Source organism: Abrus precatorius, unplaced genomic scaffold (genome assembly GCF_003935025.1).
Source record: "Abrus precatorius isolate BTA unplaced genomic scaffold, Abrus_2018 Scaffold2, whole genome shotgun sequence".
Taxonomy (NCBI): domain Eukaryota; kingdom Viridiplantae; phylum Streptophyta; class Magnoliopsida; order Fabales; family Fabaceae; genus Abrus; species Abrus precatorius.
Window position 1 is genome coordinate 21,142,254 of NW_020874362.1, and position 72,089 is coordinate 21,214,342.

Here is a 72,089-nt window from a genome sequence, read left to right on the forward strand (position 1 = left end):
CTCACTCGAGATTCTAAGATATATTTATTGAGTGATAATTCTTTATCTAAACAACAAATAATCCAACATTACTAGCAAGAGTTATATAGCATACAATAGGTTAAAATCTACTCCTAGAATCCCAACCTATTACGTGTATTTACCCCAACTGGGTTCCAAGGTAGTTTTCCAACTCACCCCGGATTCTCGGATCATGAATCATTCTCTGTAAGGTAGAAACAAACATCTAAACAACAAATAATCCAACATTACTAGTAAGAGTTATATAGCATATAATAGGTTAAAATCTACTCCTAAAGTCCCAACTTATTACGTGTATTTACCCCAACTGGGTTCCAAGGTAGTTTCCCAACTCACCCCAGATACCCGGATCATGAATCATTCTTTGTAAGGTAGAAACAAACATTGTAATCAAGATAACACACTCAACTAATGGCAAATGAACAAACATATATTAAAAATACCAAAACATTCTGAGTATGAAGATTACATCCAATCCCTAATGTTCTTGATCACTTTCCCAAGCTCCTCTATTGCTCTGCAATGCCAAATTAGGTCACTTTGTACTAGGGCTTCAAAGCCTACTCCAGCTCTCCCTTTTTGAGCTGAATCTTTTATTTTCGTAGGGCAATAAGTAAATTCTTGGTCAAGCAAAACATAGCTTGAAAGCAAAGTCTGTTGCAGAAATTTTCACTCAAATTCTCACTCAAACGAGCCAATTTTCGCTCGGGCGAGAGCCATTCTCGTTCAAACGAAAAAACCAGCAAAAAATCTTGTATGAATTTTGCATTTCTCGCTCAAGCGAGAGAGCAAGACTTGAAAATCTGGACGACTTCAGCAAATTTGTCTCATCTTCAAAAAATCATAAAAAAAATAACAACTCTAAATCCAACAAACCATATATGCATTTTGAAGTATGGGATATGTAGAATCTAATATAACTGAAATTAGCCAAAAATAATATCTACATAAAAGGTTATGGCCAAAAGAGTTGACGAAGGTCAAATTGGCTAAAAAAATACGAAATTACAACGTTCATACAAAATAAACCCAAATCATTTCTATTAATGAGAAATGGTAAAAACACTCTAAATAAGGCATATGAATAGTATTTTTCAGAGCTATATATGTGAACACCTCATCAAGCCTTTGCCCTTAAGAAAATTCACACAAAAAAGTGGGTCAAATATCTTTTATTATTTGACAAAATAAGGCTAAAATTGCTGAATTTAGATGATATGAACTTAAATATAGTAAAATATAAATTGCATGAAATTTGAGTGCAAAATATGTGAAAAGGAATCAAATAAGTGCAAAATATACATTAACAACTACTAAAATATGACACTTATCAGATTGGCGATGATAGTTTCTAGTGATGGAGAATGAAGAAGAAGAAGGATGGGTAGTGAAGGTCTTAAGAATTAGGACTAAAATGTATATCGATGACAATATTAGGAGTTAAAATATTTGATGGGTGATAATCTCAAGGATTACAATGAAATGAAAACATACATCTTACCACATACGATATTGTTTTTACCTTGTAATCAATCATATATGTTACTTAATGTGACATGTCAACAATAACATCTCTATTTTTATAAATATCTTATAATTACATGATTATGTTAGATTTACATATAATTGTATATTGAAAGAGATTAGAAAGAGTCGTCGAGTGTTAGAACTGTAAGGCTCTCGCTATAGCGAGAATGAAGTGGTGAAAATGGAACATTCTGGAGCGCTCTCGCTATAGCGAAAAATGCAGAAACTGTAGTGCAATTTTGTTTGATATTTTTACTGTAGCGAGAAATGTTATGAGTAGTTTATCTCTATAGCGAGAATGTCGTGATTTTGAGGGTATTTAAGGGTTTTTTTGCATGAAAAATCATATTTTCTTGCCATTTCACGTTCTCTCTAATTTCTCTCAACTTTCATCCCTCCTTTTTAGATAAAACCCCTTAAAACCTTGATTGTTCTTTGAATTTAAGATCGTAGAATCATTCTACATGATCCTAAGTAAATTTCTGAATTTAATCGTGTTTTTATCATTCGTTTTCTTTGAATCTTGTTCTTAAGGAACAAATTTGTGTTATCTAGATAAAAGTGCTATTTTAGGACGTTCTTGATCAGCAACATCCGTTTAGACCTTTATTATACGGTAAGGGGAGCTTTATTCTATCATTATATGATATAAGTTATATGATGAGTTCATGAGAGCATATTTTTGTAGAAATTTTGATGAGATATGTATGAGTAATGAGTATTAATGAAGAAAGATTACTACTATGCATATGTTTGATGGTTTGGTTAACTGATTATACTTTGTAAATATGAAATATATGATGAAAAATCATAATATTATAGTTGAACAAGTGTGATGAAAGTACTGGATGTGATATGACCTTATTGCTGAGATATGTCTGAAAATGATGAATATGTCATCGATGGATTGTTGAATGATATAATTATTGAGATCATGAGTCAATGATGAGCAATATGAAATTAGTTTGGAAGTGCTATTAAGCATGATTTCATGATTGGAATATGGAATGAATATGAGTATTCAATGGATTGGTGTAAATAGTTACAGAGATACACTAGGGGTATAGAGTCTGGAGACAATAAGGAAATCTTAGGAAAATGTAGGGTGGTGACTGACATTTGCGATTGTGCATATAATATTGTTGAGTGCGAATGCGCCACATGACCTTACACTCGTTTCTCGACTAGACTCCTGACTATGTCTTTGCTAAGGAGCTCATGATTGCATACGTTGTATCCGTATTGCATGAGCTAACTGGCGACTATTTACATGATTGAGTAAGATCTCGAGAATTGCTAGAGACATCGAATGACTGTGATCACAGTGCACTGAAAATGCATATTTGGAGATGGAATGATAGGAATATAAATTGCGTGAATTTGTATGTTAGAAAGAAAATAATTGATATGTGATATGAAGTGATGATTATTACATATTTATAATTATTGTGATAAGTGATATGGTGCAATTGTGCTAAATTTGAAACAAGAAAATAAACTAATTGTGATATGGTGAATTTTAAAGGATAGATTTTCAACATGAGAAGTTCAAACAAGAAAAGTCAAGCACAATTATAATATTCTTTCATATTAAAATAAACTAATAATAATATATAAATTACATTATCTGTTGATATGATGATAAAATTTTGTTTTTAAATTAATAAATTTTATGTATATTTTCATTCTAAAAATTGTACATTGCACATGCTATTAGAGTAACTTTTATAAATTATATTTACTAAATTAATATTTAAATAAATAATTCACAATACTCTTTAATGTGAGAGTTAACTTTTTTTACTTCAAATTAGTTAACTCCTTACAAATGAACTGTTTGGCTAAAAAAATTAGGAATGAATAGCTAAGAGTATGCTTGTTTTTTTTTTTTTTTAAACAATTTATGTTCTTAAAACTAAAATATAGTACAAATTTGTACTATATTTGGTTTTAAAAATAGAAAACTATTTTAAAAAGGAAAATAAACATGTTCTAAGTCTAACTGAAATAACAAAATATGAAATAGTATATTTAAGTGATTGAAATGATTTTTTTAATTTAAAATAGTATAATTAAGAGATTGAAATTCAATACTCTCACTCACAAAGAGAAATGAAGAGCTTTAACTGTACTTAAGTCTCAAGTTCAGAATATTTAGCATCAATAAAGTGACAAAATAGTAAATGATATAAACTAAAAAAATATATGAAATAAAGTTTATCTTAACAATAATAAATGATTAGGTTCATAACATTATAGTCTCTCTTGACATGTTGAATTTCTTAATAACTCGCTTTTTCATAAGTGAATGTTCATAACATTCATTTTGTACCTTGCATTTAAAAAACATGGATGCATAATACTTTTTTGTATAGAAAATTATTGTTTTATTTGTAATTCTTTTAAAATAGAGAAAACTAAATATTAAATATACAATGAGTTGTTATAATTTGTGAATTATTATTATTTTTTTGCATGCAGAATGTTGACAGCATGACTATTGTAAAAAGGTGAATTTTAAAGGATGGATTTTCAACATGAGAAGTTCAAACAAGAAAAGTAAAGCACAATTATAATATTATTTCATATTAAAATAAACTAATAATAATATATAAATGACATTATCTCTTGCTGTGATGATAAAATTTTGTTTTTAAATTAATAAATTTTATGTATATTTTCATTCTAAAAATTGTACATTGCACATGCTACTAGAGTAACTTTTATAAATAATATTTACTAAATTAATATTTAAATAAATAATTCATCATTTAAATTCCTAATTTAATCAACCTAATAATTAAATTTTAAGTAATAAAAAATTATGAGAATTATGTAACCTTAAATTATTATAAATTACATTTACTGAAAAATACTATTTAAATAAACAAATCATAAGTTAAATTTCAAAATTTAATCAATTTAATAATTATAATTCAAGTAGTAAAAAAATTTGAAAATTACTCCAAATTATAATTATCAAATAACTAATTTTACAACTAATTATAATTTTTTAAAAAATTAACTTAAATTTAACGAGTACTAATTCTAACACTAATTTTATATTTATAAGAAAAAATCTAAACTACAAATTACATATAAGTGTCACTAACCGTGTAGTAGTCTAAAACGTTAATGAATGCTCCGCAACTAAATAAGTGGAGAAAATTCTCAGCCTTAAAAGCATGCAAACTTTGTCATCAAGTCATTATTAACTCAATTTTTTCTTATACATAATAATTTTAAATAATAATACAAAAATATATTTCATATCTCATAATAACAAGGAAAAAGCACAAAAAGAATTGGACAAAAATATCAATGGAAGGGAAAGATTAGAATGTCAACAGGGAGAGCAAAATGGGAAGGCGAAGGAAGAAAAAAAAAAGAGAAAAAAGGGAAATGAACGAAGGGACAGGAGAAAGGGAGGGGCAATGGGTTTTTTCAACTGTCTATGCCAATTATAGAGCATGTATCGCATCTATAAGAAGGAAAACTTAGTTTTATTTTTAGAAAAAAAAACATCACACTTTTGAGTCCAATATAGGAAATAATTTCGATGCTGTTCATTAAGGTTACATCACCTGAACTTTAAAACATGCCTCATCTTTATATAAATATACACAATCAAAAGAGGTAACTTGGAAGGTGTCCTGTAGAATTTGCTTGATAGTAATAGAAATGTTGTGCTGGTAGCTGTCTATATTTACTATACCTATGCCTATTGATGTGTCATTGATTAATAAATTTTTTTATTATAAATTTAATAATACTTAATAAATGTAATTATATATCAACAACATATTTAAACTAAGATAAAGTTTAATTAGTATTTTAAATATATTAGTAAATTTTTCTTTAGAAAAATATTAGTATATTTTTATCATAAACTCTTAATATAATTTTAATAATTTTCTTTTTATTAAATTTTTAATTAATACTATTATTAAAGTAAAATAGCAAAATTCTTATATTAAACATGTTAAATTAATCAATATTAAGTATAAATTAATATTTTTAATATTTTACGGGAAAATGACTAATGAACAATAGTTGATTACTTTGATAATAAAAATCTTAAATATAAAAAAGAGAAATAGAATGTGGCATTGGTAATAAAATTTCAAACAAAGTTTAAATTTTGTTTTATTTTAGTAACTAATTTTTAAAAACATCAATTAATCTTCCTATAACTTTTTATATTGTCATTTTCTTTACATATCGTGAATCCCATTTGGTCCTATATTTGATGCAATTGGGTTGAGATGAAAACATGGATTCAATCAGCCAATTAATCTGCTTAATTCGCCATTTTTGACGAAACAGATTAGGAATTTTTAATCTATTAAGTCATATAATCTATCTCACTTAACTTGTATTTTACAACAAATTATACAGGAACGGGACAGGTTGAACCCTTCGATTTAAATAGTTTAAAAAAATTTAAAAATATATTTATATATAATAAATATTAAATTTAAATTTAATATTAATAAAATTAATCATTTATTTAAGTTAAAATTATATATATATATATATATATATTAAATTTATATTATTTTAAATAATTTTAAACTTCAAGCAGGTGAATGCCGGCACCTTGTCAATCTATTGATATTTTTAACCTGTTTTAAAAAATAAAATACGTTAAATCAAACTCATATTTTTACAGATTGACGGTGTGGCAAAGCAAAATGTAATTAATTATTTTGTCAAATTTTTTTTTGTTGAAAAAAAAAAACACTGAAATATAGAATTTTAGACAAAATAAGAAAAAATGAAATTTTTTTAAAAGTCACTAAAGATAATTTTTGAACTGAAAAATTGTTAATAAGAATTTTTTGTAGTTTAATTTCTTTTTTGAAAATCATCGATAATAATTTTTAATATTTTAAATTATGCTTTTACTTTTTAACTGTTTATTTCTAAATCTCTACACCTGTACTAAAAATTGTGAATGACAAATTTCAAATTATCATATTTTTGTAATTTCAGTATATGTAATACTCAATTTTGTGACTCTTGTATGGAAAAAAATAGAAAATTTAGTACAAGATTTTTCGCTGTAGCAAGGAAGACCATCCAGAGATCAATTTCTCTGAAGCCTTCTCGCTGCTGCTAGAAGTGGATAAGGTTGACCCAACTAATACTCTCGCTAGAATGAAGAGATTCTTGCTGCAGCAAAAATGACAGACAACAAGGGGAAAAAGATATCTGGTTTTTTTACTGCAGCAAGAAGCTTTCGTTGTAGCAAAAATGTCGAGAATGGAAAGGTATTTAAGGGACCTCAACGTCGAAACTTTCATTATTTCTCTCTCATTCTCTTTGTTGTCTTACGTTCTCTTCTCAGAGAAACCTCTTTCGAAACCCGAATCTCTTTCAGATTCGAGCTCAACCTCTATTCCATTCAGATCCAAGTAAGTTTCTTAGAGCTTGGTTCTCCAACTTCATTCCTATTTCTCAGTTTTCTTTGATCTAAAGTTTTTTACTTTGTGATACTCAAGGAAATTGTAACCCTTAAGGCGATATCTTCCATCGGAAACGTCATATTTCTCCTTTGGATCTTTAGGAAAAACTTAGTTTGAGAGACCTATATCTAGGTAAGGGGAGTTGATCCCAAACCCTAACTCCTCTTTATATGTTTTTGAATTAAAATTCAGATTCTCTTGCTTAGAATGACAGATCCTTAATGTTTTCTTAACAATTAGCGTATAAATGAATTTTTTAGTATGGAAAACCTCTGATATGTTTTGAGAATGAGTTTTTAAGATTTTTATAAAGGTATTATTCAATATATATGTATATGTGTTGGGAAAAAGGGATAAACCTTAGGATATATGATTTTTATAAAGATCAAAAGAGTGTGATTTCCGGCAATGTATTTTTAAACTGTATGATTGGGTTGAGTCCGGATGTGTTCGACCTTCGGCACATTGTATTAATTTATATAACGTGAAATTGATTGATGAAGAGTGTTTAACTATTTTTGAATGATGAAATCTATTATTAGTAAAAAGTAATGAAAAGAATTAGTATGAATTTGATTGCATGTTAAAGGAAATTATGAAAGAGAATTGATGTAAATGATTGATTGATGATGATTTAACTATACATGAATAACATTGTATGGTGAATTTGTATTGTGAAGAGAAAGAAAAAGAGTGAAAATTGTGATATCATGAGAAAAATGATGAAAAGAAATAGATATGAATATTTGAGATAATATGTGTCATGAAAAACTGACCAAAATGTGTATGGATAGTTATAGAGATAAATTGGGAGTATATAATATAGAGATGATTTGGGAAATTTGAGGGGAACGTAGGGTGGTGAATGACATTTGCTTGTGTATACACAATCTATTAATTAGGAATACATCACATGACCTCACACTCATTTTCTGACTATACTTTTGCTAAGAGGACTGCTATTATATACGTTATAACCGTGTGCAAGGGTTAACCGACAATTGTCTATACTTATGGAAGACCTCAAAGGATCCTAGAGGCAATGATTGTGAATTGTGAGATGTGTGATTATAATAGATGAGTCACAACAGATTAATTAGTGTGATTATAATACAAGTATTGTAATATATCGACGAGTGTAATTATAATGCATGTATCGTGATTCATTGATTAATATGATTATAACCCACTTATTATGACATGCTGATCTCTGAAATGAATAAAGTCGTATAGAGTCAAGGATGAAATGACTGAGTTTGGTTATGTGTAAAATGTTGTGTATTGAGGTGATTGTTATGATGCTTGATCTGCCGTAGGTTCATTAATATAATACATGAGCTAGTACTATTTTGACATGTATTCTATATTAAATAATATTCTATGTATTACTTGATTCATTTATAAGATAAAGGATTTCGTTGGGCAGAGGATACTCACCATTATGAATTATTTTCCAGAAAATGAAATTGAAGAATAAATGAAGGTTGATCTGTCCTAGAATCATATCCTTAGTGAAATTATAGGGAAGACTGCTCTGTTAGGACATAGATTAATTTTGAAAATTCTAAAAATTCTAATCTAGTTTTTATTCAAAGTTGATGAGGATATGTAATTGTACTGGATAAGACACCACTCAATTATAATGACAGAAGAAAGAATCTAAGTACCTCTTCGGCATAAAGAATAGACATTCCTCCGGTTAGATTAAAAGAATTTAATAAAGGTAATTAAAGATGATTAAAGAGATTAATATAGATAATCATCAATTATCTAATTAAACAAAAGGCTTAAGACAGGGCTGAGTCATAAAGCCTATTAGCCCAAAATCTTGCCTATAAAAGGAAGGTAGGAGGTACAAGTAAAATGTTGACTTTTGAATAGTAAATAGCATTTATTGCCTAAACTGATAATTGACTTTATAATTGGAGTGCTTTTTGCAGGTACCCTCCCACGTCAAATAAAGAAGTATCTGATGTATCTGCGAGGACGTCACGACATAGGACAGAAGAAAAAATAATTGAAGACCATTGTATCCTTAACGGGAACAGTAACCATTTTCATATTATTTATTTTGAATTTATAATATTTTGATAGGTTTTGTTGTAAATAATACTTTGAAGTGTATTTGTAATTTTGATAGTTAGCTATTTTTAATTTGTAGTTTTCATCCAATTTTAGATATAAACTTACTCTGCTGAAATGTAGTGTTGATCATTTTTAACTTATATGCATGTAATGCGAATTAAAAAAATGTCAAGTTATAAATTTTAGTTTTTACTCTATTTATAAATTTAAAATTTTGAAAACTATCTCTTGTAATATTTTAAATATCCATGAGTTTTCATAAACTGAATAAAAGAAATGTAAGTTCTACTTTTTCTTCAATTCTTTAAGTTGTAAATATAAAGAAATTCAATTTATTTCTGTTCTTCTTTATAAATTATTATCTATATAGAATAAGAAATTAAGGATGTTAGAGTATACATATAAAAATAAAACTTCCCCTTTACTACACCTAAGTCCATTAAGAACTACATTGAAATCTGGACTTGAAACCCATACATAATCTGCAACTAGAATATTTACCAACAATTATATCTTCCGGACTTAACACCAAAAAAGGTTAGCCAATAATAATAAAAATGATAAATGAGAAATAATTATTTAGTGACAGGTTTTTGAATAATAATTAGTTTAATCATGCATGAAAATCTCATCCAATACAAGAGTTCAAATTTTGTACATAAAACTAAGGCAATTTAAATTCCTTTAAATAAAAGATATAAACCCTTAACGAATAATTATAAAATAAAAAAAACTTTTACATTTTTGTAAAAATTTGAATTTTTTTATGAGCTTGATTTGTACTAGAAATTTGGAGTAGACAATCCCTTAGATATAAACTGTGTCTCTAAGGTCTGAGGGTAATTTGATGTTTTTCATTGACTCCAATAGATAATGTTTTTGCAAGGAATACTTTGATGCAAGTATTTGGGATAATTGAGTGAAATAAGGTTAATCTATTGTACATGTCTTAAAAATATTTCTCCATTTATGTATGAGAAAGGATTATTCTGTTGTTTAGCATACCTGTTATAGGTGAGTGCGATGTACATTTTTGCAATTGAATGACCATGTGTTATTGAATGACCAAGTCTAAAATTAATCTCTTTCAAACTAATATTAGATTCCTTGGTCACAATATTCATCAAGGAACTATCATTCCTATCAGCAGGTCCATTGAATTTGTTGATAAATTTCCTGATAGAATCCTAGATAAAACCCAGTTATAAAGGTTTTTGGGATGTCTTAATTATGTAGGTGAATTTATTCCACACCTCAATAATATTATCAAGCCTTTAACATGATAGGCTTAAAAAGAATCCTCCTTCTTAGATTGATGTTCATACCAATGTCGTCAAAGAAATCAATAATAGAGTCAGAAAAATAAATTGTCTCTATCTCCCTATTCCTCAAGCTTTCAAAATTGTTGAAACTGATGCCTCTGACATAGGTTATGGTGGCATCCTCAAACAGAGAGTTGGGTCTCATGAGCATATCATTGCATACACTTCAAAGACAATTTATTTTTCTGACTCTATTCTTGATTTCTTTGACGATATTGGTATGAACATCAGTCCAAGAAGGATGATTCTTTTTAAGCTTATCATGTAAAGGTTTGATAATATTATTGAGGTGTGGAATAAATTCACCTACATAATTAAGACATCCCAAAAACCTTTGTAATTGGGTTTTATCTAGGATTTTATTAGAAAATTTATCAGCAAATTCAATGGACCTGCTGATAGGAATGATAGTTCCTTGATGAATATTATGACCAAAGAATCTAATATTAGTTTGAAAGAGATTAATTTTAGACTTGGAAACCGCAAGTCCGTTATGTTTGATGACATTGATAAAAACATTTATGTGTTTGAAATGTTGATCAATGGAATGGGAGAAAATCAAGACATCATCTATATAGGCAATGACGAATTTAGAATAAGGATTGAAAATGTCATTCATGATTTTCTGAAACTCAGAAGGAGCATTTTTCAGACCAAATGGTATAACATTCCATTTGTAATGCCCAAAAGGGACAGTGAAGGCAGTCGGATGCCTAAATTGGAGAGCTTGGTTAAGGTGTTTGTAGTTGATAACTAGTCTGGGAGTACCGGGTCTCATGAGCATATCATTGCATACACTTCAAAACATTGGAATTCTGCACAACAGAATTACTCAACTGTTAAAAAAGAAGTTTTAGCAATTGTTTTATGCGTATTAAAATTTCAATCTGATTTACTAAATCAAAAATTTCTTATTAGGGTAGACTGCAAGTCTGTTAAAGAAATTCTCCAAAAAGATGTTAAAAATCTTGCCTCAAAACAAATTTTTGCAAGATGGCAAGCAATTTTAAGTGTTTTTGATTTTGATATAGAATATCTCAAAGACACTTCCAATTCCCTTCCTGACTACCTTACCCGTGAATATTTACAGGATAAGAAGAATGCCTAAAAAGGCAACGACCGGAGTCGTTGAAGTTATTATGGCGAGCATCTCTAAGACACATGAGGATAGCAGTATCTATACCTATGTCTATGAGGGGCTTAATGGCAACCTGAACACATCCTATGTGGAGGTACTTGTATTTGCATTTGTGCTCATTGACAGAAGATTTGGATAGGAGATGAAATTCTTCTCCTAAATCTTTTCCTAGAGGAATATTGTTCTTAACAAACTTAATAATGTAATCAAAACTGTTTTTCTTGGAATGTTCTTCAGGAACATATAATGTGTCTTGAGGGATTTCTAGAATGGTCCAGTCATCCATGGATTGATTTATCTCTTCGAAGCAAACTTCTTCGTCAAAAAGATTATGTTTGGGGGTGATTTCAGGAGTCTGTTTCTCCTTATCATTAAAAAGATTGTTTTCAGTTGGAGAGGAGGAAGATGAACTAGAGCCAGACCTGAAGGAAATGCGAGAGAAGGAACGCAAGAGACGAGACGTCATAAAAATACTTCTGCACATCACCCTCATTTGGTTTCGTAATAATACATCTGTTAATTATTTATAACTCTTTCAACTAGATCTGGTTATTTGTGGACTTTTTTTTTTTTTTTACAAATTCTGAAAATCTTTTACTATAGCCACTAGCTTCTTATGTTCTTCTTTTCTTTTGAATACAGCATCGTCAAATTAGCCTTACTGCCCTTTAACCACACAGGACTTACTGCTACAGCCCTATTCAAAAGAACTAAGAACTGCTGTACTTCCAATAAAAGCTTTTCATAAAATAAAGAACTATACAAAAGCAATACTTCTGAACCATTAGTTCGTGGCGTTGTTTCAGACAGGGATGACCATAAATGATCTCACCCGAAGGGCCTGTCGGCTGTCCAGCCTATAAACCATTAGTTGCAAAAGCGGTAAAAGGAATTTAAAGTCCCGATCTAGAAGAACATAGTTACAAATAATCAACAATTATATTCCTACTTCCCCATCAGGCTCTGATACCAGATGAACCCGGAGTGAATCAGGGAAAAATAAATAAGACTGAAAGGAAAGTAGGCAGTAGCAAGACTACCAAATGAAATGCAAAATGTAAAGTGCAAAAATATAAAGAGTTATAAATAAAACATAAGAAACTAGAATGACGGTAGAACCAACACAGATCTAGTGGAGGGAGAAGAGAAGAAAGTCAGACGACGGTAGTTCGAACAGAACCAGCTAAGAGGAAGAAGAGAAAATTAATTATAAACAGCAAACTTCTATTGAAAACTTAGAGAAAAACTTACAAGAAATTTTCTCAGAGCACTTCTCACTAGTTTCTCTCTCTAAGATTGCTTAATGAAAGGATACCTCACAACATGGTGGAGGCCTCCTTATAAAGAAAAAATTAAGATATTGGTTGTATAGTTCCGGTATGTAACTGGAACTATTTCTACAGAATAGGTCATAATTCTTGTATGTCTATTCCGAAACAATGATCTTCATTTTGATAAAAATCGTCGTCTTTGTTAGGATTTGACTCTTGTTTAGAAGATTCAGCTTCATCTTGATTTAAAAGAAGAAGAACTTCTTTTAAGTTTTTCTTCATTTTATCTTTGGAATCACATCCTGATAAGAAGGCGACAATCTTTGCTTTCTGATTCAAAAATTGAAATGTTGCTGGATCAGCAAGTTTCAAGAGTTTTGGATTATTTTCAAAAAACTCATTAACTCCTTGTGGTCCGGCATGTTCTGCATTGAATTGGTTCCACCATTTCACAAAAGCATGTCTGTGAATCACGGGAAGAATGTCATCATCTTCTGTCTTGTTATACCTGTACTGCCATGAGAATACCCAGGCCATAGCAAATGTAGAGAAATACTTGAGATCTACACCGATTTTGTTGGGAGCATATCTATTTTTGAAGATTTCAAACCCTTCTTTTACTGGAGAGGGAAGAATTGCTTCTAATGGTCCAAAGAAGTCCTACTATTGAAGGAACCAGTTAGGGAAATTGTAATTTTAATTTTTCTTGAAATAAATCAACCAAGAGTGTCGATTGAGTTTATTCTGGAACCAGAAAGTTCTTGTCCAGGTATCGATGTAGTCCCAGTAATTATATCCTACTGGATCAAAAGGTTGGGAGAATTTTTTGAATGAATTTGGATCTTTTCCAAAACTCTTTGGCGACAAAATTTTTAAAATCAGTATTGTAGAATGAGTGATTATTGAAGGATCTTTTTAGTCCTTGTAATGTTTAATAGAGACCGAATATGAATCTATTAAAATGAATTCATAAAATTGTCTGGTCTTATTCAAGGCATATGGTCTAAAATGAAAACCAGGAGGGAAGGCTTTGGTGATGGATTTATATGGATTTTTGTCCTAAAATTCGGGTTCCATTTGGATGACAGAGGAGAATTTTCCTTTTTCCATGTAATGGATGGTATTTGAGGTTTTACCCTTTTGAAGACTAATAGCTTTTTCTGTTTTATCAAGGAGACTTATTGTCTTTTGCGATTGACTGAAGGACTGGATAATGATGTTTAGGTTTGCTAAATCAATTTCTATGTCTTCATCTGAGGCAATGTCTGCCGAAGATTTCTTTGGTAGGTTGTTTAGGCTACCTTGTTGTATAGCTAGAAGTGTATTAACAGGGAAAGCATAGTTTGCTTTGGTTTGTTTAACACTCTTCGTTTGTGATTGGGAAGAATTAGGCTTGTTGGATGAGTCCTTTTTAGGAATCTCAGATTGCTGAGTAGATGACTCTACAATCTGGATGGCTTTCTAGGTGGATGACCCAGTCGGAGTGGATGACTCCGAAGAATTGGAACCAGAGTCTGTTGTGACAGACTTTGATTTTGTTTTGTTAAGAGTCAGGGCGAGCCTAACTCTTCCTCCTCTGGACAAACCTCCCCTAGAAGGGGTCGTTGCCTTTCTAAGCATTCTACTTATCCTGTAAATATTCACGGGTAAGGTAGTCAGGAAGAGATTTGGAAGTGCCTTTGAGATATTTTATATCAAAATCAAAAACACTTAAAATTGCTTGCCATCTTGCAAAAATTTGTTTTGAGGCAAGATTTTTAACATCTTTTTGGAGAATTTCTTTAGCAGACTTGTAGTCTACTCTAATAAGAAATTTTTGGTTTAGTAAATCAGATTGAAATTTTGATACGCATAAAACAATTGCTAAAACTTCTTTTTTAACAGTTGAGTAATTCTGTTGTGCAGAATTCCAATGTTTTGAAGTGTATGTAATGATATGCTCATGAGACCCAACTCTCTATTTGAGGATGCCACCATAACCTATGTCAGAGGCATCAGTTTCAACAATTTTGAAAGCTTGAGGAATGGGAGATAGAGACAATTTATTTTTCTAACTCTATTCTTGATTTCTTTGACGACATTGGTATGAATATCAATCCAAGAAGGAAGATTCTTTTTAAGCCTATCATGTAAAGGCTTGATAATATTATTGAGGTGTGGAATAAATTCACCTACATATTTAAGACATCCCAAAAACCTTTGTAACTGGGTTTTATCTAGGATTCTATCAGGAAATTTATCAGCAAATTCACTGGACCTGCTGATAGGAATGGTAGTTCCTTGATGAATATTGTGACCAAGGAATCTAATATTAGTTTGAAAGAGATTAATTTTAGACTTGGAAACCGCAAGTCCGTTATGTTTGATGACATTGATAAAAACATTTATGTGTTTGAAATGTTGATCAATGGAATGAGAGAAAATCAAAACATCATCTATATAGACAATGACGAATTTAGAATAAGGATTGAAAATGTCATTCATGATTTTCTGAAACTCAAAAGGAGCATTTTTCAGACCAAAGGGCATAACATTCCATTCGTAATGCCCAAAGGGGACAGTGAAGGCAGTCTTGTATCTATCACTTTCACAAATTTGGATTTGCTAAAATCCAAATTTCATATCGAATTTTGAAAAGATCTTAGCAGAGTTTAATCTGTTAAGAAGGTCTTTCTTGTTGGGAATAGAATGCCTAATCCATTGGAGAGTTTAGTTAAGGGGTTTGTAGTTGATAACTAGTCTGGGAGTACCCCTTTCTATTTCTGCGGGTTTATTAACATAAAAGGCAGAACAAGACCAAAGACTCTTACTTTTTCTGATAAGGTTTTTGTCTAAGAGATCTTTGATCTCTTTCTGACAATATTGAAGGAGTTTTTCATTCATTTGGATAGGCCTAGCCTTAGTGGGTATTTGGCTATTCTTAAAACCCGACTCATAAGAAAGACTAACAATGTGCTTCTTCCTATTCCAGAATGCGCTGGGCAAGTCAGAACATATGGAAAATTGAATGTTATTTAAAAGAGATTGGATTTTCTTCTGAAGTGAAGGTTTTTGTAATTGTTTTTCAATGTTGGCAAAAGAAACTTCCTCTTTCAGAAAGTTAATTTGATTGATTTTATTTTGAATGGAATTGATATTTTTAGTAAATGGTTTATTAGAAAATTTGAAAGTTATTTGCTTTCCTAAATGATAAGTAGAAATACCATCTTTCAAAATTTGTAGCGGGAAGAGGGCTTTTATAAAAGGTGTTCCCAAAATAACTTCATTTTTTAGGTTTTTCACAAGGAGAAAGTTTGTTTTAATCTTAAGTCCTTTATTTTCAATCATAGCTTTAGAAAACTTATAATTAATTTTGAGCTTCGAACCACTAGCAGTGCTAAGTTTTTCAGAAGTTTTCTCAAAATACTTTGTAGGAATTAAGCCTTCGAAAATACAATTTGAATCAGCTCCTGTATCAAAGAGGGCTAAAGTATCAAGAACAAAATCATCAATAATGATTCTGATATTAATGTAAATTTTTTGAATTTTGACCTTGTTGATCAAACACATAAAGGTTTCTTCCAAATTATCAGAATCGACCTTTATAGAATCATTACTTTCAGGAAGTTCTTCTTTCTCAATATCAGATTCATCATCTAATTGGGAAAGAATAACTTGATGAATTTGTTGTTGTTCTTTAATCTCTCTAATCTCTTTCTTGAGATTGTTAATCTCAATCTGAAGATCTTGAATAGTAGTTGGTTTGATATTAGAATTCTTTTCTAATATTTTGAAAATATTTGTTATGTTAAACTTATTTGTAGTAAAATATTCTTTGGATTTAGGTTTAGTTTCTAAAACTTTGAATTTATTTAAAAATTCTTTCCTTTCTTGAGGATCAGGAATAGAGTTTATTGCTTCAATAAGAAGGTCTTGTTCTTTTGTCAAAACATTGATTTTTGGAGTTTTATCACTATCAGAAGAAGAAATTTGGTCATCGTTTTGGATTTGATTAATATCCTCATCAGATTCTTTGATAGAATCTTCATCAGAGGATTCTATAAGGAGATTGTTAATCTGGTCTTCAATAGAAGGCTCAAGATTAAGACTGCTAATTTTCTTTTTCAGCCTACAGTATTTATTGATATGGCCTGGCTTACCACAGTTGTAACAGGTTACTCCTCTTAAAGACAAGAGTTAATAAACAATCGATATATTGAACTAACCTTAGAATCACAGCACATCGAGTGGGTTCCATTAAATTCGGGTTTAAAATTTATTTTTCAACTAGTCATAAACCCTAAATCAAAAGACTATTTCATAAAATAGAATTAAGCATTAAGAACCAATGAAATCACCAATATTTATAAAAAAAGAAAGAGATATCATAAATAAATCATCAAAATACTTCAAGGTAGAAGATTATATCAAGTCTCACAAGGGTTCTAGCTACTCATGGTAGCTATTACAAAGCAATGAAAAAATAAAGATATGAGATGGATGGTTTTCCCAATCTTTCTTGCCCTAAATCTCTCTTCTGTGCTTTGTTCCCATAATTCTTGCTCCTCTTCTCCTTGTTTAAAACTGGAATAAATGAGTTTTTGCCCAAGCGAGGACTTCTCGCTTGAATGAAAAAGACATTCTCGCTCAAGTGAAAATATCTCACTTGAGCGATAAATGATTTGGTTGCCATTTGCCTTCCTCCTCAATAAGCTTCTAAAAATCAGCAATTTAACAAAAAAAGGATTAAAATGAACCTTTATCTCAATTGTTAAATCAATCAGGCAAACTAACTTAAATTTCTACAAATAAAAGAGAATTGACATTCAAATTCATAACCTCAAAGCAATTAAGTGCTCAAATTAGTGCAAACATCTACTCAAATTAGGCATTTATCAAGGTCACTGTTAAGATTTGCATCTATCTCCACACAGGAAAATTATGGCGAGGACACCTTCTTAGAAGTTCTCCAAATCATTTCAACACTTTAAATAGAGATTTCGATTCGTACTGCTGAAAATTAGAAATTTCTGTCATAACCTTAGCAAATTTGGATAGGGGAAGATATTTTCCTAGAAGTTGTTGAGTCAAATCTTTCCATGTTGTGATGGAGCCTGTTAAGAGCGTGACAAACTATGCATTCACCTTTTCTGTGATTGAGAATTGAACAAGGCAAAGCCTTATAGCATCAGTGGTGACCTCGTTGTACTTTATAGTATGTGTGAGCCAGAGAATTATTGGGGTCTTTGTTCAGAGGGCAAGTGTACCCATCGAGAAGTAATAAAAGATTCTTAAATTAAGTTTTCGAAATATCGTCCCACAAGGATTAATTTTTAATTACTAAGAATTTTCTAATTCAATTGTTTAAGTTTCAAAGATATGAAATTAATTAAAACAAGAATTTATAAAACTAAGAGCAAGTAATACAATGCATGTCTTGGTTAAACTTATCGAAGAAGAACCTAGGGTATATGGGTTTTCTCGTTCAATCCTTTATGTTATTTTTCTGTTTAACTCTAAATCTGATTTTCTTGTGATTACCAATCATTCATACGAATACTATTAATACCCAATGGTCATGCAATATTAATATTTTTTCTCTAAATTAACATCCCCAATAGTCATGCAAGACATCAATTTAAGAAAGCTTAAGGAACCTATGAACTTGTTAATTTAATAACAATTAGAAGAGAAAGATTGGTTTGGTCCATCTAATCCTTTGTCTCGTTTTACCCTATAGATCTATTAATTAACAGAGGTACAGTCGCCTGACAATATAATTAATTAGGATTAAAAGAGAAACACAATGGGATAAAATCTAATTACGAAATGGAAATCAAATTTAGATTCAAATGTCAAAACCCCATAATTTCATGAACAATAGTTCCCATAGCCCTAGCTATGGACTTAGTTACTTATGCTAAAGAAAAGAACTAAAACAATCATAAACAAAGCCATAGTTAAAACAAAAATAGCAAACTAGAGTGTGAGATATGTTCCCGGTCTTCAAGTACGATCGCTCAAAACACTAAGTCCTGCCAAGAGTGTGCCAAAGATCCCGTGCAAGATAGACGAGATGAGATATATCCCAAAGCAAAAACCAAGGAAAAAATGGTGTCCACTACGATGCCTGAGGTATCCCTTTGAAAATCATAAAGACTCTTCATAATTGGGTTTCTCGTAATGAGCATGGTCGTGCAAGGCCTTAAGTACGACCATGCATGGGCTTGAAGCACCCTCATGCTTGTTGAATGGGTCTGGGTGTGCTGACTGCTGCAAAGCTCTAATCTTTCATCAATTTAGGCCCAAAATGCATCCAAAATCCACTTGCGGCCTCTTTTATACCAAAATGCACAGTTAATATATAAATTAGTGTAAAACCCAAATAAAATAAAGGTCAAATATGAATATATATGTTGTAAAAGAGGGTCTAATTACATACTTATCAACTTTCCCATACTTATCTATTTGCTTGTCCTCAAGCAAAGTGCTGGTTAAGAGAATAACATAATAACTTAAAACATAATACTACACAAGGAACCTGAAACAAAGGAGATTAAGAGAGCAACAAAAGTAATATCAATGAGCATAAGCAATCAAAAGGATTCCAACTAGAATCTTATAATTCTATACTTTTCACTCAAACGTCAAACTAAGGTACTCTACTTCCTTCTCTCACTAAAGGACAAAATGAGATATCACTCAGTTCTTCTAAAGAAAAGTGCACTACTATAGGCTTGACTATAAACCGACTCTCCGCTAAATAAATTAAATGCAACTAAAAATCATGAGGTTTTTTTTTAAGTTATAATATGGCCAAGGGGTTATAATAATTGAGGTGAGATAAATGAAAAGAAGGGGATATACAAAGGGATAATAAATTATAAAAATTATAAACATCTCCTAAGTTTACAAATGAAGCTCTTAGAGTAATTTTTATATTTTTGTATATAAACAATATATTTACTCCTCTCTCCTTTCAATCATATATAACACTTTCTTTTTTTCTATTTTTTTTCATTTTCTTTTTCATACTTTCTTTCTTTCTTTTTGCACATGAGAGATATAGAGGAGAATTTATCAAACAATTCAACAACGCAATTACTCCATTCATAAACTCAAGGTCATAAAAAACATTCTATAAATTTAACGCAAGGGACCAAGAAAATCAATAAAGCTCAAAGTGGACAACTAGTTGTATCTCAAACATGTGGAAAGCCAAAAATAAAAATCCTATTATGCCTCATTTACATTAAAAACATGCAATTAAAAGAAAATTCTTAAGTCGATTCCAAGTCAAGTTCTAAAGTACAAATCCTAAGGGGATAATGAATAATCACACAAAACAATGAAGAAAGGGGTACAATTAATTAAATTAAGATAAAAATTCCTTTTAAGGCTCAAAACTCACATTTGTGGGTTAAAGTTTAATGTAGAGCATAAAAGTAAGGAACTTAGCTAATTATTAGTTTCCAAATGAAAGTATAATGTTAATAATAATCTCTCAACATGCTCTTCTATCTGAAAAAATTGGGTTCCATAAGGGAAAATGTTTTAAATTATCTTGAACAAATAACATAGGCATTTTACTCAAGAACATGCAATAACAATCATATAATTAGGAATAACTCCCTCATACTTAAAGCAAAACATTGTTCTCAATGTTTGAAAGCAATCAAATTAAAAGCATACAAAGAGGGCAATTGAATAAAAGGAAAGAGGTTTCCTGATAATTCTTGGCGTGATGACTTCGAGTGAAAGAGTATGACCATGCTTATGATGTAAAGCTTTCTCTCACAACTGCGACTGAATGCACGACCATGCATGGGACGAGAGCTCAAAAGTGTGTGCGGGAACAATTAACTTAATTCTTGCAATCTTTCAATTTGCTTATTCTTTATTCTAAAAATAAAATAACAATAGCAAAATTAAAATAAACAAAAATAAATAAAATTTAAATAAAATAAAAGTCACAGTTTTCCTCTTGGGAGTGCTTGTTTAACGTCATGAGCCTAACGTTCCTGTTAAATTATGGTGGGAAGAAGACATGAGTCTCAGAGGTGACTCCCTTGATATGTAATCGTCTCCCCAACAACTTTGCCTCCCCAACACCTATTACATCAAAAAATGTATTCATAAGATAAGAATTAGAATAAAGAGAAGAAAATTTAAGCTCTAAATTAGGAGGCTTATTAATGGATGATTTAAACTTTTGTCTTTTCTTTTTCTTATATTGCTTCTTCCTAGGCCTTCTTCTTAGGGTTCCATGCTTTATATAACTTGGAGGAGGAGAAGCAATATCCATAGTACTCATAAAGTGACAAAACTCTTGACTAGAAAGGTACTTGAAAGAATTGAAAACTTGAAATACAACTTCCTCATCATCTAGCCTCAGTGTGAGCTTCCCTTCTTGTACGTCTATGATAGCCCTTGCAGTGCCCAAGAGCAATCTTCTTAGTATGATGGGGACATCATCATCTTTCTCCATGTCAAGCACCACTAAGTCAACCAGAAATATAAACTCCCCAACTTTTACAAGTACATTATCCATTATGCCTTTGGGGTATGTGATCGACCTATTTGCTAGTTGAAGTGACATGGAGGTAAGCTTAGGTTTATGCATTCTAAGCTTCCTGAAAACAGAATAAGGCATAAGATTAATACTTGCTCCTAAATCATATAAAGCCTTATCAATATGAGTTTTTCCAATCATGCAAGGACTAGTAAAACTCTCTGGGTCCTTAAGCTTAGGTGGAAGCTTTTTAAGGACTACAGCTGAGCACTCCTAGGTGAGCCTCACTGTTTCATGTGCTTTCAACTTTCTCTTATTGGTTAAAATCTCCTTTAAAAATTTAGCATATTTGGGCATTTTGAAAATAGCATCAATGAAAGACATATTGATGTGCACTTTGCCTAATAAGTCTAAGAACTTGTGGAACTCTTCATCATAAGGAGGGTGACCTTACAGTCGCTATGGAAAAGGTATTTTAGGCTCATAGGACCTTGTTGAACAATAGTCTCTTCTTTCTTTTCATTTTCAGGCTCCTCGCTTGAAGCACGACCTTGCTCATGGTGATGCACGGCTGTGCTGTAATCGTTGTCATCGGCGTGCTTGTATAAGCACGGTCATGCTTCAATTTCAGCAGGGCGTGTTCATCAATAAGCACGGGTGTGCTTGTAGAATCAGCATGGGCATGCATGTGCCTCTGTTTTGCGATTCTTGTAATTTTTTTTTACTTCTAAGGGTGATGACATTGCATTGCTCCCTTAGATTAGGTTTAGGCTGAGACGATAGTGTTTCTATCACTCTTTGACTCAGAAGGTTCGTAATTTGCTCTAATTATACACTCATCTTAAAAAAGTTGGCTTGTATTTCATATTTGACCTCTGCAAACTTCTTATCAGTTCTCTCAATATGCTGGTCCAACTTGGATTCAAGCTCTGTCATCATCTTATCAGAGTAATGCACATATTGCATATTTGTTCTTGAAAGTTGGACTAAGATATAGGAGCTTCTTTCCCTCCTTGTCTTGCTCCTTGATTTTGCATATGGGAATGGCGATACACGCTTGAATTTTAACTTCCAAAGCCATTCTTGCAAGAGTTAGGAGGATTACTCCTCCACCTCGAATTGTGATTATCTATGAAATTTGCCTCATTTTGCTTAAATTCTGAGCTTCCAGGAGCTCTTACAGGTTAGTCTTGAGCCTTCAGTAAAGATTCTAGTTGCTTTGCAAGGGCTGTCATTTGATTCATTAGTGGACTGCTGCTCTCTGCTTAGTAAACTAAGGCAATCTCTTTCCTCTTGATGTTGTAAGAGTCAGCAGTGTTGCGACATCAATTGTAACCCTGATGAAAATTGATAAGCCACTGTAAAAGATTTGCACCTGTCTCCATGTCGGGAAATCATGATGAGGACACCTCCTCAAAAGCTCTCCAAATCGCTCCTATGCCTTGAATAAGGATTCTGCTTCATATTGTTGAAAACAACATATCTCCATCATAAGCTTAGAGGACCTTGATGAGGAGAAGTACTTTCCTAAGAATTGCTGAGTTAGATCTTCCTAAGTTATGATGGAATTGGCTGGGAGTGAGAAAAATCATGCATTCACCTTTTCAGATACTGAGAAGGAAAAAAAGCGGAGTCGAATAGCATCTTTGGAGACTCCATTGTATTTGATGGTATCAGTTAATCATAAGAACTTTGACAAATGGAGATTGAGATCTTCGTTAGGCATGCCTCCAGACTGTATGGAGTTCTGGACCATGGTTATGAGGCTGGTTTAAGTTCAAAATTGTTGGCCTCCACATTAGGAGTTGCGATGCTTCAAGGGGATGCCTCTAGCAGTAGGTGTCATGTAATCTTAGATTGATCTTCTTCTCTCTGCCATTCTTTGCTCTCTCACTTCTTTTCTTTGTCTACGCATTATTCTCTCAATCTTCGAATCAAATAAACAAGCTGTAGAATACTTAAAACGAGTGAGCATACATTAAAAGAAATTATAAAATAAATAAAATAAAATAAAATAAAAAAAAAATTAACAATAAACAAAATAGAATTAAAATAAAGTAAAAAATAAATTGCTCAAATTAATTAAATTTGAGATTTTCTTAATATTGAAAAAAGCAATTCCCGGCAACGACGCCAAAAACTTGTTCGAAGGGCAAGTGTATCCATCAAGAAGTAATAAAGGGTTCTTAAATTAAGTTCCCGAAATATCGTCTCACAAGGACTGATTTTCAATTACTAAGAATTTCCTAATTCAATTGTTTAAGTTTCAAATATACGAAATTAATTAAAACAAGAATTTATAAAATTAATTATAAAACTAAGAGTAAGGAATACAATGCACATCTTGGTTAAACTTATCGAAGGCATATGAGTTTTCTCATTCAATCATTTATGTTATTTTTCTGTTTAACTCGAAATCCAATTTCTTTGTGATTACCAATCATTCATACGAATACTATTAATATTCAATGGTCATGCAATATTAATATTCTTTTCTCTAAATTAATATCTCCAATAATCATGCAAGATATCAATTTAAGAAAGCTTAAGGAATCTATAAACTTGTTATTTATTTAGCCATCATTTAAGAATTACTTAAAATAAAAAATAAATATTACAAAATTAAAAAAGAAAATCCTATTGCAACTAAAGTTGGACAATTTGACTATTCAAATATGGCGTGGAAAGAAAAGGGGTCATGTTGACTCCCACTGATTGGTTGGACGGAAAAGAATACTAAGAGAATCACTTTATGTACACTGATTTGATACTTTTGTTCTTTTCATTTTGGAGGAATAATAAAGTTATCATCTTATTAAAATCAATATATCCATGAAAAACATATATAAGAAGTATTTCACATATCTTTAACAGGTTAAATTTTTTTAATCATTGTTCTAAAACTTAACTAAAATGGTGACACGCTTTGAATGATTGTGAAAGTTTAAAAAATTCTTTTAAAATAGATTTTTTTAAGTGATTACGTAAGGATTGATTATTAATTTAATCTAAAATGTATCATAAATTAAGCTACTAATTAACTTTAGACGAATATATTTTTACTTGTTTAATTTGCCTACAAATGTATCAACCCATGTTATTTATCAAGTTACTTTAATTTTTATATACAAATATTGATTCTTCTTTAGTGCAAGAGTTACTTTATCTTAGCATTAATATCTATTCTTTATACTAACAAGAAATCTAAAGAATACTTTTGTCGAAAGAGTCAACTCCTTTTATTATAAGCTTTGTTGCTTTTATAAATCATTAAAAATGAATTATAGTGACGAGGCATTTAGATATTTTGAATGAGGTATGATTAGATGTTAAAGTAGATATTTCTCACAATGATAATATTAATTTTTATACTCATGGATTTCAAAATTATAACTAAGATTACGTGTTTAAAAGATCTGAAAACCTTCTACTTTGACCTGTGCATATTCATCACCACAAAAGTGATTTCTTTTTAGCTATTTGAAGCATTTATACAAATGGGTCAAATCATTAAATATACGAGCATTAAGATAGACTAAGATTCTATATTAGTGGTTTTAAACCGCTAAGGTAACTGACTTTCATTGATAATTATACACAAAAATTACTAAAAATCTATTAATTGTTTCAATTTTTTTAAAATATTTATTAGACAAATTTTTAAAAGAATAAGCTAAAAAAAGGTGAAGGTATCAATTTTTAGCGGTTAAAAAAAACACACAAACAACCCCCCAACACATTTAAAGAATCTTTACAAAGAAAAATAGCTATTGTAATGACTATAACTAAGATGAAGATGATTAAAATAAATTTGTAAAGTCTAATCATGAAGATTAAAAAAAAAAAAACATATATAGAGTAGAGGTTACACTTCAATGGGTCACTTTTTCACAATTTTACAGTGAAGCTCTGAATTTAATTTGAAAACAAACTTAAAGAACTCAATATTGAATTAATCTAAGTGATTTATAAATAAGTTTATTTTTATTTTTTAAGGAATTAATGGGGTGAATTTTCTAAATGATACTCAAAGATACCGAATTCGGACCTGGACTGAATTTTCTAAAGGTTAAAGTTGGAGTTTTATATTCTCATAGTTTTTAAGAGATGCTAAATTTAAATTATTTTTATTTTAAAAAAATTATGTGATATATAACTGATTTTATTTGCAAAAATTGAATAATTATTTTGTTTGTAAGCAGCATAGTTTAGTAAGTATCATTCTTACAAAAATAAATTTAATAAATACCATTTGATATGTCACTTTTCTAGAACTCTCCCTTAATCCTAATTGTTCTTGCAACATAACTTGAATTCCAATTCAAACATTCGAAGAAATTCGATGATACCTGATCTAGAACTCTTAGATAATGCATACATAATGGATATCCTTTGCTTTCCAACATAATCCCTAAAAATAATCTCAAATTATAAATCAACATATAAAAAGAGGTATTAAATAGAAACTTTTGTAAAAAAAAAAAAAACCAAAAAAGATTTTAACATTACATCAAAGTTATATCTAAAATAAAAGGATAAGGAGTTGTCTTAAATAAAAAGGATAAGAACAATGGTAGGTCACATTGTATGTAGGAGACAAAGATATGGTAAAACTCTTGCATTATCAAAGATTAAGGCAAAACAAAAAGGAGGGACACGCGAGAAAGTACCCTAATCCCAAAGAAACCCTAATTGAGATCACTATCACATGTACTTACAAGAAACAACACGTAACATGCATATCCTAAGGCAGTGTTTGGGAAAACATTCACCTTTCCTCGAAGCACCAATCCCAAAGCACTACACACCTCAAACGCGTCCCTTAAAAGCAGATTCCTTTCTATATTCCAACATGGCCCACGCTCTTTTACCCTTTATGCTATTCCATTTGCCCAATAATATCTCACAAACCCAAGAAGAGCCAAACAGAGTGCTACCTGAAAATTCGTTATCACCCTTTTGTTAGAGAGAGATCAGAGAGAGAGGGGGGGTTTGGCCATGGCTGCTTCAGAGAACGTTGTTGAATCACCAGTGAAGAGGCCAAGAGATGATGAAGAAAATGGGGTCTCAGTTTCCATGGAAATGGAGGGTGGCAAAGACCCTGATAGTAATGGTTTATCATCGGTGATTCCTGGGTGGTTCTCTGAAATCAGTCCAATGTGGCCTGGTTTGTTCCTTTTCTACCATACCCTTTTGTTTGTTGTTTCCAAAAGTTGTGCCTTTTTGTTGTGTTTTGTTGCGGGCAAAGGAAAAATTTTAATTTTCAATTTGTTTGTTTGGTCTGTGGTTATGAAGGAAAGAACTTGTGTTGATTCTGTGTTCCTCCTCTTGTGGGGTTTGTTTCTATGTTAAGAGATTTGGATTCGATAATTGGTTTGGTTTTACGGTTCAGGTATCTTTTTTATCATTTCTGTAAAAACTCTTGCTTTTTCTTTGTCGCAGTTCTGAATTTGGTGTATGATGAATTGTTTCTGTTTTTATGTCCTGATGTACAATGGCCATGTTCCTTAATATGATAATATCGCCCTGGCATGTACCTTCACGTGTGTTGTATGTATTTTTTGCAGGTTTCTTCTTATAGTTGCTCTCATGGAGCAACGATTTTTAAATTTTTATTATTTTTGGTTCTTATCTATAACTGATTATTTATAGCCCCTTTTTAATATTTTTTTATATATACCCCTTATCTGCCTGAATGATCTGTGGAGTTCTGGTTTTATTTTATTTTATTTTATTTTGATACCTGAACATGTGGTAGTTTGGCATTCACTCACAGTTGTGCTTAGCCAATTCTGCTTGATGTGGTGATCCTATTTAAGACCCAAAATTTATCGTGAATAAAGGGTGTGCTAATATGAAACTTGTGGTAATACAAGAATTTTAACTTTCAAATGTGTTGAAATGAATTCCTCTTAAAACTTGAGTTGCTATTTATCTCCCTATCTATCTATCAATGGTCTAGCCCCTTTCAGACTTGCTCTAATAATGTCTCTTCTCTGTGATCTTTGGGTATTTGTTTCCACACAAAGTGAATGATGGTTGTATCAAAAGGACTTGACTCCAGCAGTGCAGTTTTGAGAGTAAAGCGCAGAGTTATAACTGTTAATGAAAACTCAAATATTTCATTAATTTAAATAGGCTGTTATTGTATGCCATCACAGAGAAGGTCTAATCTCCGCCTTTTCAGGACTTTCTTTTCTTCCCCATTTAATAATATGTGCTATTGTGATTTTCAGGATTGAACCTTTCCCGTTCTTCTCTCTACCAGCCTTTTTTTTAAAAACAGAACTTACTTTTAACTAACATGGATGCAATTTTTATCATAGCTATTTTGCTTGTAAATGCATGCACACCTAGGCTAGGGAATAAAAAAGAATCATTTAATTTTCTTGTAGTCTTTTGTTTTGGATGTCATGTTATCTAAGGACCATTGCCTTTGATCTTGTTGTCTAGCTACATATTATTTTGGTTGAACACACATCCTTTTCATCAGTAACAAAAGTAGCTCTTCAAATTATATTTTATTGGCAATGAATTTCTTTGAGTAAATGTTATGGCATCAATGTTTACAGAAACCAAAGAATTGCTAAAATCGGTAGAAATTTTTGCACGTAGTAATCTGCTTATTTGGATGAAACTCTGAAATTTTGGATTTGTCAATTGTAGTAATACACTTGAATAAAAATATGGTTGTAATTTTGTAGGAGAGGCTCACTCCTTCAAGGTAGAAAAAATTTTGTTTCAAGGAAAGTCTGAATACCAGAATATAATGGTCTTCCAGGTAAATGAGGTTCCAGTAAATTATGAAGTTACTATTACAATTTTCCCCTTTTCATGTTCCTATCTTTATTTTCGATGCTTTGCTATAATGTCTTCTGCAGTCATCAACATATGGCAAGGTTCTTGTTTTGGATGGAGTCATTCAGCTCACAGAAAGGGATGAATGTGCCTACCAGGAAATGATCACTCATCTTCCTCTTTGCTCTATTCCAAATCCTAAAAAGGTCTAGCTTTTATGCTTACAGAAAATTTTGTTCAATGTCTAGGTTGCACGTTTAGTCATCAAAATTTGAATTTTTGCACTGTTTTTATTACTATTTTTTTTTTCAGGTTTTGGTAATTGGTGGAGGTGATGGAGGGGTCCTGCGAGAAGTATCACGTCATTCTTCAGTTGAAAAGATAGACATTTGTGAAATTGACAACATGGTTGTTGATGTGAGTAACACACGTAATTTTACTCTGTTTCTTTTCTGTCTTTGGTTCTCTAACCAAAGCTAATTATGTTGCTGGCAGGCTATTATGTTACTCATATAATTAGTTCCCTCTATTTTATATAATTTTCTTGATTTGTTTGGATTTTTCTACTTAAGGAATTTGGTTATAGCTGTTATGTTCTTTTTAAGTTGGCCTAAAAAGTCTACTCTATATTGCTCAGAGTTTTCAAGTAGTAGTATATGCTTAACATCAAAATTTATGTCTTCATTCTTTGCAGATCTCGAAACAATTTTTCCCTGATGTAGCTGTAGGGTTTGAGGATCCTCGGGTAACACTTCGTATTGGTGATGGTATGATCAGCTATTCTAAATTTTTTTTCCTTAAATAGTTTATTCTTTCTGGAGATGTTATCTCAGATAGATTTTCTCATACTGGTCTAGGAGTTGCATTTCTGAAGGAAGTTCCAGAAGGAACATATGATGCAGTTATAGTGGATTCATCTGATCCTGTTGGTATGTCATATTTGTAATACATTATAGTTTCCTGCTCATCTGTGAAATGGAATTGTTTTGTTTAAGGGATATTACATTTGGTATGCTTAAGGTCCTGCTCAGGAGCTGTTCGAAAAGCCCTTTTTTGAGTCGGTTGCAAAGGCTCTTCGTCCAGGAGGAGTTGTCTCTACACAGGCAGAAAGTATATGGCTTCATATGGATATAATTGAAAATATTGTGACCAATTGTCGCCAGATTTTTAAAGGCTCTGTCAACTATGCTTGGACTACTGTTCCTACATACCCTAGGTATGATTTTTCAAATTATTTTAAATCCAGTTTTCTTATTTGAATTCTGCAAGATGCACTCCTATCGTATGTGTATTACATATTATGGGTTTATATTAAATCTGCCAGAAAATGGCCCTAGGAAAATGAAATTGAGGTGCCTATGAACAAGGCGTGTTATCTTTTTCTCTTTACATCCTCCTTGAATGCAGATTGTGAGTTAGTTGTACATGACAAAATATTGTATAATGTGCTTTTTGTTGCTTTCATTTTTCATTTCAGTGGTATGATTGGTTTTATGCTTTGCGCAACTGAGGGACCACCTGTTGATTTCAAGCATCCAGTGAATCCCATAGATGAAAAAGAGTGTCAGAAGTCAGCAAGACCACTGAAATTTTACAACTCAGAGGTGTGCTTCCCCAACCATCTTCTGTTTGATTCTGCGTTTTTTCCCTTTCTTTGCAGGACTGCTAATTCTTATCTAAATTCTATCTTTGCCTTTAATTCCAGATGCATACAGCAGCATTCTGCTTACCATCGTTTGCGAAGAGGAAAATTGGTTCTAAAGAAAATTGAGAAGATTTTCAAGAGCCTGAAGGAGCTCATGTGGTTGTTGAGAAAAGTGCAACATTCATCTTTGCTGTTTTGGTCCATCTATTAATGAACCATGGAATAAGTCAGAGCTTAATTTTAGCACTGAAGAGTAAGTTTTGTTTCAGGAAATTAGTGTTAGGTGATAATGATATAGTTGAAGGATTCAGTTGTCAATAACTTTTCTCATAAACACGATTGACAATGTGGAACTATGATTTGAGAAAAAAATTTGTTTAGTGCAAATGGTTTTTTCTTTTCCATTTTAAAATTTAAATGCATTATTATGATTTACCTTGTGTCTTGAATACAGTTGGCTTGATTGGTTCTATCAGTAGGTAAAAAGTATGGAAAACCAGTTGACTGAACTGTTCTTTGATTGATTAAAATTAGCATTGGGATTCAAAGTCTAGGAAAACCTAACTGCGGCTTAAACGTGATGGCATTTATAGTCCTTAAGCCAAAATTCCCCACTTCATAATCTTTGTGTTCTTAACATGGAGAGGGGATTAATCCATTGGCTGGTTAAATCAACTTTGAATGCTGTTCATTGTCAATGTGATGTAAAAAAATTGAAACCTTTTTTTCAAAGAAAATGTTGAGCATTTGTACACATCATTTTGTTAGACTAAAGGGAAAATGGTATTTGGAAACTCAATGACCCACACATTTACATCCCTAGGCAAAGCCCAAATTAGATACCAGATGAGATAAATTCCACCGATCGTAAATCACATTATTAATCATTTCCAAATAGACTCTTGTAATTTAAGTGGATAGCAAGAAAATCATGGTTTTGATGGAATGATGCTTGTTTCTTCATATTGCCTGGATAAGCTACACATTCATGCACCGGTGAAACACTAATAAAAGCTACTTCGGTATAAGCTTAATTCGCAACTGACTAATGACAATGTAACAAAATATTTTTTAGCAATGAAACTGGTTGAAATCATACACTAATACTAATAATACAGTAGAAAATAACATTTATTAATTGATCACCTTAAAGGCTGCTTAACCAGTTAGCTACCTTAATCTTTGCTCTGACCTCAAATTGATTCCCTTATTTTTGTGCACAGCAACCACTTCTCATTCACGCACCATTCTCAACATCTTTCCCTGATTCCTCAGTCTTGTTTGCCAATTTTCTTTCCTTACAATCAAGGAAATAGATCATGCAGACCACCCATTTCAGGGGATTTACGAGGCAGAACAAGCCAACTTGTACAAAAATTCCATTTCCTTTCTCATATCCTCCCATATGGTAGCATGAAAGCCTCAAAAGATGCCCCCAGGCAAAGAAAATCAGCATCAAAAAGAGCCCCCTCTTGTGATACCCTCTGTTGAAATAAGCTGAAACGGCTAATGCATCAATACCATATATTCCCTCCAATACTGAGATGACAAGACTCATATTCCACATACCACTCCATTCCAAATACATCCTTAAGACCTTTGCAAATGCCAGGCTACAAATTACAGCGAATAATACATAACAACTCAAGTGCTTCAAGAAAACATTGTAATTTATGACTATCCACAGTAATCCAAGCTGGTGAGTAGTTGTCAAGAAAAGAACATAGATTGAAGTGACAAATGAGCCTCTCAAATTTGATAGGTCAAAGGGTGTCTGAAACATCTCCTTGAGAGTCATTTTCTTTGAACGTAGCTTTGAAGCCAAATCTATAGTAAGAATTACAGAACCAAGCTCCAAGACATAGAGAGGCACCATGTAAATGAATACAAGGAGAATCAACTTTAGGAAATAATCCTTGTTAAATCTGCTTATAATGTCATCTGCCCTGTAGCTGTAGTCATAGTGACTGAAGTGAACATGTGGTAGGTTAACAATATTGGAGGTTTCAACAAAGATTTCTTGGAGGTAAATTTCAAAGTAAACCATGATACAAAATAGAGGAAGAGAAGTGAGAAAAGTGAAGATGATGAAGTTGAGGTTTCCGAAAAAGATCAAAACAGCTTCTCTGAGGATATCAGGTACCTCAAGCTTCTGCTTCTGCTTACAACTATTGCTTTCACACTCCATGTTTCTTCACATGAAAGAACAATAGTCACACGTTTACTAGGTGAAGATTAGCACTCCTGAAGATCCATAGAAACTTTTTTTTTTTTCTTCTGTTCTCTTCTATTGGAAGGAGACAGCAAGTAGAAGACTTGACTTGTCAGAATGAAAAATTGGCGTTACAAACGGTGAATGGTTCTATGTGGGTACCCTCCAGCACAATTATTTATTATTTTTGACTTTGTTCTGTGAATGTTGACAATGTCAAGAAAGTAGGAATATACTCCAGAAAATTTACACAGTTGCACTCCTTCCATTTAAAATTAGCTGTAATTTTTGAAGTCTTAATCTATTTAAAATATTCTATCTTTTAAAAAAAAATGTCAATTATTTTTATAATACTCTTATTTTTTGATATATAATCTAAATGTATTAATTCATTATTACACTTTAACTCTTTTAATAAGAACATTATAGCTAATATTTTTTTCTTGTTGCAGTAATTGATGTAATTAAAATCTCTTAAAAATTTATAACTTGCTTTAAGTAACATATTTTTTTTGTCAAAGCAACGTATAATTTAAAATGAAGCATAATGAACCAACAATTAAAAGGAGTACTAGAAGAGACAAAAAAAATATAACTAATACCCTTTCAACTACAGGTGTTCACGGGCTCATTATATTTGATTAACCTAACTCAAACTAAACTAAAATTAGTGAGTTTGATTGAGTAATTTAGTACAAATGTATGATCAAGTTTTAACGTCATAGACTTAGATATTGAATCTCTCTCATTTTACAACTTGAGAAATCTAACTCAACTTAACTATATATATATATATAAAATCTTCTTACGCCAGTGTAAATCTAAATATTACACTTAATATGAGTTTTTTATTTAATTTAAATCTAACGGTTAGTAAAATAATATATATATATATATATATATATATATATATAAAACTTCAGGCTATTAAATCAACCACTATCCAAAATTTACAGATTGAGATTAACAATCTCAAAAAGGAGATTAGAGATATCAAAGAGCAATAACAAATTCATCAGGCTACTCTTTTTCAACTAAATGATGATGATGAATCTGAAGTTGAGAAAGAAAAACCTCTTGAGAATAATGATTCTGAAAAAATTAAAGAAACTTTTATGTGTTTGATCAACAAGGTCAAAATTCAAAAAATTTATACTAATATCAAAATCATTATTAATGATTTTGTTTTTTATACTTTGGCACTCTTTGATACTGGTGTTGATTCAAATTGTATTTTAGAAGGATTAGTTGCTACAAAATATTTTGAGAAGACCTCTGAAAAACTCAGTACTGCTAGTGGTTCGAAGCTTAAAATTAATTATAAATTATCCAAAGCTGTCATAGAAAATCAAAGATTTAAGATTGAAACAGGCTTTCTCCTTATAAAAAATTTGAAAAATGAAGTAATTTTGGGAACAACTTTTATTAAAGCCCTTTTTTCCATTTTAGATTTCGAAAGAAGGTATTTCTACCTATCATTTAGGTAAACAAATAACTTTCAAATTTTTCAGTAAACCTTTTATTAAAAATATCAATTCTATTCAAAATAAAATTAATCAAATTAATTTTCTGAAAGAAGAATTTTTTTTGCTAACATTGAAAAACAATTAAAAAATTCATCACTTCAGAAGAAGATCCAATCCCTTTTAGGTTCTATCCATGGTTCTATTTGTTTTGATCTTCCCAATGCTTTCTGGAATATGAAGAAACATATTATTAGTCTTCCTTATGAGTCAGATTTTCAAGATAGTTAAATTCCTACTAAGGCCAGGCTTATTCAAATGAATGAAATACTCCTTCAGATTGTCAGAAAGAAATCAAAGATCTCTTAGACAAAAAACTCATTAGAAAAAGTAAGAGTCATTGGTCTTATTCTACCTTTTATGTTAATAAACAAGCAGAACTAGAAAAAGGTACTCACAGGTTAGTTATAAACTATAAACTGCTTAACCCAGCTCTTCAATGGATTAGGTATCCTATTTCTAACAAAAAAGATCTTCTTAACAGACTCAATTCTACCAAAATCTTTTCAAAATTTGACATGAAATCTGGATTTTGGCAAATCCAAATATGTGAAGAAGACAGATACAAAACGACCTTCATTGTTCCCTTTGGACAATATGAATGGAATGTAATGTCCTTTGGTCTTAAAAATGCTCCTTCTGAATTTCAGAAAATCATGAATGATATCTTCAATCCTTATTCCAAATTTGTCATTGTCTATATTGATGATATTTTAATCTTTTCTCATTCTATTGATCAGCATTTCAAGCATATAAATGTTTTTATTAATGTTGTCAAACAAAATGGTTTAGCTGTGTCCAAATCAAAAATCAATTTGTTTCAAACTAATGTCAGATTTTTTGGTCATAATATACATCGAGGAACTATTATTCCTATTAGTAGATCTATTGAATTTGCTAATAGATTCCCTGACAAAATCTTGGATAAAACCCAACTTCAAAAGTTTTTAGGATGTCTAAATTATGTGGGTGATTTTATTCCTCATCTCAACAACATCATTAAGCCTTTACATGATAGGCTTAAGAAAAACCCTCCCTTATGGACTGACATTCACACTGATGTAGTCAAAGAAATTAAAACCAAGGTTAAGGAAATAAAGTGTCTTTATCTTCCCATCCCTCAAGCTTTCAAAATTATTAAAATAGATGCTTCTGATATAAGGTATGGGGGCATTCTCAAATAAAGAGTCAGTTCCCATGAGCATATCATTGCATATACTTCAAAACATTGGAATTTTACACAACAGAATTATTCAACTATGAAAAAAAAAAAGTTTTAGCAATTGTTTTATGTATTTCAAAATTTCAATCTGATTTACTAAATCAAAAATTTCTTTAAAAGAAATTTTACAAAAAGATGTGAAAAACCTTGCCTCTAAACAAATTTTTGCTAGATGGCAAGCGATTCTAAGTGCTTTTGATTTTGAAATTGAATATTTCAAAGACATTTCTAATTCTCTTCCTGATTATCTCACTCGTAAATATTTACAGGATAAATAGAATGCCTCGAAAGGCATCGACCTCGTCCAGAGGAGGAGCCACCAGCCGAGGAAGAGTCAAGCTAGCTCTAGCTTTAAAATCAAAAGCAAAATCTGCTTCAGCAGATTCAAATTCAATCTCTTTAGGGTCATCAACCCCAATTGAATCATCAACTCAAAAAGTCATCCAAATTATTGAGTCATCCACTCAACAATCTAGAATTCCTAAAGAATCTTTTAAAAAGAATGATTCTTCTCAAACCAAAATAACCAAACAAACTAAAGCAGATTATGCTTTACCCATCAGTACCCTATTGGCCCTCCAACAAGGAAGCCTGAGTACTTTACCAAAAAAATCTTGGGCAGACATTGCTTCTGAAGATAAAATGGAGTTAGACTTATCCAACCTAAACACCATAGTCCAATCATTAAACAAAACAATTACCCAAGAAGATACCAGTAACACTGCTATTCTTCAAAAAGACAAGCAAACACAAAAATCAACTCAAAATCCATCCCATTACCTAGCTAAAGGAAAATTTTCCCCAGTAATCCAGATGGAATATGAATTTTGGGATAAAAATCTCTATAAAGCAATTTCTAAAGTTTTTCCCTCTGGTTTTCATTTTAGACCATATGCCTTAAATAAAACTAGACAATTTTATGAATTTATTTTAGTTGATTCAGATTCTGTTTCTATTAAGCATTACAAGGACCAAAAAGATTCCTCAATTATTACCCATTCTATAATCCAGATACTTAAGGTCTTAACACCAAAAAATTTCGGAAAAGACCTAAATTCATTTTAAAAAATTTCACAACCTTTTGACCCAATAGGATACAATTACTGGGACTATATTGATGCCTAGACAAGGACCTTCTGGTTTCAAAATAAACTCAATTGGCATTCTTAGTTGATTTATTTCAAGAAGAATCAAGATTATAACTTTTCAAACTGGTTTCTTCAATGGTGGGACTTCTTCGGTCCTATAGAAGCAATTCTTCCTTCTTTTGTAAACGAAGGATTTGAAATGTTCAAATCTAGATATGCTCCTAACCGAATAAATGTAGATCTCAAATATTTCTCTGCCTTTGTTCTTGCCTGGGTATTCTCTTGGCAGTACAGATACAACAAGACAGAAGATGATGACATTCTTCCTATGATTCACAGACATGCTTTTGTGAAATGGTAGAATCAATTTAATGCAGATCATGCAGGACCTCAAGGAGTTAATGAATTTTTTGGAAATAATCCAAAGCTCTTAAAACTTGTTGATCCAGCAACATTTCAATTCTTAAATAAGAAATCCAAGATTGTTGCCTTCTTGTCAAGTTGTGATTCCAAAGAAAAATGAAGAAAAATTTGAAAGAAGTGCTTCTTCCTCTAAACCAAGATGAAGCTGAATCCTCTGCAAAACAAGATTCCAAGACAAATAATGATGACATCTATCAAAATGAAAATGATTGCTTCAAAATCGACATACAAGAACTTTGACTTATACTGTAGGGAATAGTTTCAGTTATCAACTGGAACTGTAGAAACAGTATTTAATATTTTCTATATAAGGAGTCTTCGATCATGTTGTGAGGCACCGTTTGTTTAAGCAATCTTAGAGAGACAAACTAGAGAGAAATGCTCTGAGATAACATCTTTGTAAGCTTTTCTCCAAGTTTCAATAAAAGTTTTCTGTTTCAAATTATTTTCCTCTCTTCTTTCTTTTAGCCGGTTCTGTTCGGACTACCGTCGTCCGGCTTTCTTCCCTTCTCCCTCTACTAGATCTGTGTTGTTTATACCGCCGTTCTAGTTTCTATGTTTTAAATTTATATATTTAATTTCTGCATTTTATTTCTGCATCTCATATTGTAGTCCTGCTACTGCCCACTTTCCTTTCAGTCTATTTTATTTTTACTTGATCCACTTCGGATTATCTGGTATCAGAGCCTGATAGGGAAGTAGGAATATAACTGTTGACTATTTATAACTATGTTCTTCTGGATCTAGACTTTAATTTAATTTTAAATTCTGCTTTTGTATAGTTCGTTATTTTATGGAATGCTTTTACTGGAAGTATAACAATTCTTAGTTCTTTTGAATAGGGTTATAGCAGTAAGTCCCGTGGTTGAAGGGCAGTAAGGCTAATTTGACGATGTTGTATTAAAAAAAACAAAGAACATAAGAAGCTGGTGGCTATAGTAGAAGAATTTCTAATTTTGTTAAAAAAAAAAAAAAAGTCTACTAATAACCAGATCTAATTGAAAGAGTTATAAATAGTTAGCAGATATGTTGTTATGGAACCAAATGAGGGTGATGTACCAGATTAATTTTATATGATGTCTCATCTTCTTCGCTCCTTCTCCCGAATCTCTTTCCGCTCTGGTTCAAGCTCTTCTTCTTCCTCTCCAACCAAAACCAATTTCTTCAATGATTAGGAGAAACATTCTCTTAAAATCACACCAAAACATAACCTCTTCGACGAAGAAGTTCGCTTCAAAGAGATCAATCAAAGTATGGATGACTGGACCATCCCAGAAATCTCTCAGGATACATTATATGTTCCTGAAGAATACTCCAAGAAAAATAGTTTTGACTATATTATTAAGACTGTTGAAAATAATATTCTTTTAGGAAAAGATTTAGGAGAAGAATTTCATCTCCTATCCAAATCCTCAATCAATGAGCACAAACGCAAATATAAGTACCTCCACATAGGATATGTTCAGGTAGCTATCAAACCTCTCATAGACATAGGTATAGATGCTGCTATCTTAATGTGTCTTAGAGATGCTCGTCATAATAACTTTAATGATTCCCTTGTAGGGACAGTAGAGACTAATCTTGGCCAAAGTCTAATTTATTTAAATTGTTTCCCAAACAAAACAGTGAATCTTTTAGATGATCATATCCTTGACTCTCTGTTTCTTAATATTTGCTTTCATGATTTAAACATGAAAGAGGGATCTATTCCCGCCGCCTTAATCTATAGGATTCAGTACAAGGCCATGAACTCTTATGCTTCTAGAGTCCTTCTTAAACCTCAGCGAGGTGATACTACTTTGTTTATCACTGATATGACAAAAGCTAATGTCTCTTTTCCTAGAGTCATCAAATGGAATGAAGTTTCTCTCCTAGAAAAGTGGGTTTTGAATAAGGCTACGCCTTGTGTCCCAAGACCTGCTCCTGAAATTCAAAATATTTCTCAAGATAATTCTGGGAAAGTCGAAATAATCTTTGATAGGAGAAACTCTTTTTCCTCAAGAGTTGACGCTTATAGCAGTCGATCTGATTTTGCCTCTGCTAGAAGGTCATTTTCCAATAGATCTCAAGCTTTTAGGTCTGATATACCCAGATATGTTCGTCATGACCCTTCACATATAAACTTACAAGGTTTAGATACATCTTCTAATATTCCTAGAAATGTTTACCAAACCTCAAAAAAAAAAAAAAAAAAAAAAACCAGAGTATCCAATCTCCAACCTACTCTTTCCTTAATGAGTCTTATGATGTTATCTCATAAATTCATTATAGATAAAGAAAGCCTTAGGAAAGATTTTTACTCTGAGGAATGGAAACCTTAAAGAGAGTGGTTCTTCCAAAATTACAAGGGTAAGAATATTATTAATTATACCATTCATAATAATATTAATTATCTCTGGCAAGAGGATGTTATTAGTACTTCCTCTACTAATGTTATATCTTGACAGATTAAAGATGGACAAATTGTTCAGAGTGAACTGCCACCCACAACTTATTATCAGTCACCAAACTTGAAAGATAAAAGCGGTAACCCTGTTACGGCTACTCCTTTCAAAACCAAGAACCCTGATGAGTCTATCACTCCCAATGATATTCAAGGCCTCATGAAACAGGCTAATTACACCAACAAATACCTTCAGGTTTTAGGAGGATAAATCTCTGTGAATCCTGTTAAACCAAAGATGGAAGAAATGACTTCTTCCTCTTCCCAACCTCAATTAGAAAAACCTCTCTTCAAGCCTTTTAAGATTAGCGCCAAAGCTAAACAAAAAATCCTAGAACTTAGGCAAAATGAAAGAACCAAAGTCATTAATGATAACCAGAATGAGTTACTTAGTAAAATTACTAGTCTGCTCACCATTGTCCCTGATACTCCCCAAACTTCTAAAGAATCTAGCGCCAAACCTAAGATTAGATCTCTTGCTAAAACCATCAATGCCATTTCTAAAGTTGAATCAGGACAAAATTCTGAGACAGATTCTGTTTTAGCCATTAATCCAGTCAATAATTAGAAAAATTCTTCTAAGCTTTATTATAATAGAGTACTGCTCCTGATCTTATTTTAGAAGATAAGCAAGATTATATCCAAAGTTTTAATTCTAATGATATCTATATTTGGAATATTGATGGTTTATCTGAATATAATATCATTTCCAAGCTCCAAAATATGTCTGTCATTGCTATAAGCTATTTTACTAACCAAAATATGACTAAAGATACCATTGTTTATATTCTAGTGGCATGATTCACTGGTCAACTCAAAGGTTGGTGGGATAATTATCTCATTGAAACTGATAGAGAAAATATTCTCTCTACATTAAAAATTGATGACAAAGGTAAAGTTATTGTCAGCGATAATGAACAACTTCTTGATGCAGTGTATACTTTATTATACACTATATCTCAATATTTTCTTGGAGATCCTTCTTTATGGAGAGACAGATCTAGTGAGCTTTTATCCAATCTTAGATGTAAAACTTTAGAGGACTTTAAATGGCACAAAGATACTTTTATGTCTAGGGTTTTAACTAGAGAAGATTGTAACCAAGCCTATTGGAAGGAGAAATACCTTGATGGCCTTCCTAAGTCTTTCGAAGATCTTATTAGAAGTAAACACTAAAGTCACTCTCCTAATGGAGATATCAATTATGACAGTTATGACTATGGTCAACTTAGTGCCATTATTATTCATAATGCTATCAAAAAGATAAACAACTAGCTAAAGAGAGAGCTCTGAACAAGAAAGATTTAGGATCTTTTTGCGAGCAATTTGGTCTTCCTTCTTGCTCTACCAAAAAGAAAAAACAGACTCCTAAAAAAGAAACTGTTGAAACCTATAAGAAGCCTTACAAAAGGCAGTACAATAGGAAACCTCCTGCCAAGAAGCATAGGAAAAATGTCATCCCTAGTAATATCCCTAAAAAAACCAGAACTGGTGTAACTTGTTACAACTGCGGTAAACCTGGCCATATCAGTAAATACTGCAGGCTCAAGAAGAAGATTAGTAGCCTCAACCTTGATCCTTCTGTTGAGGATCAAATTAACAACCTCCTTATTGAATCTTCTAAAGAAGATTCTGCCAAAGATACCAATGAGGATGTTAACCAAATTCAACATGATGATCAAATCTCTTCTTCTGATAGTGATGATACTCCAGAAATCAATGTTTTAACAAAAGAACAAGATCTCCTTATAGAAGTAATAAGTTCTATATCTGATCTTCATGAAAGGGAAGAATTGCTTCTATAATATATATATATATATATATATATATATATATATATATATATATACATACATACACAAAAGAATCTTCTCACACTAGTATAAGTCTAAAAATTCTTACACTAGATTAGAACCTTTTATTTAACTTATATTTAATGGTCAGTGAAATAATAGATTATAACTCGTTAAGTATAAGTTAAATAAAAGGCTCAGATTAAATGACTTAGACTAGTGTGACAAGATACTGTTTATATATATATATATATATATATATATATATATAAAGTAAAATAATACATAAAATTTATATTTTGATGTGTTTTTTTAATAAATAAATTTTTTTATGAGTGTAAATCAAGTTTTACATATAAATATTGATAGCTTTTTTAATTTAGTTTGATAATTGTTTGATTCTATAGATTACAAAGATTTTTTAAAATTTTTAAAGTATAGACCCAATTAGACTCCTTTTTTTTATATGGAAAGAAATTATTAAAATATGGTATTTTAAGAAAAATTACAAAAATTTTAAAAAACATCAACCAAAAATTATTAATGACGTTTTTTTGGTACATTAAAATATTTTTATTATTTTTTTAAAATTTATTTTTAAATTATTAACTTTTTATAAAAAATTATCATTGACAAATTTTGAATTTTAAATTTTTTATTATTTTTTAAAATCACCATTGGTGATTTTGAAATTTTATTTTTCATTGTTTTATCTCTGAATCTTTGCATTTTTTATAATTTTTTTATAACACCATATTTTGGGTAAAGGGTACAATGAGTTAGTGTAGTGAATGACTCATGAATAAGTAAGTAAAATGACTTATTATAATAGATTTTAAAAGTTACAATATTTATAATTTAATCCTTAATAAATTTTGTAAATTTAGGATCTCATTCTCTTAAATATTTAAAACATGTTCTTTAAAATATTTTTTGGAAGGCAACTATCTTTTAAGAACATGATTGTTCATTTATGCAAAACTCAACCATATTCTCTCAAACTCACTTCCATCTTTTTTTCTGAAGCAACTTTAAGATATCCAACGTAAGAGATCAAATGGAATCAAGTAATCATCCGTTGAAATATTGTCGTAGAAGTTTTATTCAATTTTCACTTGTCCTACTTCAATTCCTCCTTATTTCTCCTCCTTAATAGCATGCAAATATATTTCTCAAATCTACCCTAAACTTAAATATCATACTCTCTTTGCATTGTCGTACTTTGAAGTGTAGTATTTGTAAGTGAAACCAATTAAATTTAAAAACATCATATACTCATCCCAATTGTCTTAGAAATTAACATTTTAGTGTAATCAGAATAGGAGTAATAACTAAAGAAAAATGGTTGAACGATAAAATAAAATAAAATTCATTCGTTGTAATTTTTGCTTAAAACACATATTATTTGCTTAAGCCAATTATAAACAGTGATAAACTAACAAATTTTGTCAAAATTCACTTCAGTCAATATAAATTAGCTTAAGCGAATTATAGATAGTGACGAACCTAAATATTTTATCAACATTGGCTTAAGCCAAATATTAAGCGAAATAATTCTAGTTAGCCATTTTTCTCCTGTAATTTTTGCTTAAACTAGCAAAAAATGGCTTAAGTAAAAATTGCAGAAATTGTGTGATGCAAAAGCGATCATTGTGCAGGGAGAGCATAAGGAAGATATAAAAAAGTATTAAACAATCTATCAATATATCTATCAATATGAAGCTCATTTTTATGATGAATTAAGATTAAGAGTGAGAGTGGATGTAAAATTTTTAATTCTAAAACCATTAACTCCATACGTAAAATTTGTGGAAAACTCTAAAGATTTAAAATAACATTCAGCATTCTATTAATTTAAAAGTTGTTTTTGATTATAAATTGAAACTGGATTAATGCATATGAATGCACACATTATTAAAATTACCACCTAAATACAAGATACATATAAGTGATGCATGTACAACGTTTTTAATTTATTATTCATTTATTCATAAATCATAACGAATTTAAACATTTAAATGAATTTTTTACAATTATGATATAGAAATTTCAACGAAAATTTTAAAGCTTTCACTTATATTATTCAATTCATGAAAAATTCAACGATATTCAAATGATAAAAGATAAATATAAGTAAATATTTACTAACACGTGATAACTTGCTAAATAAATTACATTGGAATAGTAGGAAAATATATGCATAGAATATCATTCAAAATATAAAAGTTTAATATTTACAAATCATAACCTAAAAATATATTAGGACTTAATTTACATAATTACAAAATCAAAATATATTAAGTCAGATCACTCCCACACCAAAAATCCTAAGACTATGATCCTAATTTTCATCAAACCAACCCTCTATTTGTTTCATTTCTTCCAGTGTCAAGTTCTCCTCATAGAAATTTCCACTATCTGCAATGACCTTTGTGTCAATTATATGTTGTTGAGGGAAATGGACTAGTCTTTCAAGGTAGTCATGATCATGAAAAGTATATACATAATTTACTACAACTGATGTCTTAATCGTTCCTCTATATATATACGAGCTCAGGGTGTAATGTATTTTGTCACTAGTAGAGTAGTCAAAAGAAACATTATACTCTACGGTGATTTCAAAGGCAAAAATTTCATTAGACCCATTCTCACTCGCTACTACAAATTTAATATGGCAGACTCTCTATTATTCCCTAAATACATAATCTAATATACTTTCTATAGTCCACTTAGTTAGCCTAATAGGTCTCTAAGAGGTGGTCATCCTTATTTCCTGAAAATAGTAAGAATGAATCTTCTCCTCACTACTAAACTATAATCAAAATAAAAAATTTGAACTTTTACAGCATCAAACACAATAATAAACACATCAGTAATACCATAATCCATGTACATTAATTATATAATGCAATCTATCACTTTCTCGTATTAGCACTTCCTCAAGCAATGTGATCACAGTTAAACATTGCCTCTTGCATTCCATGAGATTTTACACATATAGGTGAATAGTCATCAATTAGCCCAAGCACATAGATACAACATATGCAATACTAGACTTTTTAGCAAAAGTATAGTCAGGAGCCTAGTTGAGAAACGAATATGAGGCATGTGATGCTTTTGCTTTATGCGCAACCACTATGAATAGCATTCACAACCCTTATTTCGCCTATATTTTTAAAATCGTTTCTAAACTCTATAATCCTAGTATATCTCTGTAACCATTTACACTAATTTCTTTTATCACATTCACTGATAATACACTTTCTTCCATTCATTTCTCATCATTCAGTTAAACAAATCGTGCCTAAGGTTAGACATATCTAGACTCAATCCAAATCATGCATTCTTTTTTAAGAAAAATACATTTTAGTCATATAAGATTAGCCAAACATGCATCATCAACTCTTAACAAATAGCAAAACTCTAATTTAAACATATATTTATGAAATAAAGAAACACATTATTACACTTTCATGAGCACAAATACATACAACGTTTTAATAATGAGATAGAGCTCTCCTTACCTCAAATAGGTGATTTGTGAAGAGTTTGTGAAAGATATCATCGAAAGACCAAGTTCTTCTTATATATTACGAAGTGAATTATTTTTGAAAAGGGAGAAAATGGAAAAATAGAAGTGAGATTGAAAAATTAAATTTTAAGAAACTTACTTAGAATCAAGTGAGAAATATGTCTAAGCTCGAATTGAGAAAAGTTTAGAGTTCTCAAGGTGACCTAGCTGTGGAGATGAAGTGAGAGAACAAAGAGTGAGATGAGAAATATTTGCTTGACTTATAATGCAAGTTCAAAACACTGGATTACCTTTTATACCCTTTTTAGCCATAACTTCTCACTTGAGCGAGACCATTCTCACTTAAGCGAAACCATTCTCACCTAACCTATGTCATTCTCGTCTGAATGAGAATACCAGACAAAAAATTTTATATTTTACTAATAATCTCACCTAAGCAAAACACTTTCTTGCCTAAATGAGATCACTCTTGCCTGAGTAAGACAGGCTTGCTTGAGCATGACTTGTGAGTCCAGAGAGCTCCTATTTTTACTATGCCTTCTTGCTTGAACAAGAAACTTTTCGCTTAGGCAAAAGGATAACTTGACTGATCTTACTTATTCTCGCCTGAATTAGACTCATCTCGCCTGAATGGAATGCTCTAAAATGCGTGATCCAAAATAACTAATCTTGCTTAAACGAAAATATCTCACTCGAAATATTATAATGCATGTTAAAAAATATAAGTGTTATAATGCATGTTGTCAAATTTTAAAAATATAAAATAACAAGTTTTGAAAGTTCAAAAGAGTAATTTTATAAATATTTATAAAAAATTAAATGATAAATATATAAAAATTAATATTATTAAGTTACATATTAAAGATATGAATCGTTTATATTTTTTAAAATACATATAACGATTTAAAAAAGCTCGTTTACAATATAAAAAAAAGACTCGTTTACATATATATCACTTGCTTTAATGACTTATGTTAGCCTAACTTCATATTTGGTACATATAATTAATATATATATATATATATATATAATCTATCCACCCAATTACTCAACTTGAATCTATTCTTGGCGAGGATCCTTGGGTCACATAAAAAGTGATAAAAACTTAACTCAACTCAACCTGTTATAATTTGAATTGACTAATTTATTTTTTTTAATCAAACTAACCGAATGAATATCCCTAATTTCAACCTTGATCTGAACAACTGGTGTACAAGTAGGGACGGAACATGAACACTTCCATATTGGTCTTATCCGCCAACATTGCTAAGGAAAATAAAGAGAAACAATAAACAGCCTTCAAAGAGTTATAAGTACGGTTTCTTAATAAGGTAAAAATAAAGGAACCACCCATTCATTTATAAAGAGCCAATAATCATGTTATTTGTTGAATTTTCTAGCATGACAATTACGACTATTAGTAGTACTTTCAAATTAAATGGTTTAATTTTTTACAAAATACAAGCAACATTAGAACAACATTAAATATAAAATGCAAACAGTTTTAGACATGGTTAATAAAATTGACAATTTATTCTAAAATCATATTCTAAGTCAATTAATAGTAACTAATTTATAAAACTCTAAATTTAAGCATTGGTCAAAAAGTTGGATCTTCAAAAATCTTGTGTTATTTGATTCAAATTCAAAGGAAGGAAATGGAAGGATTTTAGAAGTTTTAGTAAAAGAGAAAGAAGAAATGGAAAAGATATACCTCATTTCACATACAAAAGGAAAGAAAAATGTATCATTAAATTATACGCATATAACAATCAAATAAAAATCTTAAAATCACGTATTCAAAATAAGACCGATTTAATTAACGTAATCTACGAATTTTTAATTTTTCTTTCTCCTTCCAAATCCCTTCACATTGCGAGTACACAAAAATAAAAGAATAGATTTGAAACCCCTTGCTCACCTCCTTTTTAATCCTTACAAGTTACTAAAAAAATAAGAATACAGCTGAGAAAGTTAAACGCAAAACCCAATCTAGTTTCCCTTCATTATTTCATTTTCTCCAAGCACAAACAATCTATGCCGTTTAACACCAGGGAATTTAAAGTATAATTCAGAGAGAAAATCACTTCACTTATTCGTGGGAACACATTTATCATTCATCCCATTCCGATCTGAATGCCGTCATTTATTTTTCAAACTCTAAATTGCAACACAACATTTCACATAGGTTACAAATCAATCTAGCGCACGTCATCTCTAACACAATATTTGCATTAAACAGCTTTATAGCGATAAAATTGACATAAACACAAACCTGATTCCAAAAAAACACACTCAACTAGACGTTTACTGGTCACAATGAGCCACACCTAAAAAATACAATAGACGCCGTTTTCGATAGTCGTCACAACAGTAATTTGACAATCATATCACCCTTTACCCTCTTGGTTGAAAACGATTCTAACTGCACCCACCTGTGCACAGCAGGTGGCCTCACATCAAGCGAAATGTAAAACGATAAATCAAGATTCGAAAACATAAAGAACGAAATTCCCTTTTTGACTCTTTCGAATGGCTATAGTTAATCCATACAAGTCTTGTTTTAACATCAAAAGGCCAGTACTCAATCCTTAAAAAGCATTATTGCCAGAATTAAAATAAACTAATCTTAATATATATTGCAAAATAATTAATGCCAGAGAAAATTAAGGCACGTATGACACTGAATTTCAGTGGCAACATCAACCCCACATCCTATATAAAGGGGGGAAAGCGACATAATTACTCAGTCAAACATCTAATGCAATCAATGCAATGCCGTCAATCAACCGAACGTACTACACTTGATTAAGAACGGACAATATTTGGAGTGATGCAAAACTGCAGATGGGAAACAATTGGTGATACTGATCCTGGTAGCTGAAGATGACAGACACAGTTCCATGCAGAAGCATACAAAAGCTAATCGGCCGAGTAAGGAAGCTGACACAGATCAAATGGCAGAATGCAGAGAACAGATGACATTTGGCGAGTGCACACTCGGATAGTTAAATGGAATCACTCTGATGCCATTCCTCATAGATCATGCAAGTTCTTGTGTATCCATTGCTGGATAACCAACAGGTGATTTGCCAAAGGAGAATACCGAAAATGGTGTCCTACACAATCACAATCAGCAGGCATATACCACACAGACCATAGATGAAACAAGAAACATCCTAATCGAGAAGCAGACATTTAGAAGCAGCAACCATCAATTTAACTACACACAACACTATACGCAGCTACTCACTAGAAACCCAATTTGACTCAATTTCATGAAGATGCACCAAGTCAATGACTACTTTCTATCCATCCGCTTTAGACTTCTCCAATTCAAAAGGAGGATGCATCTGTATCATTCCATTCTTGAACAGTTAACAAAAAGGTCATACTCAACCAACTTGCTGACATCGCACTTTTAGTCAACTTATATGCAGAAGCAACAAGATGAGACGATTGTGGGGCATGCAGCAGAGAAGCAGACAAGATGTAAGTGGCGAAACAATGCTGTTTTGGCCGATAATCACACCTCAAAACAAAGAAACATAAACATTTTAGGCACATTTAATGCAAATATATCAGAATTACCATAGTGGACTAGTAAGACTAAAACAAACAATTAACATAACTTGCTATATAAGTAGGGAAGACTGAAGCAACCTTCAGGGTTTCAGTAAGCTGAAGAGAGACAGCCGACGCAAAACAGTGTCCAATCCACCCTTTTGGCGGCTACAACACTTTGCAGGTTTCATCAAAAGCCAAGTTTCTAACAATACCCATTCTCATGACATCAACATAACTAACATGTCTGGTATGCTCAACCAATCCTAGAGGAACTACACTATAGCAGAGAGGGCTCCCTAGCAATTATTCAGCACTTGCTCCATTCACATTCTGAGCTTAATCTCTGAAACCAGAAATCATATGAATTAAAATTAATGTGAGTACTAAGTTTTGATGTCATTGTTTTCACTCAAATTGTAAAGAACTGAGCGGAACATAGACCTACCCATTTGAATAAGGTGAATCACGACGAGAATGACGGTATGGGGGGGACCTGCTGTAGCTTCGTCCACGGTGCAGAGGTGATATGCTACATCGTCTTGGAGATCTTCTCCCACGAGGGCTATAACTCCTGATGAAACGAAGCAAATCCATAGGAAAAAAATAAGAAGACAAATAGACTGGCATAGGAATTGCTACTAGAAAGTGAGATCTTCCCAAGATGCTGAGAGTAATGTGTAACACCCTCATTTTCGCAATTTTGCCAAAACTGTAAAATGTTGATAAATGGTTTTGGAATTTTAGATAAAAAAAAGGTAGGATAAAATAAATTTGAATGTGCTTCTTTTGAGTTGATTAGGGTAATTTTTAGCATTTTATAGTCACATTTGTTTTAAGAACTGACAATTTTGTTTTTTGCGTGTAATATACTGTTTGTTTAGTGTTGTGAGCCAGAACAGAATTTATTGCTAGAGACTCAACAGAAATTGAGAAAAATAAATTCAGAGACGAGAATAATATTAGACAAATAAAAATATTTTTTCTCAAGTATTTTAAGTTGATCATTTTATTTTCCATATAAATAACAATTTATGCAGGTAGTAAAATGTACTAAATTGTTCTTGTTCCCTAAGCATAACCTTGTTGGGCCTTAAAGGCACTCATCTCACCCAACCCAATAGAATTTCAGCCTGCCATAGATTCCTACATCCATGAAATCAGTTATTCTTTGATTCTTTCCAACACACAAGGTGTAACCCAACAAAATAATATATATCTATATCTATATCTATCTATATATATATGAATCTCATCATCTTCCTTTGAAAACAGTAACATATGAGCACAAAAACAAGCATATTAGGCCTTTCCCTTAGGCCTGAAGGAAGGAACTGCTCTAACACCACTAAAATGAAACACCCATTCACTAAAGCAACTCACTTAACCAATTAACTTCTGATTAGTAATAAATAAGTAACTGAATTCTAAAATAATTCTGAAAAAAAGGACAAGTTTTTTTAAACTACAAGGCATGAAGAAAATAATGTATTGGAAATCAAAGAGCTTCAGATCACACCGTCCAAAAGATTAAATGCACATTTACATATAATTAGAAGTAAACATGTAGAGAGATACAACATTCATCTAAGACCCCATCAATCACACATGAAAACAGAACATTCAGCACAATATATCTGAGTCTTTCATTTAACTTACATCTAATAGTAAATGAAGTAATAAATTAAAACCATTAGATGTAAGTTAAATAAAATGCTCAGATCAAGTAAAGAGTTTTTAAACTTACACCAGTGTAAGAAAATCCTACCTATATATATATATATATATATATATAAAGTTTGTCAAATGCATTTGTACCAGTCACTAGTCATAAACAACTATAATTCCAAATAAAAATTTAGATACTAACCATGTACACTACCAAAGTTTCATCTACCTTCCTAACACTCTTCTTCATCTGACACTCAATCCTCATCGAAAGGCTTTCAAGCAATCTCTGAGACTCCTTTTCTCCATCCGGAGGAGGATGACTGCCCCTCAGTAACAATCCTTATTTCAGAGCAGACCTTCTTGTCCACCAGCCCCTCCTGGACCTTCAGGACAGGTAGATGGAGAGGATGACTCCAAGGATGGGCCGATGAGGAAGGTCAGTTCCAACCTACTATTGGTGGGCAACATTAGGAGTCATTTTAGAAGTTTAGGGGAATGGGATGAGGTGCTTTGTAGGCTTAATTGTATTTAGTCATTCATGCTGCTCAAGTAGTAATAGTATATCCAGTAATTTTTATACCTAAAATTATATTTGGGATTATAGTTATTTCTGGCTGGTACAGAATCTTTTAATGAACTTGAACTAGTTATTGTGTGTGCGCGTGCGCAAACAGTAATAAGTGTTTTATTTTCATGGTGTCAACCTATTTCTGGAATTATCAGTATTTGAACTCAGTTACTCATTTATTACTAATAAAAAATTAATCAGTTAACTGAGTCACTTTAGTGAACGGGTGTCACATAATGCATTTCGAAAATGTAAACTGGAATTTCATATGCTATGAAGGTCAATTTGACCAGCTGTCACCATACTCAGATTGAGATCTCTGGTAAATCTAGTTTGTATTTATTTAAGCCTATGAATATTCTTTTCAGTCTGAATACCATGATAGACTAACAATAATACACTACAGACCTATGGCAACAAGATTTCCCCAGGCAAATAGAATTAAGTCAGCTAAATAATCCGCAAAGCAGTACAAGTACAAATAGAATGAGTATAAATCCCCATTTAAACAAAGCCCACAGTACAGAGTACAAAAAATCTAGAAAATTAACAAGGAATAAAAGGTAAAACAAGAAAAAAATGATAAGGAGTAAAAAGGGTGGTTCTCCACTTAATGTGTTAAAAGAACACAAGCACCACACAAAAGACATCAAATATTTTAATGAACAGAGGCTAAACATGACAATTTAAAAATAAACATGATATGCTGCATGCCATTTGATTCTTCGAACTTGAAGCTAGTTTAGGCCAGTTATAAGTCATGCAAATAATTCATAGACAAATTTCTGTCACAGTAATATCATTGATTTATATTGCCTAGCAATTAGGAGTTTTAATTGTTCATACTTCATCCTCTGTAATCAAAGTATCAAACATATTTGTATTTCTACACTCTGGCATTCAATCCAAAATGTAAACACAAGGCAAGGTAAAAAGGCTTAGATATTGGAAATGTATACTGTTTTTAATTCATATATAGCATGTGCATATAAAAAACATACCTGCGGCCATACCCATAACTTGGACTTCTACGACGCCGATAAGGGCTTGGACTTCGCCTCCTTCCACTTCCCAAGCCACGTGAACCAATACGCAAACGACACTCTCGAGCAAAGTGTCCAGGCTCACCACATTCATAGCATTTTAAGTCCTCACCTCCACGGCCACGCCCACCTCGGCCACCACCACCCTTAGAATTATGAGAAAGCTCTACGCGCCAGCCATTTTTTCCTATATGACATTCCAACATTAATGCTAATCCAAAATTTAGTATGCATAATGCAAAGAAATAAACTAAAATAAAAAAGTGCAAGGGTGGACAGTGGAGGACAAGGACCAATAATGAAAGTTTGATAATGCATGACCGCATACTGACCATCCAATGCATGAATTGCATCAAGTGCATCCCTCCGATCATCAAACTCAATAAATGCATATCCTGGGGGTCTACGAGCAACCCAGACGCTGCATTCATAATCAAATATTAAACAATATAAGAGTTGTATCTTACAAAGCATACACTGAACACAACAAGTAATGAAAAATACTATCACAAACAAAATTCAACATATGCTAAACACCAAAAAGGAAAATACAGAGTGAGGCAACAAAATGGCGGGTTTTGAAGTTTGAGAGAAAAAATGTTATAATTTTCACCGTTGATTTAAGGTTAATAAAAATGAAGGGTCATGACTTCACGAACATGAAAATTTAGTGTAAGATGAGAGGACCCTTCTCCAATTTTAACAGTGAGTTTAATTTAATCATCCTAAACTGAAAACTTCAATCAATTTCAGTTATTTGAGAGAGAGAGAGAGAGAGAGAACATATTGAAGAGTAATACCTCCGAAGAACACCGTAAAAACGAAATTCATCTTCGAGATCCCTCTCAGTGACTCGAGGGTCTAAATTTCCAACGTAAACGCGAGACATTTTCCAGAACCAGAATCACCACTGTACAAATCTTTATGAAATTAAAATAAAGATCACTCCGAAAATGAATAAATATACGGAAAAAATGCAACTAGTTAAAGTATCCAGCACTCGAATGAACAAAATATTGAAAAACTCGCGTGAGAAAACCCTAGGAAATTAAATCAGAGAAAAAAATAGGGAGAATCGGAGAAGCTTTTGGCCATGGATGCTTACAGTTACAGAGACAAGAGTGCGTGGTGAAGAAGAGGGAAATATCTCGAGGATTCTGGATGATCTGAAGGAAAATCGCTGGGTGTAAAAATTTGTTCTTACGCTTTAATGCTTGTATTTGGGCTTATCTGCCCACTTAAAAGAAACACTCCTTGGGCTGTTGCTGGACTTGGCCCGGGAGTAGAAACAAAACTAAATTACTATTTGTACCAACTTTTTTTCTATTCACGCCACTTTTTTTAACCTTTCATTTTTTATTTTTAAAATGTGTTTAACACTTTCTTAGAATCAATTTATACCTTTCAAAAATTCAATTCTAAAGCCATTTATATATTATTTCTAAAACAATTTTATTTCGAGATTGTTATTTGTACTTTTCTTCTCTATTTGCACTAGTTTTGAAAATGCATAAATAAACTTTCAAAAATTAACCTTAAAAATTATAATATAAAATAGTGTATATAAAAAAAATACAAATATCAATCTCCAAACCAAAGATATAAGAATTATGAACGGGGCTTTGTTGACAAAAGAGAGAAATAGAAATAAGGTTGTTACCAAAAAGATATATGTAGCAAAAATGCATAAATTATAAGGCATCTTTTCGGAATAAATAAGTAACAAGAACTTTTGAAGAATGCACAGAGCTAACTCATTAACACTCTTTAGATAGCTTTGTTTATCTTGCTATCACTAAGCTTACTTTGTAAAACTTTTGAATGTTGGGATGTCGTAAATTTTATCGTTTTGTGTTCTTTGTAGGAAGGAGCGTGGTGCTGAAGAGATTTAGAAAAAATATTTAACTTGTAGTTAAGCTTAAAAAAAGTTGTACAAAAATACTTAAGTTCTGAAGTTTTGTACTAAAAATCTTTATAATAAGATATTGACTTTTAATAATAAAATAAAAAAAAACTTGATGTAATTTTGAGTTTGAGGTTAAGAACTTTTGATATTTGACTGACTTAAAAGGTCACTTGAATTGAAAGTTTTTGTTTTAAAAAAAAAATATTCCTATATACAATTTAAAAAGAAACATCAACCAAACCGACAAACTAAAAAAAGTCATTACAATGATGGAAGATCGATCAATGCTGACGCCAATGTTAATTTTCCAATGCTGAATGATTATTTTATCGTAACATTGATTATTGTAATTCAAGATTACAAATATGGACAAAGGAATAAAGGTAAATTAATTTAGCTATTATTTCCCTTTTCTTATTTTAGAGTTTTTTTTCACATAACAATTTATTTTAATCGTTACACAAATTATTTTAGCTTTTAAAAAAGATACGATCTTTACCAGAATTAATAATAATTAACTATTAATAAAATTATTTGAAACTATAATTACTTAAAGAAGAGATATTTAGAGCATATGCAAGTTGGACCAGTGTGGTAGACCATGTCAAGATCTAAACTAGTACAAAATTAGTTGTCTAAGAAATATGGCAAATGAACCAGGAGAGAAAATCTTGTCAGGAAAATGTGTTGCAAACATGAGATTATCTTTTTAATATTATTAGGTAAAATTAAAATAAGTTAAACTACAAACATATTACTAAAATAGTATGGCGGAACTGAATAATAAGGTAAGGGTAAAATAGAAAAAAAAAAGTAATTCAGAAAGAAATAGGAAACACATTATTATTAAGTGATAAGGATGCTGATGAAACAGAAATAAAAAACGCTTAGAGAAGATAAATAAATTGCCAAACGAATTAAGTAAGGTGAGGTGGTTTTCAGTGCAGCCTGTTAATTGCTGAATAAAACTATTAATGGAATGCATATTGTGTCAGACAGAACATGGAAGCAACTCCAAGGTGAAAGGGATGAGAAGGGAGAGCTTTTGGAAAAAGAAGAGATGTCACTTCAGGTCACTCCTAACAATGATGCCCCTCAAAAAAAGGAAAAGGGAGCACTAGAGTAGAAGAGAAGATAGAACCCAAAATGGGTTTACCATGGCTAAGTGCAATGGAGATAGAAAGAAGCATGTGCTTCTTAAGTCCACAAACCCAAACTTTTACTTTGTAATCCTTGAAACATCTGTAGTTTTCTTTGGCTTCAAAACATAATGAAAAGAATACTCATGCTTCAACCAAACGACCAAGGAAAATGTAACACACTTAAAAAATGATGCATGTCACAAACTATGGTGTTGAGCAAAATAGGTATGTGCGACAAATATAGGAAGATAATATGTATTACACCCCTAATCTAATAATTATGTGTCACAGCACTAAATATTAGCACTTGCACATTAATAAAACAAAAGATCACAGAATAATGTATTTGTATCTCATATTGAACCAAGTCGTGGATTACAAATATATATACAAGAGACGTGAAACGGAATGGAAACAAACAAAGCTAAAGTTAAGGAAGATGACAGGCTAAAGTTAAGGAAACAAAATAACCATAAACTAAACTTAAGCATGTATAATCGTAGCAGGTGCCAACTATGGATATGCGGGAATCTGGTACCGTGAACGGTGCTAGGCTAATATTGGTTAATTATGATCACAATGTATTAGTCCCCCTCAAACTGGAGAATGTATGTTGATTATTCCCAGTTTGGATATTATAGACTTAAACAGTGCGAGTGTCAGGGGCTTGGTGTATATGTCCGCCAATTGTTGAGCTAAGGGGACAGGCAAGAGATGAATGAGGCCTTGGTTCAGCTTCTTGTGAACAATGTGGCAATCTAACTCGATATGTTTGGTACGCTCGTGGAAGTTGGGATTACGAGCGATGTGTATGGCTGAACGATTGTCGCAGAAGAGAGATACAGGAGATAACTCAGTGACCTGCAGAGCATGTAGCAGGTAGACAAGCCATTGTATTTCGCACACTATTGATGCAAGTGCCCGATATTCTGCTTCACAAGAGGATCTTGCGGTGGTGGTTTGCTTCTTGGATCACCAAGATATCAAAGAGGAGCCAATGTACACACAGTATTCAGTAATTGATCTCCTTGAATCAATGCACCCGGCCCAATCGAAATCACTGTATGTTGTCACCTTTTGAGCATTTGAGGATGGATAAAAGAGGCCGCATCCAGGCAACCCTTTGATATAGTGAAGAACTCTATGAGCAACCTGTTGATGTAGATCCATGGGAGCAGATAAGAATTGACTTAGCTGATTTACTATGAAGGCAATGTCAGGCCTCATTGTGGTAAGATAAAGAAGTCTTCCTATCAATCTTCTATAAGAGCTGATGTTCGAGTGTGGTTCACCAATGGTAGCTTCAAGCTTGATTGATCCATCCATAGGTGTGGTTGTTGCCTTGCAGCTGAGAAGACTAGAGTCTGACAGGAGTTCAGGGGCGTATTTGCGTTGGTTGACTGCTATGCCTTGAGATGACTGAGCAATCCCAAGAAGAATCATGCTAGTAGCACATCATCAACATACAATAGTAAAACTGTGAATGATTTATGCATCCTTTTGGTATACAAAGTGTGATAAGCTTGGCTCTGAGAGTAGCCAAGGGCCAGCAAAGCACTTGAGATAGTGTTGAACCATTGACGACTAGCCTGCTTCAACCCGTAGAGAGATTTCTTCAATAAACAGACCTGGTTGGGCTTAGGAGTTGGTAGGCCTTGGGGTGGAATCATATAGATTCCTTCCTCTAAATTTGCATGCAAGAAGGCATTATCTACATCCAATTGGTGTACAAACCAATTTTCAGAGGAGGCCAATGCCAATACAACCCTTAGAGTGATCATCTTTGCTACAGGGGAAAGGTATCCATGAAATCAATATCTTCCACTTGAGTGTAGCCTTTCACAACCAACCTTACCTTGTAACGCTCTACCGTCTTGTTTTGCTTGTGCTTTACTTTATAGATCCATTTGCAACCAATGAGATTTTTGTCAGGGGGTCTATCAACCAAGACCCAAGTGTTGTTTCTTTCCAATGCCTCCAGTTCTTGATTCATGGCTGTCCTCCAGCATTCATATTTCACCACTTCAAAATATCTAGTGGGTTCAGCTGCGATTGTGATGTTCATAACAAAGGACCAATATGATGGTGTCAAAGAATCATATGAAAGTACTTGGGAAAGAGGATAGAGATTATCATTGCTTGAAGATTGATGTGGCACAGTAGTGGAGACAACCAAATTCTAGTGATAGTCCTATAAATATGAAAGAGGTCTTTTGATTCTCTTGTTGGAACATTGTGGCATAGTATCGTGTGTGGTGGTTATTGAGTCCAATGGATGGTTGTTGGAAAGAGGATTTTGTGGTGTTTTAGGATCAGCTTCTAGTGAGGTGTAGTCAAAAGGCTCAATGGGCATGAAAGTTGGTAAGGGAATACTGGAATTGGGAGTGGTGTTGGCAAATAGCATCGGTTGATATGGAAAAATGTTCTCATGAAAGATGACATTTCGGGACACTAGCAATTCCTTAGTCTTGAGATCATAGACAACATAGCCTTTTGTGCCTTTTTTATATCCCAGAAAGATGCACCTCTTGGCTCTGGGGTCAAATTTGGTTCTATGACTAACAAGTGTGGATGAGAAACATAATGAACCAAAGACCTTAAGTTGGGTCAAGTAAGGGAGATACTTGTACAAAAACTGATATGGACATCTATTTTCCAGTATAGGTGTGGGTATTCTATTAATGAGATAGACAGAGTGCATCACTGCATAAGACAAAAACTTTGGGAAGGTTTGCTTTGAAATAATAAAGCTCTAGCAACATTCAGAATATGTTGGTGTTTTCTTTCAACCACAGAGTTTTGTTGAGGGATTTCCACACAACTCGTTCGGTGAATTATGCCCTTCAAATCATAAAAACTTTTAAATTCAAACTCCTTACCATTGTCAGTTCTAACAATTTTGACCGTGGTCTGAAATTGGTTTTCTACTAAAGCACAAAAAGCCTCAATTAGTGGTCAAACTTATGCCTTATTTTTCAGCAAATAAATCCAAGTGTGTCTAGAGTAGTCATCTACTATGGTAAGGAAATAAGAATGCCCATGTATGGATTTTACAGATACTGGACCCTAAATATCAGCATGAATTAGTTCAAAAACAGTAGTGCTAAAAGAAAAGCTCAAGGGGAAACTTAATTTTCTTTGTTTTGCAATGTGACAAACATCACAAACAACATTCTTATTACAATGAATGAAAGGAAACTCCTTACTAATAACTTGTCCTCGATCAAAAGATGGATGACCCAACCTAAAGTGCCATAAACTAGACAAACTAAAAGGAAAATTGCAATGAAAATTCTCGAAAATGGTGTTGTAGACAGAGCTGTGATCTTGATTGCAAACAGTAGGGGGTTGAGAGGGTTTGGTTGTTTGTGTGAGAATGTATAGACCTCCATCCGCCTTAGATGTACCAATCATCTTGCAAGCATTAGAATCCTGTATTAAACAAATGTCATCAAGAAAGGTCAGTTTACAATGAAATTTTTTGGTTAATTTTGTCACTGATATCAAGTTGAATTTGAAGCTTAGAAGAAACAAAACATCGGTTAAAACAAAATCAGATGAGAGATGAATTGTGCCAAAAATGGTGGTCGAAACCAAGACTCCATTGGGCACGGATACTTTGATGGGTGATATGCGCTTAAAGGCACTAAAGTGATTGAGGGAGTTGGAGATGTGGTCTGTAGCACTAGTGTCCAGGATCCATTTAGAGATTAGAACAATACCATTGCTAGTTGGATTCGAATTGGCACAAGCATTCACTTGAGCAGTATGCTCCATCGAGTTCATCTAATCTTCTTGTGGCAATAGAGCCAGCAAGTTCTGATATTGGCTGGTGTAAATCCAAAGCGTGCATCTGCGTGTGAGTCCTTCCCTGACAAATTTTTTAGAGGGTTGGCCTTGTTTCCTTCAGTTACCACCATATTTGCAGATCTTGGAGTAGTGACCCATTTTTCTACACCATGAACATTTGTTGGAAGTGTACCTATTGCTCCATCCACTACCATTGCCACCCCATTGACTTCTCCTGGAGTTTGATGCGTCATTGTTGGCCACAACCAGAGCCTTTGGTATCGAAGTGCTTTCAGTTGCAAACTGTCTCTCCTATTGAGCAATGAGTCCAAACACTTTATTTACGTTTAGAAGGTCTTCTAACAGCATCACTTGTGACCTGACAACAAAGTATTGGTCATTCAGCCCTCGCTAAAATCTAACCACTTGATTCTTATTGCGCTCCTCCTCCATTTTCTTGATTGCACCGCATGAACACTTGGGATTGCACGTTCAATCAGGAAGAGGATTTAGGACATCTAGTTCATCCCATAAAGTTTTCAATGTAGTATAGAACTTGGAGACAAAATTATCTCCTTGTCTTTGACTGAAGATCTCTTTCTAGATTTCTGATATTTTGAACAAGTTTGCGTAAGAGAAGCGCTCGCAAAGCGCCTTCCATACTTCCTAGGCCTTTTCACGCCAAAGAATGGATTGAGCAATCTCCATGCTCATCGATTTTATCAGCCAGCTCAGAACGAGCATGTTTCTTCGTTCCTAAAAAGGATGAACTTCATGATCCTTTGGTGGCTCCTTAATTGTGCCGTCAACAAATCCTAGCTTATTCTTTGTTAACAGACTCATCTTCATTGAACGAGACTAGCCATGATAATTACCATCGGTGAGTGGTGGTAAAACAAATACGGTGGAAGGGCTCTTATTTGGGTGGATGTATAAGGGATTTGATATATTTTGGGCATCTTACATAGTGTATGGATACTGGGCCTGATTGGCCATTGATGAGCGCAGCAGAGCTCTCTCCCTAAGAGAGCTCTGATACCATAATAAAATAAAAGATCACAGAATAATATATGTGTATCTCATATTGAACCAAGTCGTGGATTACAAATATATATACAAGAGACTTGAAATGGAATGGAAACAAACAAAGCTAAAGTTAAGGAAGATGACAGGCTAAAGATAAGGAAACAGAATAATCATAAGCTAAACTTAAGCATGTATAATCGCAGCAGGTGCCAACTATGGATATGCGAGAATTCGGTACCGTGAAAAGTGCTAGACTAATATTGGTTAATTATGATCACAATGTATTACACGTCAATTTTTGTTGGTATCTTATTTAAGGATTCACATTCTTTCCTATTTGCGCAAAAATTTAAAATCTAATTCAAAATTTACTTAAACAAAAATAAACTTGCTTAAGAAAATTCTATCATTTAAAAATAATATAGATTAAGAGAAGAGATGTAGAGGAGCAAGAGAAATGGGAGCAAGGTGGGGAGAGGGAAAGAACTAAAGGGAGCATCAGATCAAGAAAGGAGAGCAGGAAAAGTAGGCAGAGGGGAGCTTGGGAGGGGCTGAGAGGAGCTTGGAATGGGGGAAAAAGAGAGCTTAGGGTGGAGGAGGGGGCCTAAGAGGAAGAGCTTGGAGGTAAAGGGAGCATAGGAGATAGGGAGAAGGGGGCTAGGGGAAGTTGGGGTGGAAGAAGGGTGGCTAAGAGGAGCTTAGGGGTGGGAGAAGGGACGGTTGAAGGAAGCTTGGGATAGGGGAAGGGAGAAGAGAGTTGAGATGGAAGAGAAGAAAGATTTGCTTAAGTGAATCCAAAATTAAACATCTAGTTTCTTACATAAATGAGAGAAAATTCATTTCCCTTATTTAAACTCTATGCATTCATGTTTCATTTTAACTTGTATGTGTTAATTTTTCTATCGTATTATAAACTTATTCTTTGTTACATTAGCATATAATTCTTATGATAATTTTATTTTTTTTATTTATATTAATGGTATGTTCATTTATTTGATTTTTTTTCTTTTTTTGCTATTCAATGGGGGTTAAAAAACTCAAAGTGTCCAAACATAAGAAGGGTAATAATGAAGAAGGACCCTTATCAAAATAAGAGGTAGCCTCATGAGAATCTAAGCCTACTTTGGCAAGCATATTAGAACATTTACCTCTCTTAAAATATGTCTGAATTTAATAAAAGGGATATATTTCAAAATACTCCTAATTGCAACAATCAGATGAAAGAATTGATGATTATAATTTTGAATACTCAACACTAAGTACAAGGTTTCCTTAGAGTCTGTTTCTATCTAAATTAAATGAATATTATTTTATATCACAAATTGCAGTCCAAAAAATATTCCCCACGACTCAATGTCTAAAAGGGAGCAAAAATTAAGTCCCCTATAATAACCAACTATAACTTGACCATGATTGTCTCTTATTAGACCCTCCCACATCCAGCACTTTCATGAGCCTTAGAAACTACACCATCTATATTAAGTTTCATATGATCTAGAGGAGGAGAATACCATCTTTCTTGACTTTGGTTATCCAGAAGATACTCAACCACTTTAGTCTTACCCCTGAAATGACAATTCAGATACTCAAAATTATAGTAAATTTTATTATATAAAGAACTAGGAAAACATATAAAAGTTGAAAAATGAAATTGTTTCTTTCCTTCTAAAGATGCCAAATTACAATGCCCAACAACCTGTTCCAATAGGGAAAATTGTTGAATTTAGGTAAGATAAAGTTGTTCCAGACTATTTTTGGCAAAACCAACAATCTTTAAGGACATGTATAACATCATAATGGTGTCAAATAAAACTAGATTTTTCAATTAAATTTGTAATATAGAGAACAAACCTAGGTTATCTCACAGGGACACTGACACGAGGTCGTACACAGGTCAAAATAAACCTAATTATTATAGTATGGGGTAAGCAACTAGGGTCGTTTCTCAAAGAATCACAATGGCAAATTAATCTATTTGGAAAGTGTATAAGACAGGTGGGGTTTGTTTATAAAGGAAATAAAAACGCACTTAATTATAATTAGAATAAAGAATGAACAGAAATTGAAATTCCAATCCAAGAATTAAGAAGAAAAATGACTACTCTATCACCGGATTTTTAAGAGAGTACATCAACAAACAATTCGGTAATTAACAATGAATCCGAATGAAACCTCAATTCAAACTCAGCATTCACATGAAGACCTTCATGCATTCGATTAGCACATAATTAATTAAAATTCAGAAAACTCTAGAACCTAATTGAATTGTACCAATTTAATTTACCAATGTCGTTAATCATAGTTTTCAAACGTGAAAATCCAATTCATGTTCCTTAAAACTCAATTACATACATCAATCAAATAATACATAATCAACCACATGCATAATCATCAATCCAAACGAATAACTTCAATTTGAAAATATAATTAGAAAAGGGAGAGAATAAGGAATAGATGAAACCCAAAATTATTATTGAATTTATGCCAATGTGCGATCAATCAATCCTCAAGAGTGTCACATCTCTTTTAATCCTTGAATCAGATGTGAATCTAAGCCTCCATGGATGGAGGGAAATAATTCATGAAAGGGGAAAAAAAATGAAAACAGAGAGAAGAGAGAGGAAGAAGAAAAGTGAGGAGCCAAAAAAAAAACAACTTAAAATTCAAAATTTCGTTTGTCACTTTGTTCCATTTTTTTGGCTATGAAAATGGCTTCGTTTTGGTTCGTGTCCTGAAGAATAATTGTATCCTTGAATGTTAGCTTCAAAACGCCACTGGAATGGGCTTAATCGGACATCTGTGAACTGAGATATGGCCCAAATACTGCACCTTGCTTAGGATCCGCGACTGCAGCGTTTCAACTTCTTCCAGGCCCAGTTTCAGCTTCTTATCATCAGAATTGGTTTTTGACCTCCCATAGCAATTGTGCACCTTTCTCTTAGCTTTCCTACAAATTAAGAATCAAAATGAAAGGAGTTCTACAACTCAAGATATGGTCCAGAAACCAAAACAGTATCAAAATTTGCCAAATACTGGAAAAATTAAATAAAGCCCAAATAGAATCCAAACATCATAAAATGATCCAATTCAACCAATTAGGCACAAAAGAGGATTAATGAGCTAGGAATTAGAGGAAATAATGTTATAAAAATCCAATTGATCAAATTCCCCCACACTTAGCTCTTGCATGTCCTCATGTAAGACACAATCAAGCAAATAAAAACATGTAACCTAAAAAATCATAAAATAATCAAAACAAATAAACAAATTCTCCAGTGAATTCTTAGAAGTGCTGAACTTAGGGATACAAGATCAAATAAAGCATCAATAGTTCTACAACAATCAAACATCCAATTCCCAACCTCTCAAAAATGCAAGCCAAGCAATATCATTCAAAGTGTATAGATCAAGCATGAAAGATCTCACAAGATGGTGTATACAACTCAACTCTCAAGTGTATGGTTCAAAGTGTTTCACTCAAGTCACCTCAAAAGACAATGCATTATCATAAGCTTGTTAATCTTCTACTTCTCCACTACTTACAATCATATGCAAACACAAATCAAGAGGACTTTATTCAATGGTTGTAATGGGGCTAAGGTAAGGGTAGGGAAATATAAGGATATGACAAGATATGATCGAAGAGAATAGGAATAACATTGGTCCTTAGACAAATTAAGCCATAACACACATTTATTCTCCTTGAACTTCCTTTTCCCTTCATCAAAATTTCCCATTTTCTTTGTAATAATTTTTTTTTATTTCTTTTATTTCTTTTTCTTCATTTTTTTTTTTTTTGCATTCTTTCTGAACCCCCACACTTGAAATGCAATAACATTAATGAAACCAATGCACTCCCTATTTCCTAAGGTTAGGTATAACATGGTTTTCCACTTAAAGCTTATAATGTGCTAGAAGCCAAAGAATGGTCAATAAGGCTCAAAGGGGCTAAACAAAGGGCAAAATGCAAGGTAAGCTATATGGCCAAGTGGGTAAAAATTTGAAAGAAATGCCTCTATCATATTCATAATTGCATATGAAAATTGTAGCCTCAAAGAAGAATCAAAACAAGTTCTAGAATGACAAAATCTAAGAGGGAAAACACACAAGAAAGAAAAGAATGGCATGAATTTTAACCATCCAAAAATAAGGCTCAAAAGCTCACAAAGGTAAAGTCTAACATACTCGATCATACAAATCAAATTCAATCACCCAATTCACATATATCAAGAGGAAGAAGTAATAATAAAATCATGTAGGAACTCTATCCTCCTTAATAACTAATGCCTTAACTCAATAACTTCTAATTCAACAAAGGAAAACAAAACAAAAACAAAAACAATGCTAAATAATAAAGTTACTCCCCCCCACACTTCAACTTTACATTGTCCTCAATGTAATGTATAATGGAAATGTAAAATATAGTAAAGAAAAGGCAGAGGGGAACTCCCTAATCAAGCATAAGTGGCCGCTAGCAAGTGGACCTCCTCAATGGTCTCCAAGGGTGTGTCTTCATGAAAAGGCTTCAAGCGGTGGCCATTCACTGTGAATACTTTATCTGTTCCAGGCTCCAAAATCTGTATAGCACCATATGGAAAAATCTTAGTTACTATATAAGGGCCAAGCCACCTAGAACAAAGCTTACCTGAAAAGAGCTTGAGGCGAGAATTGTAGAGAAGCACTTTCTGGCCTATGGAGAATTCCTTTCACAACAACATCTTATCATGAATGAGTTTTGTCTTTTCTTTGTACATGCGGGAGTTCTCATAGGCTTCCAACCGAATCTCCTCTAACTCCTAAAGTTGGAACTTCCTGTGAAGTCCGGACTGGCTCATATCAAAGTTACAGTTCTTAACTGCCCAATATGCTTTGTGCTCAATTTCCACCGGAAGGTGGCATACCTTGCCAAAGACAATTCTATAGGGAGACATTCCCAAAGGGGTCTTATAGGCGGTGCGGTAAGCCCATAGTGCATCTTCAAGTCTCTTGCTCCAATCCTTCCTGTTTGTCTGAACTGTTTTCTCCAGAATATGTTTCAGCTCCCTATTTGATACCTCTGCCTGTCCATTAGTCTGCAGATGGTATGGAGTTGAAACCTTGTGAGTGACACTATATTTCTTTAGTAGGGATGCCATGTTCCTGTTACAGAAATGGTTCCCTTGATCAGTGATGATTGCCCGAGGTACTCCGAACCTGCAAAGAATGTGTGATTTGACAAAATCTACAACAACATGAGAGTCATCAGTTTGGGTGGCCTTGGCCTCCACCCACTTGGAGACATAATCAACAACCAACAAAATATAAACAAAACCAAATGAAACAGGAAATGGACTCATAAAATCAATACCCCAAACATCAAATATCTCACAAAACAATAATGGTTGTTGAGGCATTTCATTTCTACGGGAGATAGTACCCGTCTTCTGACATTGTTCACAATTCTTACAATAGGTGTAAGAATCTCGAAACAATGTGGGCTAGTAAAAACCTGCATCTAAGATCTTCCTAGCAGTGCGTTGTGGCCCAAAGTGACCACCACAAGCAAGTGTATGACAAAAATGCAAAATGGAAGAAATCTCAAGCTCATGCACACAGCGCCTAATAATCTGATCACTACACATGCGTCACAAATAAGGATCATCCCAGACATAATATTTAGCCTCACTCCTAAGTTTCTCTATCTGATGCTTTTTAAAATAAGCAGGCAATTCAGAGGCAACTAGATAGTTAACCAAGTCAGCATACCACGGGTCCTTACCTCGCAGCTCTAAAAGCTGCTTATCTGGAAAGTTCTCACGGATAGGTAAAGGCTCCAAAGTCTGTGGAATTCAACTTAAGTGGTCCGTCACCAGGTTCTCAACTCCACTCTTATCCTTGATCTCTATGTCAAACTCCTGCAACAACAACATCCATCTGATGAGTCTGGGCTTAGCATCTGGCTTCTTCAATAGGAACTTCAATGCTGCATGATCAGAGAAAACAGTCACTTTAGTTCCTAACAAATAAGCACGAAATTTATCTAAAGCAAAAATGATAGCCAGAAGCTCTTTTTCTGTAGTGGTGTAGTTAGCCTATGCAGAATCCAGAGTCCGGGAAGCATATGCTATGACATGAGGGGTCTTTCCAATTCTCTGGGAAAGTACAGCTCCAACTGTAAGGTTTGATGCATCACACATGAGCTCAAACGGATACTCCCAGTTCGGTGACTATAGGACAGGAGCAGAAATTAGGTGCCGCTTCAATTGATCAAAAGCTCTTCTGCACTCATCATCAAACTGGAAATCTATATCCTTCTGCAGAAGCTTAGAAAGTGGAAGGGTGATTTTACTGAAATCCTGGATAAATCGCCTGTAGAAACCTGCATGACCAAGAAAAGAACGCACTTCCCGTACACATGTAGGGTAAGGTAAAGAAGCAATAACATCAATCTTGGAACTATCAACAACTATACCCTCACCAGAAATAACATCTCCTAAGACTACACCTTGCCTAACCATAAAATGACACTTTTCATAATTCAAAACAAGGTGAGACTCAACACATCTCTTCAATACCCTAGCAAGGCTATCCAAGCATGCATCAAATGAAGTACCATAAACAGTAAAATCATCCATGAAGACTTCCATGCAATTCTCTAGAAAATCAGAAAAAATGCTCACCATGCATCTCTGAAATGTACCTGGGGCATTGCATAGACCGAAAGGCATCCTTCGGTATGCAAATGTACCGAATGGACAGGTGAAGGTTGTCTTCTCTTGATCCTCAGGTGCAATGTGAATCTGAAAATAACCAGAGAATCCATCAAGAAAACAGTAATGTGACTAACTTGCCAATCTTTCCAACATCTGATCAATGAAGGGTAATGGGAAGTGGTCCTTCCTGGTGGCCTGGTTCAGCTTCCTGTAATCAATACAGACCCTCTAGCTATTCTACACTCTTGTGGGAACTAGCTCATCCTTCGAGTTCTTTACTACTATTATTCCGGTCTTTTTTGGAACCACTTGCACCGGGCTCACCCACTTACTGTCTGAAGTTAGGTAAATGATGCCAGCAGCTAGAAGCTTGCTGACTTCTTCTTGACCACAACCAGAATCAGAGGGCTCAATCTCCTCTGAGGCTGCCTCACTAGTTTTACTCCCTCCTCTAACTGAATTCTGTGCATGCATGTGGAGGGGCTAATCCTAGGTATGTTAGCCAATGTCCAGCCTAAAGCATTTATGTTCTGCCTCAGAATGTTTAGCAACTGCTCTTCTTGTTCTGGTTGCAAATCCTGGGCTATAATGACTGGTAGCTTCTCATTTGGTGCCAAGAATACATACTTCAAATTTTCTGGTAAAGGTTTCAGCTCCAAGGTGGGTGGCTCTTGTATAGAGGGTGCTAATCTTGGAATTTGCTCTGTTTTTCTAATCTCTGTACCTGCAACGTGTGAAAAATCTTACACGAGCATTATCATATCCCACAACAGAAAGATTAGCATAAGAGTTATTTTTGCACCCCACAGAATAATCAAAATGTGCACAATCAGTATTTTCCACTATTGCAAAACTAGAATCAGAATCTGTTCTAATAACATCATAACTTAAACTTCCAAGATCAACATGTAAATTCTGTGCAGACTCTGAACCATATATGCCATGTGTTAAATTCGTCACAAACAGCACATAAATCATGAATTCCATCACAATCTGAACATTGAAAGTCATCTCTAATGCCTACAATTTCAGGAAACTCAGCACACAAATTCTAATGCATATCACCAACCAATGTATCAATGATGTCTAAATGAAACACAGAATGCTCTTCTGGTGGATATCTTATGGCATCATGCAATTTAAAATGCACCTTGTTATCTCTAAATTCCATGGATAAAGTACCAGAGTGTACATCAATCTTAGTTTTAGCAGTTTTCAAAAATGGCCTACCTAAGATCAATGTTGGTTGATTAACATCATTCTCCATGTTTAACACATAAAAATCAGTAGGAAAAATAAGATCATTTACTCTTACCAACACGTCTTCTAAAACTCCCTCAGGGTGTGTTGTGCTTCGGTTGGCAAGTTGGATCACCACTCCCGTTGGCCTGAGCTTTCCAATGTGCAAAGATTGGTAGACTGATTTGGGCATCACATTGATTGAAGGTCCAAGGTCCAACATGGCTTGACTGAATTGCTCGCTTCCTATGATGCATGGAATGGTGAAAGTCCCAGGATCCTTGCATTTTGGAGGAATGCTTGACTGAATGATGGCAGAAACATTTCTGCCCATGCTCACTTTTTCATTTCCCTTTAGCCGTCTTCTATGAGTGCACAAGTCCTTGAGAAACTTGGCATACTTTGGAATCTGTTTGATAGCTTCTAGGAGTGGAATATTGACTTCAACTTTCCTAAAAGTTTCCATGATCTCCTTGTCCATTTCTGCCTCTGTTATCTTCTTGTTTTGAGTCACTCTATTTGGAAAAGGCAGCGGAATGTTTGGTTCAGAATGGCTACTGTCTCTCTTGCTGGATGGCTCTGGTTGCTCTTCAGTTGCATCTATCTCTGCAGAAGTTGATTTTTATGCTGCAGCATTTGGAACTTCAAGCCGCTTGCCACTTCTCAAAGTGATGACGCTCACATTCCTTGGATTACTCACGAATTGGGAGGGAAGGTTGCCAGAACCTTGGGATTTCAGCTCATTTACTGTTGTAGCCAACTGACCAATCTGTGTTTACAGATTCTGGATGCTGGCTTCTGTTCTCTGCTGAAACTGGACACTGCTGGTTGCCATCTGCTTTACCAAATCTGCTAGACTCGGTTCTGAGCTACTGCTTTGTTGTTGGTCTAGTTTAGCTTGCTGTGAATATTGCTGCCTCACGTTTGGTTCTGCAGCATGGTGCCTGAACTGATATTGAGGTTGTTGTTGCTGCTGCTGGAACTGATTAGAATTACCATACCTCAGATTCGGGTGATCTCTCCATCCGGGATTGTATGTATTGGAAAATGGGTCATAATTCCTTTGCTGCTGCTGTTGGAAAGGTTTTCCAAGAAAAATTTTAGCAACTATTTCATTGGTTTCTTGCATCTGTGGACATTGATCTGTTGCGTGACCTGGTACACAGCAAATTCCACAAATGCTTGCTGGAATGGACTGCTGAGGTTGTTGTGTCTGACCGAATGCCAAATGCCTCACAAAAGTTGTCAACTTTTCTATTCTGTTCTCCATCCTTTGCTGGTTTGTATCAGAGGTCTTTACTTCATTCACTCCTCTTATAGACACCATGGCTCGGGTACCAAACTGTTGTGCATTGGCAGCCATGTTTGTAATCAATTCACGAGCTGCAGTGGGAGTTTTGTCTATCAGATCCCCTCCAGAAGCAGCATCAACCATACTTCTGTCCATTAGCATAAAACCTTCGTAAAAATATTGAATGAGGAGCTGGTCGCTGATTTGATGGTGTGGACAACTTGCACACAATTTCTTGAACCTCTCTCAATACTCATGTAGAGTCTCTCCAGTAATCTGCCTTATGCCACAAATTTCTTTCCTAATAAAAGCAGCTCTTGAGGCAGGGAAGAACTTCTCTAAGAACATCCTATTCATGTCCTTCCAGCTTGTGATGGAACCAGGATGCAAGTAGTACAACCAATCCTTGGCAGATCCATCCAAAGAAAAAGGAAATGCCCTCAGCTTGATATGGTCCTCCTCCACTCCATGCGGTTTCATGGTTGAGCACACCACATAGAATTCCTTCAAGTGCCTGTGAGGGTCTTCACCAGCTAAACCATGAAACTTGGGCAGCAGGTGTATCAGCCCTGACTTGAGCTCAAAGTCTGCATCCAAATTCGGATACTGAATTGCCAAAGCGTGATAGTTAACATCAGGTGCTGCAAGTTCCTTCAAAGTTCTATTAGCCATATTAATAATATCCTCGGAATCAAAATGCACAAAAACAGAATGATTAACATTACTAATAGAACCTACACTATTATCACATTGAAATCAGAATGCACAAAAACAGAATGATTAACCCTACTAATAAAACCTACACTGTTATCAACTTGAATATTAGTAAAGGTAAGCCTTTTATGTGTTCTAATTAAATGATGAAATGTCCTATCAATTTCAGAATTAAAAGGATGCAATTCACCAGGCTTAGCTCATGTCATGCAACATCAGACACATAAGAATGATAGACACACAATATGCCGACAGAATGCTAATAGGGAAATAAAACCAACGAAATAATTTTTTTAAAATATAGGACCACCACAGAAGTACTAGAAATAAAATTTCCTATTTTTGAAATTTTTTTCACTATTTTTAAAATCCTAGAATATTAAAAAAATTGAACAAGTGATCTAAACGATGGAATTTTGGAATTTAAGGGGTGCACCACTCAATTTAGTCCCTAAATTGTGTGGTATTGATCCCTGAATTTTTCTGTAATGTCTGACCAAGTTTCAGCTCAATCCGAGTTAGTCGCTAAAAAAATTATCTTTTTACCTTTTTGTAGAAAAACACCTACCAGATGAAGGAATTTATAGGAGCTCCTTTGGACAAAGCTGATCAGCGTGATGAATGCTATTTGGACACCAAAATTCAGCCTCAAACTCCAAAGTCGAACTGGTAGTGAAATTTCTGCCTACAAGACTCACAATAAATACCTCAATGCAAAAACGCTAGACACAGAACGCAAAACACACTAAGGAAGATTAACACTCTAAATATGTTAAAAATGCCAGTGATTCTCTGGCAACAGTGCCAATTTGACACGAGATCGTACACGGGTCAAAATAAACCTAATTACTATAGTACGGAGTAAGCAACTAGGGTCGTTTCTCAAAGAATCACAATGGCAAATTAATCTATTTGGAGAGTGTATAAGACGGGTGGAGTTTGTTTATAAAGGAAACAAAAATGCACTTAATTATAATTAGAATAAAGAATGAACAGAAATTGAAATTCAAATCCAAGAATTAAGAAGAAAAATGACTACTCTATCATCGGATTTTTAAGAGAGTACATCAACAAACAATTCGGTAATTAACAATGAATCCGAATGAAACCTCAATTCGAACTCAGCATTCATATGAAGACCTTCATGCATTCGATTAGCACATAATTAATTAAAATTCAGAAAACTCTAGAACCTAATTGAATTGTGCCAATTTAATTTACCAATGTCGTTAATCGTAGTTTTCAAACCTGAAAATCCAATTCATGTTCCCTAAAACTCAATTACATACATCAATTGAATAATACGTAATTAACCACATGCATAATCATCAATCCAAACGAATAACTTCAATTCGAAAATATAATTAACAAAAGGGAGAGAATAAGGAATAGATGAAACCCAAAATTGTTTTGAATTTATGCCAATGTGCGATCAATCAATCCTCAAGAGTGTCACATCTCTTTTAATCCTTGAATCAGATGAGAATCTAAGCCTACATGGATGGAGGGAAACAATATATGAAAGGGGAAAAAAAACGAAAACAGAGAGAAGAGAGAGGAAGAAGAAAAGTGAGGAGCCAAAAAAAAAAAAACTTAAAATTCAAAATTCCAAATTCAAAATTTTGTTCGTCACTTTGTTCCATTTTTTTTGCTATTAAAACGGCCTCTTTTTGGTTCGTGGCCTAAAGGACAATTTTATCCTTGGATGTTAGCTTCAAAACGCCACTGGAATAGGCTTAATTAGATATCTGTGAACTGAGATATGGCCCAAATACTGCACCTTGCTCAGGATCCGCGACTGTAGCGTTTCAACTTCTTCTAGGCCCAGTTTCATCTTCTTATCATCAGAATTGGTTTCTGACCTCTTCATAGCAATTGTGCACCTTTCTCTTAGCTTTCCTACAAATCAAGAATCAAAATGAAAGGAGTTTTACAACTCAAGATATGTTCCAGAATCCAAAGCAGTATCAAAATTTGCCAAATACTGAAAAAATTAAATAAAGCTCAAATAGAATCCAAACATCATAAAATGATCTAATTCAACCAATTAGGCACAAAAGAGGATTAATGAGCATGGAATTAGAGGAAATAATGTTATAAAAATCCAATTGATCAGACACAAAAGGTTTGCTTTCTCCATAGGTTTGCTTTCCTGGAATAGTTTCAACTAGTGACCATTAACTTTAAAAACTCTGTCAGTAGCTTCCTCCTTAATTTCAACAACACCATGAGAAAAACTATTAGTAATCACAAAAGGTCCATCCTATCTAGATCGAAACTTACCTGCAATTAGTTTCAAACGAGAGTTAAACAGTAACACTTTCTGTCCCAGAGAGAACTCTTTCCTCAGAATTTTTATAGCATGGAATTTTTTGACTTTTTCTTTATACATCCTAGAGTTCTCATAGGCCTGTAAGGTATCTCATCAAGCTCCTAAATTTGAAGTTTTCTTTCTTTTCCAACCTGCTCAAGTGTCATGTTACAACTCTTCACTGCCCAATATGATCGATGCTTAATTTCTACTGGAAGGTGACATGTTTTACCAAACACTACATGAAATGGAGACATGCCTAGTGGTGTCCGATAAAATGTTCTCTGAGCCCAAAAAGCATCATCCAGTAACTTACTTTAGTCTTTCCTGTTAGGGTGAACCAACTTTTGCAATAGATGCTTGACTTCTCTATTAAATACCTCAACTTGCCCATTAGTTTGGGGATGATATGGTGTAGCAATTCTGTATCTCACCCCATACTTCTGAAACAATGCTGCTATGGTCCTGTTACAAAAGTGGCTTCCCTAATCACTAATGACAACCTTAGGCACACTAAACTTGCAAAATATGTTAGTCTAGAGAAAATCTGAAACAACCCTAGAATCGTTAGTCCTGGTGGCCTTTGCCTCTACCCATCTGGAAACATAATCAACAGCAAGTAAAATGTAAGAATATATAGAAGAAACAAGAAAAGGACCCATGAAATCCATACCCCAAACATCAAAAATCTCATAGAAGATAATAGGCTACTGAGGTATCTCATTCCTCTAGGTGATGGTCCCTCCTGCTTTCTGACATATATCACAGCTCTCAGAAAATCTGGGTGCATCCCTAAAGATGGTGGGATAGAATCCGTTGTCCAATACCCTCCTAGCTGTCCTTTGTGGTCCAAGATGGCCTCCTACAGATGTGTTATGATAGAAATGTAGAATATCCTAAAACTCATGGTCAGGAACACACTTACGGATAACCTGATCACTTCAAAATTTTCACAGATATGGATCATCCCAAATATAATATTTAGCATCACTTTTAAGCTTATTAACCTGAGATTTAGATGCATAAGGAGGTACAACAGAAGTAACCAAATAATTAACAATATCTGCAAAACAAGGTACAGAATCTACAGAGTACAGAGCAAACAGATAATCATCAGGAAAGTGATCACGA

General features: G+C 33.0%; 4 protein-coding genes and 1 non-coding gene across 14 annotated transcripts; 2 read left to right on the plus strand and 3 right to left on the minus strand.

Annotated features, from left to right (window-relative positions):
- Positions 1 to 22,714: 22,714 nt before the first annotated feature.
- LOC113860289 lies at positions 22,715 to 22,821 on the plus strand. The gene has a single exon (XR_003503744.1). It is a non-coding gene; the product is annotated as a small nucleolar RNA R71 (small nucleolar RNA).
- Positions 22,822 to 26,210: 3,389 nt separating this feature from the next.
- LOC113857909 (spermidine synthase 2) lies at positions 26,211 to 30,196 on the plus strand. The gene is made up of 9 exons (XM_027490197.1): positions 26,211 to 26,490; positions 28,028 to 28,104; positions 28,205 to 28,327; positions 28,434 to 28,538; positions 28,816 to 28,888; positions 28,979 to 29,050; positions 29,142 to 29,337; positions 29,599 to 29,725; positions 29,827 to 30,196. The coding sequence occupies exons 1-9, from the start codon at positions 26,322 to 26,324 to the stop codon at positions 29,890 to 29,892; spliced, it is 1,008 nt and encodes a 335-aa protein (XP_027345998.1). The 5' UTR covers positions 26,211 to 26,321; the 3' UTR covers positions 29,893 to 30,196.
- A 615-nt stretch (positions 30,197 to 30,811) lies between these two features.
- Positions 30,812 to 32,081, minus strand: LOC113859081. Its single transcript, XM_027491897.1, has one exon. It carries the CDS (start codon positions 31,952 to 31,954, stop codon positions 31,004 to 31,006), a length of 951 nt encoding a protein of 316 aa, XP_027347698.1. The 5' UTR covers positions 31,955 to 32,081; the 3' UTR covers positions 30,812 to 31,003.
- A 14,036-nt stretch (positions 32,082 to 46,117) lies between these two features.
- On the minus strand, positions 46,118 to 52,061 carry LOC113857811 (serine/arginine-rich splicing factor RSZ21). 10 transcript variants are annotated; one of them, XR_003503306.1, is made up of 8 exons: positions 51,954 to 52,011; positions 51,649 to 51,758; positions 51,181 to 51,269; positions 50,807 to 51,035; positions 49,437 to 49,685; positions 48,015 to 48,140; positions 47,666 to 47,912; positions 46,149 to 47,534 (listed from the first exon to the last, which is right to left on the minus strand). XR_003503306.1 is itself a non-coding variant. In XM_027490022.1 (6 exons), the coding sequence occupies exons 2-6, from the start codon at positions 51,735 to 51,737 to the stop codon at positions 47,906 to 47,908; spliced, it is 540 nt and encodes a 179-aa protein (XP_027345823.1). In that variant the 5' UTR covers positions 51,738 to 51,758; positions 51,954 to 52,030; the 3' UTR covers positions 46,118 to 47,905. The 10 variants fall into 10 exon arrangements, 3 of the variants coding, with proteins under 3 accessions (XP_027345823.1, XP_027345825.1, XP_027345824.1); XR_003503303.1 differs by having other exon boundaries at positions 46,149 to 47,912; positions 49,437 to 49,688; positions 51,954 to 52,061; XR_003503304.1 differs by having other exon boundaries at positions 46,149 to 47,912; positions 49,464 to 49,688; positions 51,954 to 52,060.
- A 12,274-nt stretch (positions 52,062 to 64,335) lies between these two features.
- On the minus strand, positions 64,336 to 67,123 carry LOC113859603. The gene is made up of 7 exons (XM_027492332.1): positions 66,473 to 67,123; positions 66,231 to 66,423; positions 65,782 to 66,127; positions 65,371 to 65,490; positions 64,927 to 65,275; positions 64,561 to 64,782; positions 64,336 to 64,530 (listed from the first exon to the last, which is right to left on the minus strand). The coding sequence occupies exons 1-7, from the start codon at positions 67,121 to 67,123 to the stop codon at positions 64,336 to 64,338; spliced, it is 2,076 nt and encodes a 691-aa protein (XP_027348133.1).
- Positions 67,124 to 72,089: the final 4,966 nt, after the last annotated feature.

What these genes read in the sequence shown, in the direction of transcription:
- LOC113857909 (XM_027490197.1), top strand. Translation starts at nt 26,322, where the DNA reads ATGGCTGCTTCAGAGAACGTTGTTGAATCACCAGTGAAGAGGCCAAGA. An exon ending in CTATTCCAAATCCTAAAAAG is followed by an intron (nt 28,328 to 28,433) that starts GTCTAGCTTTTA and finishes TTTTTTTTTCAG; the next exon opens with GTTTTGGTAATTGGTGGAGG. An exon ending in TTGACAACATGGTTGTTGAT is followed by an intron (nt 28,539 to 28,815) that starts GTGAGTAACACA and finishes CATTCTTTGCAG; the next exon opens with ATCTCGAAACAATTTTTCCC.
- LOC113859081 (XM_027491897.1), bottom strand. Translation starts at nt 31,954, where the DNA reads ATGGAGTGTGAAAGCAATAGTTGTAAGCAGAAGCAGAAGCTTGAGGTA.
- LOC113857811 (XM_027490022.1), bottom strand. Translation starts at nt 51,737, where the DNA reads ATGTCTCGCGTTTACGTTGGAAATTTAGACCCTCGAGTCACTGAGAGG. An exon ending in TTTTACGGTGTTCTTCGGAG is followed by an intron (nt 51,270 to 51,648) that starts GTATTACTCTTC and finishes TTATGAATGCAG; the next exon opens with CGTCTGGGTTGCTCGTAGAC. An exon ending in AGTTATGGGTATGGCCGCAG is followed by an intron (nt 48,141 to 50,806) that starts GTATGTTTTTTA and finishes TCGTTTCATCAG; the next exon opens with GAGTTATAGCCCTCGTGGGA.
- LOC113859603 (XM_027492332.1), bottom strand. Translation starts at nt 67,123, where the DNA reads ATGGACAAGGAGATCATGGAAACTTTTAGGAAAGTTGAAGTCAATATT. An exon ending in AATAGTGGAAAATACTGATT is followed by an intron (nt 66,128 to 66,230) that starts GTGCACATTTTG and finishes CACACGTTGCAG; the next exon opens with GTACAGAGATTAGAAAAACA. An exon ending in AGAGTGGAGTTGAGAACCTG is followed by an intron (nt 64,531 to 64,560) that starts GTGACGGACCAC and finishes TGAATTCCACAG; the next exon opens with ACTTTGGAGCCTTTACCTAT.